Source organism: Apodemus sylvaticus, chromosome 2, assembly GCF_947179515.1.
Source record: "Apodemus sylvaticus chromosome 2, mApoSyl1.1, whole genome shotgun sequence".
Taxonomy (NCBI): domain Eukaryota; kingdom Metazoa; phylum Chordata; class Mammalia; order Rodentia; family Muridae; genus Apodemus; species Apodemus sylvaticus.
This window is the reverse complement of record NC_067473.1, coordinates 116,389,558-116,461,015: the sequence shown is the minus strand read 5'-3', so window position 1 is coordinate 116,461,015 and position 71,458 is coordinate 116,389,558. Positions and strand designations below refer to the sequence as shown.

Sequence of the window (71,458 nt, the reverse complement as noted above, 5' to 3'; positions counted from 1 at the left end):
GGTGACAGAGAACAGTCACAAGCTGTGCCTATGGTCAAAACACAGGAAAACAGTTACAGAAAGAGCCAATCACACCTCAAAAGAGATGCTTATTAAACAAAAAAGGAGAGAAAAAATCCCCAGGTACAAACTAAATAACGCATTGTTACCTCTCAATTTCTTAATGTTGGTGAAAAAGGAACAGCAGCAGAGAGACACTGAGGACCTGGGCTGACTGGTACACTGCGAGGATGTGCTGACATTAGAATGGAGGCCTGCAATGGTTTTAAGATGGGGATGTGGTTATACTTATGTGTCTACAGGGAGTGAGACAAATATGGTAACCAGCAAAACTTATAAAGATTAGGTCTGACCAGTGAAAAGCTCTTATCAGCTGAGACATGGAAGTCTTCTCAAAGCAAATAGCACAGGTAATTCACAGACTGTCCCAGTTACTGATTTTTCCAAAATATGCATGCAAATCAACAGAGACTGGACAATACAGAGACTGGACAGACAATGCAGAGACTGCATAAAAACACAGATTGGGCAACAAATGCTACAGTTAGGTTTTTTCAAACTATCCATTTTTTTTCCTCAAGGCCCATCCAGGAATTCTTCACCCCAAATCTACAGGAAGCAATTTTACAAAGATCATCGTCCTAGTCCCTTAAGTTGGAGTGGATAGGCTTGGTCATTTGATGTGTCATAATTGTTATCTAGGATGGAAGGTTATTATTGGTTATGATCATGTATTGATAAAAATTGTTTGAATTATTGTATATTGATAAAATTATATATTTTGTTTAATTATTGTATAGTGATAGAAATTTAAGGTTGTTTTCTTAGATTATTTGACTGTGTTGTACATATGCCATTTATTGAAAATGTAATGGTTCTTACAATTATTTCTATTGTATATAGATTGCTAATGACAATATGAAGGACACTTCTTAAATGGAAAGGAGAACGTAAAATGAAAACTTCTCATTTCTTTGGAAAGTTTGTTACATCAAATGTTATTTTGCTGAAGCAAGGTGAAAGGATGTCTTGCTAAAGCAAACACATGAAAGGACCCAGGATGAAGGAGTATAAATATGACCCACAGACAGTGAGAAACCAGCACTGAGTATAGGTTTGATTTGCTCTGCCTCACTATTCTTCACTAACGACACGCATGTATTGGTTCGCCTTACATAGTGTTGTTGAGCTCAACTTATGGTAACACTGCCATTGAGAGAAACTTTCCCAAGGACTGCTTGTGAGGTCCCTGCGACAGCTTGCTGATTCCAAGGTCTCACCTCAGGCTGGTTGGTGAACCTGACCATTCCTTCAGGATTGAATTACAGCTGCTGGCTTGTGCTTGGTGTCTGCCTACCAAAAACACTGGACCTTAGCTGCTGGTTCATGTGTGGTATCTGCCTGCCTGCACAACTGGTCTGCAGCTGCTGAGTCATGTTTGGTGTTTGCTATGGGATTGAACTGCTGCCAAAGAAGATTGAACTTGATCCCAAAGAACTATTGCTGAACAGCTCCACTTCCCCCATATCCTAATAACTTTTCTCTTCCACTACCGCTGTTGGGTGGTAGGCTAAAGGAGATGTTGAACCCTTATTAAAAGTAGGTGGCAAAAAATTTCTGCCTACATTGGCCTGTTTGGGTTGGTAGTGAAAAAGTTAAGTGTGCTTTCCTAATTAAGAGTCTATTAGTCCAAATTGCTCAAGAGCTTGTTTTCACCCTTCTCTCCTCTGAGCTAAGTCCCAGCATACCTGACTGTGAAGCAACAAACCTCCCTTTAATCCAAAGTCAGCTGACAAAGAGATATGCTGCCATGGGTACGTGCCAGGAAATGCCAGCCCAACAGATGCCTATTGGAGAACCTGGATCACCAGAGCCCATGACAAAGGATTTCCAGTTCTCAGATCAGAGCTCCCCAGAATCTGGAGTGTTCTTCCCTGAGGAGCCTGGCAGGAGGACAGCATCATCTGCTGGCCAGGAGACTTCAGGGATAGAATTTAAGAGACTAAGCAAATCTCAAGGGGTCTGGGATGACGTCACTTGGTAGAAGACTAGGCTGGTGTGAGTCCCCAGGTTCAATCCCTATACTGGGGAGGTGAAGAAGAATGAAGGCAACCTATGAGATCCACCTTCAGGGTTTTTTTTTTTTTTGATAATTTGAAATTTTTAAATTATTATTTTACGTGTACGAGTGTTTTGCCTGCATGCATGTGAATACATTGTGTATGTGTGCCTGGTTCCCACAGAGTCTAGAGATGCCATCAGATTCTCTAGATCTGACATTACAGCTGGGAATCAAACCTGAGTCCTTTAGAGGAGCAGCAAGTGCTCTTATCTACTGAACCATCTCTCCAGCCTTGACCTCCGTTTCTATAAATGGCCATAAAATTAAATGTCATCATTATGAGGATATAAATTGTACAAATTAAAAATTGTTGGAATTTATTGTCTGTGTGTGTGCATATGCACATGCATGCATGTCTGTGCATCATGGCATGTGTAAGAGAGAACAACTTGTAGGAGTGGACTCTGGGTTCTGGGCATCTAAGGCACATACATCATCAAGTCTATTTACCTGCTGGGCTAGCTCATCGCACAAAATGTGCAGCCTTATAGGCCTCTGGTACACAGTCTCCCTGGAATAGTCAAAACCAACCTTTTCTCTCTTCCTTCTCTGAAGTACTTTGTCAAGAAAGACAACTAATACACAACCCATCCTCACCTACTCAGGGAGGGAGGCATGGAGGTGGGCCGCACAGGATGCACATTACAGAGGATGGCACAGGTTCCCATGATGAGGCAGAACCGGAAGGTTAATTAATGTGTGCAAGCAGTACGAGAGAGACCATCCATCCTGAGACACGCAGGGCAGCCCTGTACCCAAGCCGGTGCCTGCACACCAACCTGCTTGACCTGCCCAGCTTGCCCAGCACGCAGAAACAAATTACTGTGGTTATAAGTCACGGGAATTTTAAGTCTCTTTGCTGTGTATTGCTATTGTGGTGACAGTTGGTAAATACATTAATCATGTAATCACAGAACTAAGCATCGTAGTGAATGCCACCTAACAGGTGAGGCTGGAGGAGGCACATCCTGTACCATTAGTCTCTATGGCTTTACAGTGATGAGGAGGAGAAGGTAAGGAAGAGGTATCCAGAGGCTAAATGGAAGGTGATATGTTGAGGAAGACAGAGCTGCGTGGGTAAGATCGCTCAGTGGGTAGAGGTGCTTCCTCCGAGCCCTAGTTACATTCCTTGGTCACAAATGGTGGAAGGGTGAACCAATTCTCCCCAAGTGGTTTTTTGACCTCCACATACATGCTGTGGCACATATGCACCCCAACATGCACAACCAGTCAATCAACTATGTCACCTGCTAGGGACAGTGGGTAATAAACAATATACTTTGTGTGACACTGTTGATATCAAAAGAACATACTCTTAATTATGCAAAGACATGGGTATAAACCAGGGTTGTCTGGGCAAATGAAGATGTATGACCAACTCAAGTGAGGAGTGAGCACTAAATTCAGACCCAGTGACTCAGGAACCATTGTTCCTTCGCCTAAAGGCGGTTCTGTTGAGTCAGAGGGCTGAGTTTAGCCAGGTCTGATTGAATTCAAGAAAAATGGGAGGAGTGTGGACAGGCAACTCTTTATAGCCAAGGAAGATAAAGAATGCAACATTTGGTGTGTTTTGATTGAATATATTTTATAAATATTAACTAATGTGAATGATCCAGAAACTGAGAGAAGGTGACATTAAGGTTGGGGGTTGCTGTGAAGGTGAGGGAACAGGATCTGATGGGCAAACAAGGCTGCCAGCCCCTCCTTGGATGGCGGCCACTCTTCCAGCCCACAGAGGAGGCGGTGCACACAAGGCGTCTATGGTGGGGATGGTGAAGGGCTCTTTTGATCTGTCAGCTAACAGTGAGCTTGCAGCAGGAGAAGGGGCACTGTAACCACTATCCAGGATGTCTGGAGAGTGGTCCTTCAGGGAGACAGAACAAGAGTTCCTGGCATCCTGAATGTAAAGTGGTGTCAGCAGAGATGCCAATTCCACTTACCGAGTGGGGAAATGGGATCCAGTGATGCTACTCAGTTGGTCAAGTGATTGGCTAGCATAGGTGGCACCCTGGGCTCTAACCCCAGCATCCAGAGAACTGGTGTGGGCGTGCATGTCACTAGGGAGGTGGAGGAAAATCAGAAGGTCATGCACAGTTGCTTAGGGAGTTGGAAGTCAGCCTGGATAACCCACTTCCCTGTCTCAAAACAAAAACTCAAATCAACAAAACAGAGAGAGAGAGAGAGAGAGAGAGAGAGAGAGAGAGAGAGAGAGAGGAGAGAGGAGAGAGGGGGAAGGGAGGGAAGGAGGGAGAAAGGGAGGGAGGGAGGGAAGAAGAGGAGGAGGGGGAGAGGGAGAGGGGAGAAGAGAAGAGAAGAGAAGAGAAGAGAAGAGAAGAGAAGAGAAGAGAAGAGAAGAGAAGAGAAGAGAAGAGAAGAGAAGAGAAAAATCATCATACCCTAAACCGCTATATAGCCATAGGCTTTTCTTGCAAGAGGGTTGACACCACAAGGCAATTGCAATTAGCTGCCTGAATTCCAAAAAGAGAGACTTTGAGCAGAGCTTGGGGCTCATTTTATCACCTGTGGTCTCGAATGGGCACAGACACGAAACAACAGGTGCAAGTGGTTAAGAAGAGACCAGCAAAATCCATCGCCAACTGCCAACAGCCACTGTGGGCTTGGATATGGGGAGCAGGGGTCTGACACCCGGGCATATGAACTCACTCACAGGCTTTCCCCACACTCTTGGGAAAGACAGGGAGGGGAGAGCTGGAGAAACGCCCCCTGGTGGGGCAGGCATGGAAGAGGTTATAGGTGAACAGGAACAACTGGATACAAGAAATATTTTAAGAGATGGAGGTCAAGAGTTCCATAAAAGTAATGATAAATTATAGATTTATATTATAAAAATAATAAAATTATACAAATAATATATGAAAACATAGGTCCAACTATTTTAGAAAACCCCCAAATGATAAACCACTACCTAAATATGAGCAAGTCCAAGAGAAAAAAACAAAACCAAAAATTAAATTAAATTAAAAACCACCAGATACTAGCAGGCTTAACTGATAAAACCAAGATTAAAGAGAAAACCTTGAAGGGAGCTGCCAGGGAAGAAAGCAGGACAGGGTGCAGCACAGCAAAGGGATCTGGTCAGAGGCACAGGGGACTTTCCTCTGGAGCCGTGCATGTGGGGGCATCAGTCAAGAAAGTGACTGACCCAGAAGCCAGAGAAAAATCCACCTTGCACAATGGGGGTTGGGCAGGGAGATAAGGTAAAAGAGAGGTAGAACATTCCCTGATTCCCTCCTCTGGCCTCTGGACATGAGTGCACCCACGCACCCGTGCACACAAACACTAGGCATCTTCCCAAACATTATAAATAAGTAAATATGATTTGTTAAAAAAATAGAATGGTCAACTGTGAGCCACTTTACAAGAAAACTACTTGTTTTATTTTTAAAGAGATTTATTCTATTTTTACCCGTGCGTGCGTGCGTGCTTGCGTGCGTGCGTGTGTGTGTGTGTGTGTGTGTGTGTGTGTGTGTGTGTGTGTGTGTGTGATGTGTATACAGGTGCCCATGGAGGCCACAAGAAGGTATCAGATCCTCTGAAACTATAGGTAAAGGTTGTTGTTAGCCGCATGATGTGAGTGTTGGGAACTTGGGATCTCTGCAAGAGCAGAGCGGTGATGCTCCAGCTGTAGAGCAGACCCACAAAGGTAAGGATCAGATCTGTGAAATTCTCGTTGGTGTGTTCTCACGCTTAGAGCCACCCTCCTCAAATATTTTGTGTGGCCAGAGACAAATGATGAACTAGGTGGGTTTTGTTTTTGTTTTTGTTTTTGTCACACACCCCTCTTTCTGGTGATGTACTATGAAGAGAGAAAGAGAATGAAGGGATTTAAAAAGAAGTTGGAGGACTGAGTCTTGGACTTTACACTGTTACATTTTGACTCTGCAATGCCTCTCATAGGCTCATATACCTGAACATCTGGTCTCCAGCTGCTGGTGGAGCTGTTTTGGAAGGTCAGGGAAACTATACAAGCCTTGCTGGATGGTCACTGACAAGTGGGCCTTGAGGTCTAGGGCCTACTTCTTGCCCAGCCTCTACTTCCTGCTCTGTCTGATCTCTACTTTCTGTTCTGCAGAGGGGTGGAGGAAAAGTTCAGGCAAGACACAAAGTGAGAGCAACAGCTGCAGGAATGCTGTAGAGCCAACAGACCGGAGGAGCTGGTCAGAACTGCTGGCGCTTGGGTCCCAGAGGGAAGGTGATTGTTTACGCAGGGTGGTCAGAATGGGTGCTTGAAATGGGTACCGTTGGTAATGACAAGGTCAAGGTATGGCCCCAGGAATGATTAACCATGAAGGCCACGATCACAGGAAGAGACAAGGTGAAGTCCTGAGTTTCCAGGGGCTGGAGACGTTGAGAGCCAGGAGCCAAGGTCTTGCAATGATGGAGGCAATCAGTTCAGGTGGAAGATCATGCCACAGAGGGGGCAAAGGGCACAGTCTGATGACAGGAGACTGTGAATGGGAAGGGAAGGGCAGTCTGAGACCAGTGTCCCGGAGCACGAAGATGCCTAACATGTGAGCTGCACAGTGCTGGGTGAGAGGAAGCTGTCACAGGGTACCCCATGAGAGGAATGCAGTGTTGGGGGGGGGAAGGGGGCGTTGAGGCAGGAGATTCGGCGAGTATCAGGGTTCTTACTCTGTATGTGTTGTGGACGGAGCCGGGCTATGCCAGCCTGAATTCAGTCTCTTTTCTTTCCACTCGAGATTCCAGAAAATCACAGCAAAGATAAACTTGTACTAAAGAAGAACTGGGAGAGAGGTCCTTGGTAGGGGAGAAGGTTCAACATATTTCTTTTTGACTGGTTTTATTTTGCCTCGGTTTTTGTTGTTGTTGTTTTGCTTTTCTTTTTTGTTTTGTATTGTCATGTCACTCAGGTAAGCCTTGGACTTGCTATGAACCTAAAGATGATCTTGAACACCTGATCCCGCTTGCCCACACCTCCCCAGTGCTGGGATGACAGATGTGTGCCAGCATGCCTCGCTTCAAGTTCTTTCTTTCCTTTTAAGAATTATTTATTTTATGTATGTGAGTACACTGTCGCTATCCTCAGACACACCGGAAGAGGGCATCCTCTTTACAACATCCTCATTACAGATGGCTGTCAGCCACCATGTGGGTGCTGGGAATTGAGCTCAGGCCCTCTGGAAGAGCAGTCAGTGCTCTTAACTGCTGAGCCATCCCTCCAGCCCTCAAGATATTTCTGAGAGAGTAAAAGAACGCGTCAGACATATGGCGAGTAGGGGCGGAGAAGGTGGCTCGGTGGGTAAAGTGAAGACTCAAGTTCACATCCCCAGAGCCTGGGGCATTATTTTATTCTGGATGAAAGCCAAGTGTGGTAGCATGTGTCCGAACTCACGTTCTAGACAGTGGGAGATGGGTGGAAGCTTGCTGGCCCGCCATTCTAGCCAATCAGTGAGCCTCAGGCTCAGTGAGCGATCATATCCCCCAAAATAGATGAAAAGTGAGAGGTAGACTTTCAATGTCAACTTGTGGACTCCACAAGTATATGCATGGGTGAGCATGTGTGGGTGAACATGCATGGGCGAGCATGCATGGGTGAGCATGTGTGGGTGAACACGCATGGGTGAGCATGCACAGGTGAGCATGCACAGGTGAGCACGCACGGGCGAGCATGCATGGGCAAGCACGCACGGGTGAGCATGCACGGGTGAACATGCATGGGCGAGTATGCATGAGTGAGCATGCACGGGTTAGCATGCATGGGTGAACATGCATGGGTGAGCATGCACAGGCAAGCATGCATGGGTGAACATGCATGGGTGAGCACGCACGGGCGAGCATGCACGGGTGAGCACGCACGGGTAAGCATGCACGGGTGAACATGCATGGGCGAGTATGCATGAGTGAGCATGCATGGGTTAGCATGCATGGGTGAACATGCATGGGTGAGCATGCACAGGCAAGCATGCATGGGTGAACATGCATGGGTGAGCATGCACGGGTGAGCATGCACGGGTGAACATGCACAGTTGAGCATGCACGGGTGAGCAACCACACACATACACACATGTTAGATGAATTAAACAGGTCAAAACAAAATATCCCAGAATATGCAGGAGGAAGTAGCAGCAGCAAAGGAAGAAACCATTCCTGCCTCCTCACTCCCTCTGGTCTCAGGCCCCTGTCACAGTTGGTAGGAGGATGCAGAATAGGTATAAGAAAAAGCCCCACCGAAGGGGTTAATCCAAAGTCCCTCTCCCCTTTGCACTGTCACTAGAAACCTGTCTACAGGAAGCCCAGCGGTTCCCCTGCATACCAAGGCTCTTCTCATGAGATGCTGAATTTACATCTGAAGCCAAGAGGATTCCCAGAGTGGGAGCCTTGGGAGGAGAGGTCTGTGTATGCACTTGGGGAACCCCAGCCTCAAGCTCACAATCTATTTGCTAATTCCCAAGAGCTACTCCCCAACATTGCAGGCCTCTGGCCAGCATACCCATCCCAAGAGAGCCTGGGGGAGAAAAACAGACACGCCCTGGGAGGCAACCCCGTGATGGCTCTGGAAGAAGACCAAAACCATTCTCTGTCATTATGGATGATGGGACAATCCCCAGGGAGGAGCCAAACATCCCGTGAATGAAACGACAGAGGTGCGCAAACAGTCCGTGGAAGAGTTGTCTCAACACAGAAGCAAAAACAACTAAATCCAAGTCTTTAATTAGGATCTTTTTGAGATGTTGTGAAGATATGAACAAAAACAAGAGCGGAGTGTCCTTAGATGGGACAACAGGGAAATTAATAAGAAAGATTAGGAGACTAGTTAAAAGATTAAATCAAAAGTATATCCCACAACATGAGGCCCAGGGGACCCTTGGGAACAGATGAACGACTTAAAGAATCAGTTCAGAAAGTCAGTTATCTAACTAAGATGTTCCCCAGCAAGGAAACAGGAACGCATCAGATGCACAGTTAAAACACTTTCCTGGGAATGGAAATGATTTTCGAGCTTAAAAAGTCCAGGTGGGAGGTGGCTCATGGGATAAGAGGGTAAGGGTGTCTAGAACATAAGCATGAAGACAGGGGTTTGCATCCCCAAGAACCATGCAGCGTGTGGGCACACACACCTCTACCCAGCGCGGGGGTGGGGTGGGGTGGGTGGGTGGGGGAGTGGGGTGGAGGCAGGAAAATCTTGGAGGCTTGTTGGTTGTTCAGTGAGCCAAAGTGCAGAAAGCTCCAGGTTGGGTGAGAGATCTTGTCTCCAGAGGGTGATATGGAGAATGGTAAAGCAGCCACCCTCAGCATTGTCCTCTGGCTCCCAGATGTGTCATTCACGCAGGTGTCACCTACACACAGAAACCCACACACCTGCATACACCTCACACACATGAAGTTCAAATCGCGCTGTCAGTTATACACATCTCTAACACATTTCTACAGTTCAAAGGTAGCTAACTAAAAGTAGAGATATGGATGATTTTTTTTTTTTTTAAAAAAAAGATAGACAGAAGTACAGACACGTATTCTGTGAAACTCAGAAGTCAGATTGATATCAGAGCTCTCATCAGAAACTAGATTCTAGAAGACAATGGATGTAAATGTTTATTTTTATTTATTATGTATATATGTATGTATGTGCACACCTGTGTGGATGCCAGCAAAGGCCAGCGTGGGATCTCCTGGAGCTGGAACTACAGGGAGTTGTGAGCCACCCTGTGTGGATGCTGGGAACTGAAATCAGGTCCTCTGCAATAGCACTCTTAACCACTAAGCAATCTCTGCAGCCCAAGACAATGGATTTAACCCTTCAAAGTTCTGAGGGAACACGAATTTGCCTCTGGAATTCTATATCCTGCTAAACTATCAACAACAAAATGTCAGGTTGAAATACAATGTTTTTAGAAGTATAGAAAATGGAAAGTGTGTCTCCGATGAGAAGCACCCTTTGGATCATTGATCACAGGCAATATGATGGAACAGGAGTCTTTGTTCCCTAGACCCAACTCATTTGTTTTATAACAACTCCCAGCCAGTGACAGAATGAATGCACCTGGTGCTCCTGCAGAAGACCTAAGTTTGGTTCCGAGCACGTATGCTGGGTAGCTCACAGCTATCTGTATTCTGTCTCCAGAGCACCCAACACCCTCTTCTGGCCTCTGAACACACCTACACACACATGGCATAAAGTCACACATACATACATACACATAGGCACAAACTTCTACAGACACACACACATAAAACCTTTAAAAAGGCATAACTGAACCGAAGGAAAATAGTCACTACTAGACAATAAGTGACAATGACAGATTAAAATACAAGAATACCATCACCAAATTAAAATATTAAAATGGTAAAACCTAAAGAGATTATTGATATGAACATGGAGAAAGCCAATCCCTCCCACACGTATAACTGGATCCCTGAAGATGCCACCTGGAGTGAAGAACTACAGAACGATACTTTGCTAAGTATTGGGACACAGGGAGTGGAGACACACTCTGTTCTGCCCTTCCCATAGACATTTCCTAAAATTCTGAGCACAGTTTAGGGTCTCCTTGGCTTTGAAGTCACATGAACCTTTGGCAAATTCCTTAAGGCTTCTGAGCCTCAGAGGTAATATGTCCATTTAAAAAGTTATTACTTATTGTGTGTGATGTGGGGTGAGGGGATGCTCACCACAGCATGAGTGCCGAGGTCAGAAGACAAGTTCTGAGAGTCTGTCTTCTCTACCCACCAGGTGGGTTTTAGGAATTGAATTCAGGTCGTCAGGCTTAGCGGCAAACACCTTTATCCACTGAGCCATCTTGCCAGCCCATTAATAACTACCACTTAATGCCAATTAATAACTATCACTTAAGAAAGCTGAGTGTTGAGTGGGGATTGTGCAGAGCCTGGCACACAGCAGCTCTGTTAAACATTGGCATCTGACTAGGTGAGGAGTGAAGGGAATCCTTTCATGTCTTTGTCTTTGGTAACCAAACTTTAGATGAACAGAAAGGCTTGTAACACCTCTGAGATGAGGCAGAGTGCAGGCTAAATGCTGCATCTTGACCCCCACAGTTTCTCCTTCCTTGCTCGATGGGAGACTTTGTACAAGGTACATTTCCTCTGCCTTGGCATCCCTGCTGAGTTACAGTGATACTTTCTTCCTATGATCTGCATGGGGATTGAAGGAGTTAGGACAGTGGGTGGATGACTATAATCAATAATTACGATGAGAGGCTGGAGAGATGGCTCAGTTAAGAGAGCTCGCTGCATTTGCAAAGTACCTAGATTCAGGTCCTAGGACCCACAAGGTGGCTCACAACCACCTGAAACTTCAGTTCCAGGAGCTCTGATGTCCTCTTCTGGCCTCCAAGGAAACATGCATGTATATGACACAAGGATAAAACCCAAATCATTCAAATTCATCAATAAAAGTTAGCTATAATTGGAGTTGGAAATTAGCTACAAGGGCCTTTAGGTTTAAGGTGCCTGAATGAATATATCTACTGTCTCTACGTGTAAAAGATTAAAAAATATTCACAAGGGGAGGATGAATAGGAAGACACTAGGATACAAAATGTTGAAACTGAAAAAGTGGAATGGGGAGTGGAAAATAAAAATTAGAAGACTGGACAATGCTGGATATTTTGTACAGAAATTTTTATTTTCATGTTTAGTGAGTGTGTATGCATTTAAGAAAAATTAAGATAGGTCAGAATTGAGAACTCGATAGATATACTTGAAACCACATTGGATGAAATCTTCTGGGAAATACAATAAAAAGTAACAGAAAGTAGAAGAGATAATGTACAAGCACTGGAGAGTAACTAAAAGAAATCAGAGATCCAAAATACAACCAGAAACAATTTAAAAGAGAGCATAGGAGATCACTAAGAATCGGCCATCAGCAACAGCTTAAGAGAATTTCCCAGAACCCAAGGGCATGGCTCTTCAGACTCAAAGGCTCTTCTGAGACTCAACAAACTGATTAAAGTAACCAGATGAAGGGACTCCATTGTACAATTTCAGAACTGTGAGGGCAGCAGGAAGAACCTACAAGCTTTCAGAGAGAAAGAATATTGAATAACAAAGAAGAATCTGAATTGCTTTGGGTTTCTCAGTACCAATACTATAGCAAAATTCACGGGGGGGGGGATTATAAAGAGGAAAGGTTTATGTTTCTCAACTTTTGTTTTTGTTTGTTTGTTTGTTTTACAGAAAAGCATTCTGAGTAACTTCTGGAAGGTAAAAATAAGTACAAAAAATTAAGTCAATAAAAAGAAGGTAATTATTAACTATAGATAAAAACAAAAAGTAAAGAAGGAAACCTCACCATTGGGCAAGGCTTGGCTGTGAGTAATGTTTGTCCAAGTATGACAATATAAACAGAGACCACTGATTGTCCTAGGACTGTAATAATTACATGGAGGGGAAGGGACAGGAAGTAAAGATACTGAGGTGGTGGACAAGGGACTGATTCTCATCTACTCCTACAGGAAGTCTGTGGCTCAAGTGTAAGACAGCAGTTCTCACACACAAGCTAGAGACACAGAGATGTGCAGGCTCATAAAGACGACAGTTCACAGCGGCAGCTGCTGGGACCAGGCACATGTATAGTAGGGAGAAGTGATTTCCTCTGAGGAGAGGGTGTTTAGTGTCTGCCTCTGAGGCTGTGCTGCCTTTTGTGATAGCCTTGTCTCAATGTATGGCACAGAAAATATTGGCAACTCTTCCGAAGCTAGCCTCTAGTTTTCTATAGAGGTATTAAAAACATACCATTATATATTATATTATATTATATTATATTATATTATATTATATTATATTATATTATATTATATTATATTATATTATATTTATTATATGCTAGTAGAGCATATGCCCTATACTAAACATTGAGGCAAACTAACAATAAGCAAGCAGGAAGCACTTAAGTGCAAGCTAGACAACGTCCTAACATCAGTGGCATTAGTCAGCTTTCTGCTGCATTGACAAAATACCCAAGAAAACAAACTTAAGGGAAGACTCGTCCTGTGTCAGCCTTCAAGGCCTAGGGATGCTTGCTTAGTCGAGTGCTTTGGAATTGTTGGTGTCACAGTACATCATGGCTGAGAGTACAGGGTGCAAAGGACAAGGTATTTACTTCATGATGGTCTAAACAGAGACAGGAAGAGGATGGCCTGGGTACCAGTATCCCCATCAACAACACACCCCAATGATGTAACTTTCTCTAATGAGCGCTCTGCTTAGAGGTGTTACCAGTTGGCAACAGAACAGTGGGCTGTGGCCAAGTCTTTACTATGTGGGCCTCTGGGAAACATTCAAGACACCCAACCATTGTAAGTTTTCATTACACTGAAACTACATTGGAGGAAATCTTCTGGGAAATACAATAAAAAGAAACAGAAAGCAGGAGAGATTTCCTTTTTTATTTTGTAAGAGACCTTTAGACTCAGAAGTCGGGCTCTCAGCCCAAAGGTGGCTTTGAAATCTGCTCTGGGAGTCTGGACAGACTGTTACTCCAGGCTTCTGTCCATCTTGCCTTTGAGCTACGAAGACCCCTTCCTGAGAGGGGAGTCCTGCTAATCCTCCCAAACCTGGCACAGGATACACTCTTGCACCCAGGTCCCTAGCGCCCCGGTCTGAAGTCCTGCTCTGGAGGCTCCACCGCCCTCTGCTGGTCTCTGGCCACACCTGCACTCACACATATACACAAAACTAAAAAATAGAGTCTTAAAACAAAACACATATTTCATTGAGAGTTAAAGGACTCAGTGGAATAAATGATGCATAATGAATGAAGGTGGAATTTTAAATTTGTCGAAAGGCAGCGGGGGAAATATTTTAAAAATACCTTCCTGGATTGGGGTATCTCATTCTTCCTCTCGTGAGTGCAGACAGAATGCAGAGAATTCTGGGTATCGGTCTCCATCCTACTGTTGGGAAGATACAACCAAGGGTATTTTGGGTAGCAATGTCCATCACTTTTAAGAACACAGAGTCAGCGTGCCATTCTGGGTAGCCACATCCACCTTGCCTCTGAAAGAGTCAGAGTGCATTCTGGGTAGCAACACTCATCACCCTGAGAAGACCCAGTTGTTTGTGAAGCTCTTCTCACACCTCAGCCTCCTTCAGAACCCCCAGAATGACTAGAGGATTGGGGGCTACATTTGCCCCAAGGTGCTCACTTTCTGTCTATCAGGTTGGGTCTAGCTTTTCCCAAAACCCAATGACTGATAACCCTCCTCTTGCTCCAGATGACCCACTCTGGCCCACAGTGACTCAGAGAGAGGAGCTCATAGCCATGGATGTCCTTCCTGCCACAGAAGAAAGAGACAGTGGTCTCACAGTTTGGATGACACAGTGTTCTGGATGAGAATGTACTGGGGTTTTGTTGCTTGTTTGTTTGGTTTGGTTTTTGTTTGTTTTTGAGCCCAGGGGCTTTGGGGGTAAGAGTAGGGGGTCACGGTGGCCCCGGGTATTCATTTGAAAGCCATCAGGATAATTGTGAATCATTCTTTAGTGACTCAGTCTGCCCTGTAATTGTGAGAGAGAAGTTTGTCTTGGTACTCCCCCTGCCACTCCCTCCACCCCCACCCCCCACCCCAGCTCCCTGTGTGCTAACCGGTGTCACCTTGCTTGGGAGTCTTCATTCTCAAGGAGCAAGCAATGGGAGGCACCCAAGACAGAAATGCTCAAGGACGTCTTGGAGAAGTCTGGCAGGCTCACCATGAACTTCTCAGGATCTGTTCAGACAGTTGCCCCCCTCCCGGAGACCCCTCTGCTACCCCAGGGGAAAGTCTACCCAGGAAGCACAAGGGGTTTGCCAAGGTGAAGGCAGCCACCTTTATCAGACCTCAGGCCCAACCATCACGTCTTACCAAAACAGACTTTAAAAGCAGTGATAAGGGGAAGTCTTGTAATGACAGCCTGAGCCTCCTTTCATCCAAATATCTAGAATCTCCTAGACACACTAATTACACCTTCCTGCCCTGAAGGGAGGAGGAGCCTGTGTTTGTTACCTTGGCAGGACATTTCAGCTCCCCAAGAACCAACACTAACCTAAAACCATGAACGTCATGGGGTCCACCCTCAACCCTGTCAGTGTGGTTCTTATGACAGCTCCTTATCCTGAATTCACTATGTTAAAAAGGACAGAACTCAGGTTGGCAAGATGGCCCAGTGGATAAAGGCACTTTGACTCCACACCTAGCCACCTGAGTCTTATCCCCAGGACCCACACAGTGAGAGGACCAGCAGGTTGTCCTCTGACCTCCCCACATGTACAGAGGCATGTGTCCCCAAATAAAGAAAGTGCAGTAATTTTTTTTTAATGGGAGAAATGAGGGCTGGAGAAATGGTTCAGCAGTTAAGGACTCTTGCTCTGCAGTCGTGAGGACTGGGATTTGGATCCCAGTACCTACATAACAAGGTAGGCATCCACCCAAAAGCCTGAACCCCAGCCCTGAGTGGATCCGGAGAATGGCTGGGGTTCAATGGCTCCCAGCCTAGCTGAAGGTCAGAGAGACCACGCCTCACAGGAACAGGCAGGCAGTGTCCCGGGAGTAGACGGGTGCCTCTTCCAGCCTCCAGGAATGTATAGGCACATACACTGGCATATACTCAGACATACATGTACCATGAACACACAGATAATTAAAATAGAATTTGTACAAAAGACAAATGAGGTAAACAGTAATAAATAGTACCCTGTGAGGTGCCAGTTGTTGAAGATGTGGCGTGAGGGCTGCACCTGCCTCAGGAGGACTGTGCTTCCACATTGCAGGCCAGTTGCTTGGCATTGTGGGGTAGGAGGGAGGCTGCTCGGCCCACAGGCTGCTAGCCAGAACTCCTAGACATGTAAAAAAATCTAATGCCACAGATCTCAGAAGTCCCTTGGAGAGTTAAACTCACATAGAAGTAGAATGTGAGGAGACATAGGGACTACAAAATTCCTGTCCCAGAAGCCATCCTATCTTCCTGGCCAGCCTTCAGGCTGTGACACCATGGGCCCCACTTCCTGGTCTCTGGTGCTTGCCCAGTCTTGGTCAAGATTTCTGGGGACTTGATAGCATGGGCGGAACAGCATAGGTCATCCTAGATTAACGTGTTATCCTTTTGAAACCTGTCTAGGAAAGCCAACATGTTCTCCCCTCAGTCTGGTCAGGCACGATGACAGTCACATAAAAATATTATTCTGCTGTGTGCTGCTTGCTGCCTCCACCCCGGGCTTGAGGGACGTTATTGGGGGGTGGGGGGACTAGGACAGGAAGCCTTCTCTTTCTTTGCTAGTGAAAAAGATTGACACTAATCTGTGGTAGGCATCACTCTGCAGCATGGCCTGTGACTAAGCTTGTTCTTGGGGCTTCCACACTCCTTCCAAGGTCACTGGGAAGAGGAAGTTCCTAAGGAGACCGTGTTATACTGGACGATTGGGCAAAAGATGGTTAATGAGACATAGAAACATGGCCTGTTTGGGACCCAGCATGGGGTCCGGAGCCCAGTAGGTGGGGTTGACTAGGTAATTAAGGCCAGATCCAAAAGATATCCTTGCAATGCACGTCACAGGAGAGATGTGTGGAAAACATTTCTTTGGAGAGTGAGTGCGCCCCCTGGAGGCAGTGAAGTGAACCTCCAAGGACATGGGTGTTTCTCCATACATGGTGGCAAAGCTTGCCCCATTCACTGGGCAGGAGAGTTAATTTTACCCGTTATGCCAGTGTTCTGCAAGACAAATTGTTGAATATTCTGTGTAGCTAGTGAGAACTGAAGATGGAAGGCAAGATTTTTCAAAAGTCTTTTTGTGGTTGATACGCAGGGTTGGAGCTAGGTTTGAACAGATGCAATTTAAGGATCAACAGGACTCACAGACTCTTTTCTTTTAAGTCTTTGTTGATGTACACCCTGGGGCACTTGAGGTATGATAATAGCAATAACTAACACACATTTTCCGGTTCCACTGTACTCTGTGAGCTCAGCATAGCCCGGTGTGCTTGGTATAACAGAATCCCAATGAAACGAGAAGTATTGTTCACTTTGGTTTACAGGGAAGACAGTGGTAGGTCTGGGTAATATTCATAGATAGGAGGAGAAGTTTGCAGGGCCAGAGCAAGAGGCCATGCCAGAAAAGCCCACTGCCCACAGTAGGAGAGGCAAAAACTGCCACAGTGACCTCCAACAGTCTCCCAGACACAACCACAGTGTCGGGGACATGGCCAACCTACACGCAGGGACCTTCCTATGTGCCGTCATGAGAAGTATTCTCAAATGCAAGGTTTGTGGGGGGGAGGGGGATGGAGGGAGTGTATCCAAGAGTTGGATCACCCTGGCTGACATGACAGGCATTTGTGTGGCCCTCTGGGAAGGAGCAAGAGAGGGGCAGTGACAACAGAATCAGGGCCCAGCACTGCTCCTCACCTGTGCGGTCACCCACCCTCAGCCAGCACCAGGAGATCTAGATGGCTCATCCTGAAGACTGTGACCAGGATCCAGACCCACTGCTGCCTTTGGTATCATTTTACTGACTCCTGGTCTGTGTAGATCAATGTGATCACCAGGCTCTGGGCTTTCTTGGCCGATTGGCTGTCCTACGTCCTACATTGTCTTCTCTCCCTACAACAAAGCTCTTCCCCTGCAAGCGTGTGGCCAAGCTTTAGAAAGACTCACTGACTTCTCCTGACCTCTCAGAGGGTGAGCTGGCCTCCCCCAGGGCTTTGGGCAGCCGTAGGGTCTCTACCCAGGGTCCCCCATGTTCTGATTCCCCCAGGTATTATTTCTCTGTTGTACAGAAGAAGAAGCTAAGACCCAACCCAGGCATGTAAGGCCTCATCCCATAGCAGAGACACCTCTGGAGACTGGCTCCTGTGCAGCGGTTTGCACCCTGTCTAGAGCGAACTGAAGTCATTGGGGGCTATCCTCAGCCGGGTCCCGGGTAGTGTGTGGTATTCGGGTCTGTTCTGGGGTGAGGAAGCCCAGTGTTTTCAGTTCTCCTTTTGCTAGTGAGAAAAAAGAGAGAGCTTAGCTGGAAGATACTGAGTAAGAAAGAAACAAAAAACAAAAAGCAAAACAAAAAGAAACAAAGAATAGAAAGCAAGGAGCTGCTGCCATCTGGTGGGCACCTTGGGGAGTGGTCGCGAACTGAATGGGAGAGGGGGCTGGGCTACTTACCTGGTGACTGGTCCTTTCATTTTTCTGTTTCTTCTCTTTCTGCTTTTCCTTCCTTCCTTCCTTCCTTCCTTCCTTCCTTCCTTCCTTCCTTCCTTCCTTCCTTCCTTCCTTCCTTTCTTCCTTCCTTCCTTCCTCCCTCCCTCCCTCCCTCTCTTCCTTCATTCATTCTTCCCTCCCTCTTTCCCTCCCTCCCTCCCTTCCTTCCTTCCTTTCTATCTTTCTTCTATCTTTTATAACTGAAATGTGCATTCTGGTTTATAGACTATTTGCATATGCATTAAACCAATATGTTTTTATTGTTAATCAAACCTGCTATATTCACACACACACACACACACACACATACACACACACACACACACACACGTGTGTGTGTGTGTGTGTGTGTGTGTGTGTGTGTATGTGTGTGTGTATTTATGTATGTATATTTTTATCTGCTTGGTGTAGGGATAAAGAGGCATAAAACCTCTCATCTAAAGTTGTGGTTTCTTTTTCTTCACGTTCCCACTTAGTTTACATTCATTACAAAACAAAACAAAAAAAACCAAAAACCATCAACTTTAAAAAAATAAAGTTTATTTTGTGGGTGGGAGCGCCACAGTGCACATGTGGAGGTCAGAGGACAACCTGCTGGAGCCTGTTCTCTCTCTCACCATGTGGGCCCGGGGATAGAACCCAGTTCATCAGTCTCTGAGGCTCTGCCCTCTGAGCCCCTGGGCCTCCCCTTCACTCTGAGAGCACTTACACTGCCGTAAACACCTAGGTTGGTAGCTTTTCTCCAGTGCTTTAAAGATGACACTCCACTCCTCTTCTGGTTTTTATTCCCCAAAAGAAATGCCCCTTATCGTCTTTGTTCCCCATCCACATTCTGGGTATTTGTATGCATGTGTGTTGTGTGTGCACATATATGCTGATGCACATGCATGTGTGTAAGCACCTGTGTGTGTATGTGTGTGTGTGTGTCTGAGTATGTGCCTGTGTCCATGTATGTGTGTGTATTGTTCATATGATGCTTGTACAGGCGTACACGTATGTTGTGTGCATGTGTGTGAAATATGTATACATATGCACGTAGGGAGGGCAGCGGTTGGCACTGGTTTTCTTCTTCGTCACTCCCCATCTTTCTGAGACAGTGTCTCTCACTGACCAGAAGTGTGTGGACTCAGCTCGGTGCCTGATTGTACCAGAGGAGCCTGCCTCCACCTCCCAGCACTGGGCCAGAGTGCAGTCACCCTTGGCTTTTATTAGGTGTGGTGTATGGAATTCAGAGCCTGACGCTCACCTGGTGAGCACTTCACCAGCTGAGCCGTATCCCCAGTACACTGATTCATTTTTTACGGTGGTTTTTTCTTTTATGATTTGGAAGCTATATAGAAAAGATCACCTTTATATCTTTATGTCATCTCTAAGCTAACAATTATCATGGACTCAAGGTTTGTGCCTTCTAAATTTATCTGATTTGAGATGAATTAACCCAGTGCTTTTCTAACAATGTAAAAGCTGAAATATTGTATTAAATCTCCTTTCTCAGTTAGAATTTAGCATGTTTTACCTCCATCTCCTCTGGAGTTTCATTTCTGCTTGTTCTAATAACTACTCTTAAAACGTTTGCATTTGCTTTGTGAGATGTTAGGCTTAGCTGTACATTTCTGCTCACTAACTAGTTTTAATTGCTGGGTTGTTTATACTGATTTTTTTCAAATATGTGAGTTCTGTTGTAGATGCTCATAGGTGGCCTGGGACCCAAGTCTAGACATATCTTATGGTTTCCTCATTCATGATCAGTGGACATAGCTATGGGACCGGGAGTGCCCACCTGTGCTGCCTGCTCAGGGTAATGTCAGCATAGGAGCACTTGACAGGTTGGAGCATCGAGGGCCTGGTCTGTAGGAGCCCATGGATGGGGACTTCAGGATGTCCAGATGGGAATACGGGAAGAAGGGACTCTGCCTGTGGGTGCCGGGTGTGGAGCAGACCTGCCTGGAGCAGAGGCCTGGGCTGAAGACCGAGCATCCTTTGTGGAGCAAGGCTTGGGATCCTGAGACCATGGATGCAGAAGAAGAGCAAAGCTTCTTTCTGTTTGAATCTGGGCTTTACCAGATGTGTGAGTTTGAGGCCTAGCAGGTCCCCTTGTTCAGAGTCCATGGCCTTATCTGTAGAATAAGTGACCATGGCAGACTCACCCTGGGGCTTACAGGGCTAAAATGAGATGCTATGCATAATATTCTCAGACAGTACCTGGCCTCTGTGTTTGGATGTTCAATAAGGACTGGGTGTCCCCCACCCCTGGTGCAAGTGTTGCATGCACACGTGTGCATGTGTGTAGTTTGGAGGTTGACATAAGGCAACTTCCTCAATCACTTTTCACCTTATTTTTGAGAAATCATCTCTCACTGAACCTGGAACTCACTGATTCAGACAGATTGGCTATTCAGCAAGCCCCCCAAAATCCATCTCCACCTTCCCAGTGCTAGGGTTACAGGCACACCTCGCCACAACCACTTTCTTATGCAGGTGTTGGGAATTGAACTCAGGTCCTCCTTCTTGTCTGGCAGACACCGCACTGCCTGAGCCGTCTCTCCAGTGCCTCTTTGTATTTTTTGAGTAGAGGTGGGAAAGGGCAAAATGCTGTTTTCTCTCTCCCAGCCCAGCTTCACATCCTTCTCTCTTTTAGAGGGACGCCATCTCTCTCTCCCCCTCTGCTACTGGGCCACCATCTTCCTCCACTCTGGCCCTCACACCTGCAGATTCAGGGTCCACTGTCTCTGCTGCTCCTACCTCATCCACTGCAACGCAGTCCCCGCAGCTGTATCGGATCCATCTAGTCTCCTCCTCAGAGGACACTGCATCCCAACCTCCACTCCCACACCAGAACTCAGCAATACGTGTGTTAGCTTTCTACATGTGAAAACAGATTAAGTTCCCAGTGTGACCTACATTTCCATACATGAGCCCCCCTTTTAACTTCCACTTCCCCAGGAGCCCCCCAAGTAGCCGACAGAGATGGGTCACACACATTGGGAAGCCAAGCACATCTGGTTTACTAGGGTAAGATCTGCAGGTGAAATAACGGCACACAGAGAAACCCACAAGCAGAGTCCACCCCAAACACAGTCAGACACCAAAGCAGCAAAAGGCCTTTGGAAAGTTCTCATGAAAATCAAAGGGAAGCTCTGTTGCTCATAGATTCAAACAGAAAACCATATAAAACCAACCCATAAATATATATATTATATATGTATATATATATAAAATTGCAAAATAAAGTCCAAGAGCCTATCCATCCAACTGCATATCAGTGGCTCAATGCGTTAGCATAGAGGAAGGCAGAACCATTTGTGGGGATGATGTGTGACCTTGGGGGAGAGTGGCATTGTCACAGCACAGAGTAGTACATGGAATCCCTCTGGGAAACCTCACAGTACTAGGAAAAGCCAAACACAGACAGCCTATGTACAAGGGAAGACAGTAAGTCATACGCTCGTGTGACGATTGTCAGACAGACATTTCACCAAAACCACCCACAGCATTACTGACGAGACACTGCACTCCCTGGCCAGCCTGGGATGCCATGACCCTGCGTCCCATGAGTCCTGTTAGGTACCTGCCTCACCCCCTCCACCTCACCTCTTCTCAGAAAGGGAGGACCCTACATTTCCATACATGAGCCCCCTTTCTAACACCCACCTCCCCAGGAGCCCCTGAATAGCCGACAGAGATGTGTCACACACATTGGGTTCCCATCACTTCCAGCAGTTCAAAAGTTTACAGAGAGGACAGTCTTGTGGTATGATTCACCAAAATAGTAAGACCCACAGGAGCAAGGTGGCAACGAAACGAGGGTCTGGGGCTTCTCCAAATGGATTGCCATCATATAAGGGTTTGTGATGTTTCTCAAGTGCGACCCCTGGGTTTCGGTCTAACTGCCATCCTGATTCATATTAAAGGGGCATTTGAGATACACAGGATGGTCTGCTGCAGGAGAGGGGAGTTTAGATCCTTATCACCGTCCCCTGAGCTTCTGAGATGTCACTTCTACCCAAGAGATAGGGGAGAGCCCTCAGGGTCCACCCTCATCTGGGTGCTTAGGACAGGGTGCATGAGGGAGGTACTGAGGACCTGACTCCCATAGAAGACTGCCTTCTCAGGCCAGCCTGTGCCTGAGCCTTCCCAGCACCGAGAGCCTCTTCTGTCTCTGGCCCTACATCCTCAAACTCATCACCCAAGTTGTGGGAGAATCTTGGAGACAAGCGGCACTAAGATCAATTTGGCAAAAGTCTAATGTCACCCACATGTGAATGAGGCAGAATGCAACTTCTTCCATACTTTCTAGGGTCACCCAAATACTGCTTTGCTCATTGTTCCTATGAAAAGCAGCCTGCCTTCTCCAGGGCGCTATTAGTGCAAAGATGACGAAAGGCTGTCCACTGCAGTAAATCCCACTGTGTGAGATCCCCACAGACTTCTGGACAAGGTGGCTTCTCCAGTGAGGGGCATTTGAGTGCCTTGGGAACAGAGCTTTATATATGGCCTCTTGTTTCTGACAGGAAGAGCACTGCATCCTGGTTAGTTAGGGCGCTGGGAAGTAATCACAGTACTGTGGATGCCTCTTCACATCGGAGAAAGAGGATGTGCAGGTAAAAACCAAATACATGTGTTTCGTGAATTTCAGTCTCCTCTGGACCCTTCCTTCTCATATTAAAGCGCCCATCTCAGGCATGAATTCCTATTACACGTTAAGCGGTGAGGTGCCTTGTCCTCTCCATGGGAAGTGGAAGCAGGTATCTATCATTTCATTCATTTCTCAGTCTTTCCGAATTATATAGGATCATAGAAAGTTCAATTGGACTTAGTGACAAGAAAGGACATAGGCCTCATGGCCCCTCTGTCCTCAGTGGATGGCAACTATGCCAGGAGTCCCTGGATATTTGTGGAGCAACATGTGTAAAATTAGCACAGGAGTGGGTGCTTCAATAGTCCTGTTTGGCTGTCAAGAACTCATGATATTTGGCCTAGAACTAAGACATAAAATTCACATTTATGAAAAGGCCTGACACACTAGTCTACATAGGGCTGAATCCTGTCCTTAAGCAAACCTTCTTTACTATGTCCAAACTTGGGCCTAACCGTCTGCACTCACATCACAGGAGCGAATGGTTCTTACAGATCCATTACAGCATTTCAGTGCAGTCAACCAGAGTGGAGACCCTGCTATCACAAGGCCGGGCGTCTGCCACCTGGTCACATGCTCACCTGTGCCAGGCTAGGCTCAGGCACTGTCTCATGATTGGGTGGCTCAGAGCAGTGCCTTACAATGGGGAATGAGAGGGGCTTGTGGTCCTCATGAATGTCCCTCACGCCCCCTGTCCCCAGAGCAAGGACTTCACACTCACTCCCAAGGGTCTGCTGGCGCTTCCCAAGGTTTAAGAGGGAGCAGGCCAGATTCAGACTGTGGTGCAGAACATCTCTGGGCAGGGGTTTTTGTTTTTGTTTATTTTTATTTTGGGGGATAGTCACAGATCACAAGCACTCCCCATGTATGACATCACAGGAGCCAGGATTGCCTCTCTGTAACACTCTACAGTGTGTGAAAGCAGGCTAAGAAGCCATTTTGCTTTTCTGGTCAGCTGGTCACACAGTAGCACCAGTTCAACCTTCTGACCCTTCTCTGTAGGAACTACAGTGGCTCAGTGAGAAACAAGTGTTAAATCCTTATCTTACACAATCCCTCCTCACCAGTCAAACCTCAAGCCAATGTTTACAGAGCCAAAGAAATGTCCTGTGTGGGACACACAGACACTTCTACAGTCCTCAGGGCTGTGCCCACAGCATCCTTTATGTGCAAGGGAAGAAGGAAACTGATAAAATGTCTTTACACTTCTCCTGTGATCTAATCCCAAAGAGAAACAGGGTCTGAGGCTGAGAACCCAACATCATTAGCTCAGTAAACACTTCTTCCGGTGCTTTTCGCACGCAGTAGGGGAGAACACAGCCTGTGAGATCGGCCGACAACTTTTCCTGTGCACCCTCACTCAGCCACCAAAGGCCCTACAACACACTTCTACGTGTGCACACTTCTATGTGTGATTCTACCCTAATTAACAGTCCTCCGTGTCCAGAGTATGGTAAAATTCAGATCTCTCACACTGTCTACAAGGGTTCTTCAGACCCAGGTCTGCTCACCTGGGATGTGAACCACTCCCTATCACCTTTCACAAAAGGCTCTGGCACAGCTCAGAAGGACACGGTGTGGAGTCCCACGTTCCCACATCTGTCCACCTCTGCTATTTTTCCCCCAGAAGTTCCTCTCTTTTTTAATAACCAAATCGGCCATCAATTATCTGGAAGGAGGATGCTCAGGGAAAGTGCTGACATTTTAACCTAAGCAAGCATCAGTGCTATATAAGGAGATGGATAAGGAGAGCTCATTGGACAGAGTCCACGGACCTCTTCTCAGCACCGGCTCACACATGTCGCTTCTGCAGGGTCAACTCTGCTCATTTTTTTAAAAATGTCCGATACAAGTGGATGCCTAATAAATGCTAAATGAGAATGAAGGAATGAATGGATGAATGAATGAATGCATGAATGTGAAATCTTATTTTTAAGACGGCATCACCTACAGGATAGACGTCTCTGAGCATCCATACACGGGGACATTGGGTTGTCTCTCATTAGACTTGACTCAACCAGAAAGCAGAGCAAAACAGGGCCTGGGCAGTGGCTCCGGATCTGCACTAGATTCTCAGCTCTGTTCGAGAGCCAGCCAACTGTGGTGGGATTTCCTGGTCAACCAGAGGGCTCAGCTCTGTTGTCAGAGGCATAGACATCCCACCATCCACAGCTGACTGCGCCACTGAGTGACCACAGGTGGCCTCTCTACCTTCATCTCCAGGGCTAATACTCCACAGCCAAGACCAATTGAAGAGATGGCTAACAGGCCAAGGCCATTGTCCATTCACCACATCTGGGGCGAGGCAGGACTCAGCTCAGACAGACCTGGGTTCAGACTGAGCCTTCGCACCCTGCTCAGCAGTCAGTTAACCCTGAAAGGGTTCAGTTTGTGGAGGATGGAGAGGGCAGAGGGGGAAACCAGCGCAGGGCCTGTAGACACACGTGTGCAAAGTGAAAACCGATGAGTCAAGAAACTTCAAAAATACCTTTACGATAGTCAGGACAGAAAAAGAGAAATGCTCTTTGAAGACGCTGTGCTTTAAGAAGATGGATTGTCTTGGAATCGGAAGTGTTCATTATCCAACACTCCTTGGGAGGGTATGGGGGGAAAACTAGTGTTGGTATTTAAAACAACAGCTCTGCCTATCACCAAGCCCCAGGATTCAGGAGACTGGTAGCGTTGGGAGTGTCAGCCACGTCTTTGAAAGTTGGTGAGAGAGAATTAACCCCAAAAGACTCATTTCTGACCATCTTCTGCGGGACCCTCTGACTCAAGAGTTGGGACTCAAAGAACCAAGGTCAAGATGCCAAGAGCAAGATGTTCTGGTCTGTGGGCAAGAGCTCTTGGGGATGTGGGAAGGCCAAGGGACACCTGACTGCCAGACAAAGAGTGAGGCAGGCACGGTCCATGCCAAGCCAAAGGGGTATCTGACCTCCTCACACAACTCAATGCCAGCAGCAGATTTTGATGTCCCAGAATTTCTTCCCTGAGCATGAGACTTTTTCTTAAGCTACATTTGGGTTTAATTTTTCAGCCTGTGAGAAGCACAATACAGACAGATCAGGTTCCTGGGCTCATAGATTGGTGACACTCCCCTCCCCCACTCAGGCTGACTTAGCTCGCCCTCTACTGATGGCTCTTAGAGTTCTTCTGCTCAATGGGTTCCATGGACAAAGCTCAGGGTTAGTGTTTGGAAAAGCACAAGCTAAGCCATCAGCCTGGGGATCAAAGATTAATTAACTTCTATTGGTGGGGACAGATCAGTCTGCCTGAGCAGGGGGAAAAGGGACCCAAAATGGAAGAGAGAAGCATGGCTTCTTGCTGTGGAGACAACTCCATCAGCAGGAGGCAGGATTCCTGGGAAGAGATGGACCTTACTCAGAAGCAGCCTTGGTCTGTGAGCATCCAGACAGTGCCTGGTGTTTGGCCTTCCTACCCTGGGCTCAGGTGGGCAGGCGGTGTCCTAACAGGCAGCCCAGGACTAGGCAGTGTTGAAAAGAGGGCAGAGCATGGCCATGACCGTGGGAGTCAGGAAGCTCAGATCTAGGGCAGGCTCTGCTGCCAGCTCACTGTGACTGTGGACGAGACCTGGCTGCTCTGGGAAGGCAGGCTCTAAGTTCCCCTCTGAGTGAGATCCCAGCCCTCCACTGTCCCTCCTTGGCCCTGTGCTTCAGGGGCAGAGCTAAGAGAAGGGTAAGGAGGGAGGGCAGGGATGCAGCAGGACCCACTGAGCCACTGATCAGGATTCCACCTTCTCCTTCTTCTTGCTCTTCTTCAGGAACGAGGGGGTTCGGAATTTCTTTTTCTTTTTGGAGGGTGACTTAGAGGGTGAGCCCTCTGGGGACAAGGGACCGCTGGTAACTGACTCGGTTTTGTCCTTGTAACTGTCGCCGTCAGTGTCAGTGGTGGTGGTCATCTGGCCCAGTCCTTTGCTGAGGGCCTCGTCCACACCGGGTTCCTCCTCCTTCCCATTCACCACCACCCCTTCCGGTTTCACTGGCTCAGCCTCTGTGTTGGCATCGCTGACTTCTGTCTTCTTGGCATCTAGGAAAAGACCATAAGACCCAGCCTGTGAGATTTCACGAAGGCGAGGGATCAAGGGGTCAACAGAACAACTTCTAGGAGGGTCTGAAGCCAGGGAAGTGCAGGCTGGCATGGGGTGGGGGTAAGGATCCCGGGACAGGGAGGGATGGTGTTCCCATCTCTCACTACCTGCCCAGGGGACACCCACTGCACAGGTGGTAACGCTGGGTCCTTGTCTATATATTGAAACAGATGTTGGTTTCTGAACGAGCATTTAATTCAGTGTGACTGAGGAGGCCCACCCAAGAGAGGAGAACAGCTGGGGACAGCATGGTTGTCTCAGTGGAAGCATTATGATAAGCAGCCCAGTTGCACCAGTCAAGACATGGTGATCACAGGTCTTCGTACCTAAGCAGCAGCAGGGTACTTAGGGACCCAATGTCTCCCCAGGGGGCAGAGAAGAGAAATAGGAGGGAACCCAACATTTCCACAATAGAATCATCAGTCCAAGGAGGTCCTTTCCTTCTGTGGCTGCCAGGGCTCAGATCTCTATTCTGCCTGGGATCACCAGGTCCCACACTTAAAGGAAGCATGCTCAGACCCCAGGCACCAAAGTCCCCAGCTGTCCCTTCTTCCCAACTATGCAGACTTTGAAATTCTTGTATGAAGAGGAAGGAGGGGACTATAATGACACAGACTCTGAAACATGAAGTGAATTAAAGGCTGCCTGGCTCGTCCTCCCCACTTCACAGCCAGAGCGGAGAGCTGCACAGTGCAGGCTCAGGGCTGGGCGTCTCCCTCCACATGCTTCTCATCCACAGCCTGAGAGGCCCCCTGGGGTGTGAGAGATGAGCATTGTGTGGTATAGATTATGTATGCATGCATGTATGTGTTCTGAGAGAGGTGTAAATGAGTGTGCACGGTGTGTGTGTGTGTGTGTGTGTGTGTGCGCACACATGAATGTGGTTTGTGTACATGTGTGGTATGATCATGGGTACCTTTGAGTGGGAGCATCACCCCCAGGATTGGCGCATGTTCTGCTCTGTGGGAATGTGAGCAGCAGAGCAAGTGGAAACTGATGCTGCAGAAGAAGGTGAAGAAAAAAAAGCAATCCTAGAGTTTGCGCTGCAGAGGATCTTGTGACTATAATCTGTGTGGATGGGGGTGAGTGGCTGAAGCCAGAACTGACTGGAACAACCTGGAAAGACCTTACAATGAGGTGCTTCCTTTCTCCTCAAGTGGCATGCCAAAGCTCTAGACCTCCTGAGGGCGTGTCCCCTTTTAGTATCAGAGGCTAGCTGCTGCTTCTCCTCCATCCAACTTTCAAGACTAGAGCCTGTCAAAATGTACAGCCCTGACCCCCAGAGCCTGAGCTCTGGTCCCTCATCTCCTTGTACGTTCCCATGGCTGTCACCTGGCAGTGTACCTAAATGCCATAAATCTGTTAGGGCACGATCCTCTCTGTTCCCTCTCCTGTTTCCCCCCAACCTTCCACTTGGTCTCCTCAACAATCACTTCCTCACCCCTTCTCAGTCACCCCCAGGTTGTGCTTTCTGGAGAAGAACCCTCTTGTCTCTCTGTTCCCCAAGCGTAACCTTGTATAACAGATGTGTTTGAATACCTGGTCTCCCTCAGTGTCTTTTTTGACCTTATGCCCACTTCTATCCTTTCTGCATCCACCACAGAAACTTCTATTCCCAACGATGAGGTGATCACACCTGCCTATTTGAGCACACCTGTCTTTTTGAGCACGCCATCTCTCCATTCTAAACAGAGGGTGAGACTTGGCTGATCACATGCCTAGGCCCTGGAAGGCACCAGGGGAATGTCTGTGCAGTCCACAGATAGCAGATGCATGAGTGACTAGATGAACTTGGTAACTGAACACCTCCAACACCGTCACCCTTGCCTGTCAGGATCATCCCAGTGAGAGTCTTCCAAGTCAGGCTGGACCCACACATGCAAACAGCCCTTTTATACCCATTTCCCCTACACACACACACCTCAGCTTCTCAGCTCTCTAGCCCCCCCCCCTTTTTTACAATCCATGGCAGGACCCTCACTTGGGTGACATACTGCATACACATTTCTCAAGCCCCCAACATGGCTATTGCCCCCTAAGATGATTCTCACTGTCTTCTAGAGGGGCTCTGCTTTCTGCTCAAACTCTCATTTGTTGCCCTCATGGTGACTCATGTCCTTGCTGTAACTCAGTCCTTCTCCCTGGTCCCTGTCCAGGTCTCTTCACCTATATCAAGCAGGTGGACAGCCCCAGCCCCTGGTGTGTGCACTGTCTTAAGAAAGCAATATTAAACAGATACACCCAGTGCACTCACCCCCATAGGGACAGAGACCACTGGAGAGTTGGCTAGAGAGGTGGGGCAGGTACGAGCACCCGGGAAACACCAAGGACTGGCTCCGAGAGCCAGCTCTTTCCCCTGTGAGCAGCTCCAGAAAATGAAGTTAAAGAGTAGCTGGGCAAGACCCCAAGAGAGGGGCGCAGTGAGACTCGGGGGGTGCTCATGGAACAGGGGACACTTAGTAGAAGGAACAGAAACTGTAAAGGTGCAAGTTATGTCTAAAGAGGAAACCTGGAAACTGGAAGAGGAAAAGGAGGAATAGGGAGAGTGGATGATTCAGGCCAAATCTGGGCTCAGGACAGTGGAGGCCTACACCCTGTGTGGGCTGTAGGGTAAAGATGCAGGGCTTCCAGAGGCTGGGGCGGGGCTTCCAGAGGCTGAGGGCTGGGAGAAGACTGTTTGTTGCTGGAAAGCACAAAGTTGCCCTAAACTTTACCTTTTGGGTCTGATTCCTTGCCACCCGCGGCTTACAAGCACTTTATTTCCTACCAGTAGCCTTGTGATGGATGGCTTTGTGTGTTGTGATGACTTGAGTTAAAGAATAATGAGTTAAGAGTTAATAAAACATTTCTGGGTGTTCCTGAAAGATTAGTACTCAGCTTAAGAGATAAGAAGAAAACTACTTTATAAACATGGCTGACTGTCAGCCACCCATCAAGGGCCCAATAGAACCAGCAGAAGTAGGGAGAGCCTCTTGGGTTATGATATCTGTCTTCTGCTTTAACAAAACTCCAGTTCTCAGTCCTTCTGGCTGAGGATGAATGAAGCCACCAGATTTCCTTGTTCGCAGCTTACACACTATAGTGGAATATGCAGCCAGCATGGTCACATAAAGCAGTGTCTCCCCCCCCCTTCCATAGCTATACATGTCCCATTGGTTCTGATGTACTGGAGAGGCTCACTTAGGTCTCCACTTCCAGGGTGTACACTCCCCCATTCCCCAGTTTCCTGGCCTCCACCCCAACACAACCCAGCCCGCTCCTGCCCACCCATCCAAATACATAGCTCCCCAAAGTTCGGTTCAATTACACTCTGTCTGTGCAGCTTCCACTGAGAGTAACAACAAACTTGCTGTCCTCTAAGCCCACTCCCGTGAGCTCATTTTACATTGGCACATGCTGTCTTGGCTCTCCATTCAGAATACAGACGTCTCCCAGTCAGGAACTACATGCTTGCGGCTTTCTCTGAGCAAAGTCAGGTGCAGGTTCCATAGAGGATACCCGGCCCCTCCTCACCACTGGCATGCCTGTGCAGGAGTTTGTACCTCATCTAACCTCAGGAATGTGCTCCTGACTAAAGACACATGACTTTACCTGATACGCGACAGATAAGTGGCCTGGCTTGCCACTTAGCAGTGGGAAGGGAGATAAGGAGAAGACCTGGAAGTGAGTTTGCTGAACTCAGGGTCAACCAGACTAACCCTGGCCTACATTCCAGTGCATGCAGGACTGGCGACGGCCATGCGTGGTTCATGTGTCTCTGATGAAAAGAATGCTCTTCACCTCTGCATGCAGAAGCCAAAGGAAAGGCTCATTAAAGGTTGAGGAAGTATCTATCGTTCATGATCGGGGCTGACACAGGGCTGGGGCACCATGCTGCAAGGATCGCAAAGGCCCACGAGGCACTCAGAGCACAGAGCAGGGAGCAGAAGGCCAGCACGGTGCACTGCCTCTGAGGCTCTGTGAGCAGGAGGCTGGCTCACAGAGCGCTGCACCAGTTTCTGTCCTCATTTAAATCCCTGAATATCATTGTCTGAAAGAATGATCCAGATTCAACTTGTGCAAATGCAGTCTTTCTCCATATTAGGTCCCGAGGCAGTTGGTGGGTCACAAAGTAAATGTGAGTGAGTGTGTATGTGTGTGTGTGTGTGTGTGTGTGTGTGTGTGTGTGTATGTGTGTGTGTGTGTACAAGGGTGTGTTTGCCTTACACATATTAGGCAAGTGCTCTACCACTGAACTACATTCCTACCTCTCTAATTTCTGTTTCTTAATCAAGTCATCAGGCCATTTAGACATAAAAGGACCATAAAAGTGGGACATTTGGGTTCAGAATATGCTCCTTTTACCTGGGCTGAGGATCAAAGTTCCCCTGATACTGGATATACTCATGACACGAGGCTTGGCTCAGGTCCTAGTGTGCAGAGCCTCTAGGTGCTGCCAGGTTCATTCTGTCCCTGTTGGCCCCAAGGCTTCTGGTAGCAATCAGAATACAGGGAAGTGCTGCAGAGCTATAGGCCAAAGACCTAAGAAGGCTAACTTCTGCCTAACAGCTTTGGGAGACCTAGGCCACCATGGATAAAGACCAGTGACACCAATGGAAATGTGGAGAGACCACATGAGAGAAGAAGGGTGAATAGAGTGAGAGAGAGAGAAAGAGAGTGAGTGAGGCAGAGACAGAGACCAATCAGTTACCCCATTGTCCCAGTTGAGCCTGGTTCTTCCTGTCCCTGCCAAGGCACCAGCTATAAGTGCACACCATCTTGGAAGTCCTGGCCTAGTCATGCTCATAGCTGACTGCGGTCTTGGTTGATAGCACACAGGGATGAAGACCCATTAGGCTAAGGCCAGTCTACTCCAGCCAATCCACAGAACTAGCTCTCACTGTGGACCACAGTTGGATAGTGATCTGATGCTACCGAGCTAACTTGCCCAAGTTTTGGAGGCTGGCAGCATCAAGGACTAGTAACTCAAAGAACACCATCCATAATAAGAATGGATCTATGTGAGCACATTGAAATTTTGGTCATTTTCTCTCCTGACCTCTGATTTCCTATGGAGGCCCTCAGCTGATGTCTGCTGTCTTCCTCGATGGGTCTCCATTTTATTTATTGAGCCAAGGTCTCTCAATTGAACCCAGAGCTCAGTGATTGGCTAGACCAACTAGTCAGTTTATCCTGGGACTCCTGTACCTCTGCCTCTTGAGTTCTGGAATTACAGGGACTGCCACACCTGGTTGAATTTCACACGTTTGTGCAGCAAGCACTTATATCCACTGCACCATTTCCCAGCCCTCTGAAGTGTTTTGAGTGGCTTGTTTGAAGTAATGGATTTGTCAGTGACTAGGGATAGCATCAGTCAGGACGGGTCAGTAGGGACAGCATCAGTCAGGACTTAGTCAAAGAGAAGGAAGTATTCTGATGAGCAGATGTGGAGGGGGTTAGAAAGGCTGATGGTGCAAGATTAAGATTGGGAACATAGACAGGGAGTGACATCACAGAGACTCAGCAGGAGAGGACTTGGAGCACAGTGACAGATGGCTGGAAACAGTCACCGTTGGTCTGATGGGTGGGACCCTGTGAGAGCATAGCTACTGTGCAGGAGTCCGTCCTTCGTACCCCAAGGAGCTGGTCCAGCCCCAGCTCACTGCAGCTCACACCAACATTGCATTCTGTCAAGTAGCTGTGCCCCCAGCTGCCTGTGGCACAGAAAGCATCTTTAGAGAAAACTATAACTTTTGTTACTCTACAACCCAAGGACAGTGGGCCCCATGGGGGGGGCGGGCGGTAGATTTACTCCAGAGAAAACCAAAACTCCAGCCACAGCGAGTGTGATGTCGGGCAGTGGGGGAGTGACAGTTCCATCCTTCCACACTCTTCCTGTTTGTAAGGCCTCCCAGAACAGCATCTCTTTACTGTCCCCTCTCTGCCATGAGCCTTCTCGGGCTCTCCTTGTATTTCTTCCCTGCAGCCTGCACACCTGTGCTAATGGACAGACAGCCCAGATCCTCTGCACAGCTCTAGGAGACATCTGGGGCCCTGAGAGAGAGAATCCAGGCTCTGCTCAAAGTTCTAGAAGAGGCTCCTAGAGGTACCAAAGCAGGGCCAATGATTAATTCCTGTTGACCGTGACACTCTCCTGAAGTTCCCTATCCCTCCTTAATGGATTTGTTTTCTGTGTGTGTGTGTGTGTGTGTGTGTGTGTATGTGTGTCCACGTCCCTTTCAGGAAGCCTAGTCCATGCACTGCACAGGTGGAATTGGTCATGAGTTTTACAACTAAGAGACTTTCCAAAGGTGGGGCTATGATATGCAAGAAAAAAAACCCCTGGAAGAAACAGATTTCTTTTAAAAAGTTCTTCCCTTAGCCGGGCAGTGGTGGCTCACGCCTTTAATCCCAGCACTTGGGAGGCAGAGGCAGTGGACTTCTGAGTTCGAGGCCAGACTGGTCTACAGAGGTTCGAGGCCAGCCTGGTCTACAGAGCGAGTTCCAGGACAGCCAGGGCTGTACAGAGAAACCCTGTCTCGAAAAAAAAAAAGTTCTTCCCTCCCTGTTGCAAGTGCCAGGTGAGTTAGCAAGTGGCCTCTCTATACTTACTACAGAGACAAGTGTTCAGACTCGGAGGAAAGTCCTTGGATGAAAGCACAAATGGGAAGAGAAAGGAAGACATCGGGAGGTTGACAGCACACCATGAGAGACACAATGAGCACGCACAGGTTGTGGGGAGCACAGAGGGACATCCACTCACAGGCAGTGGGGAGCACAGAGGGACATCCACTCACAGGCAGTGGGGAGCACGGAGGGACGTCCACTCACAGGCAGTGGGGAGCACGGAGGGACATCCACTCACAGGCAGTGGGGAGCACGGAGGGACATCCACTCACAGGCAGTGGGGAGCACAGAGGGACATCCACTCACAGGCAGTGGGGAGCACGGAGGGACATCCACTTGGAGCACTGGCCTCAAGCAGATTGGTTTTCTCCAGCAAGGCTAGGTCTAGACTCGAGACGATGGTTGGCTTGGGGAAGAAGCTCAGGGTGGGGGTGCTACCAGAATCACATATGTGACCATTCACCGAGGAAGGGGGTCCCGGCAGCCCAGCAGAGGCTGTTCTCTGGGTCACAGGGTACCCTCTTTGGTGGAGTTTTTCAGGGGACCCAGTGGAGCAGCCTGGAGGTGGTGATTGTCACTATGGGCATCCTAACCATAATTAGGGTCTATGTTCAAATTAGTCTCTTAGTCCCTCAAAGTACGCTGTCATTCATCAACACTCCCTTAGACACAGAAGGACTGTGACAAGGGAAAGCATTAATAATTCCATTTAACACACAGGGAAACTGAGGCACAGATGAGCATCTCTGAATTGCTAAAACTAGCTGTTTGGTTGGGCCTGGAATTCCAATGTCTAGACTAGTGCCTCTCTAATGACACTGTTTTCAACTGGTTCACATCTTAGGTTGCCCTAGAGAAAGGCTGACAGTGGGCTCCAGGCAGCAGATCCACCTAATTTCACCAAGTGATTGCAGTCAAGACTTTCAGTGACACCTAATGGTGTCACTCCCCTTAGAAATACAGAGTCTCAGATCCCATCTCAGACCGGACAGAGCAGAGCCTTCATCTTTAAAGAGATCCCCCCCCTCCCCAACATCAGCACCTGAGGACGGGATAGGGCAACCGGCCAGCGGAGGAGGGGGACAACCGGCCAGCGGAGGAGGGGGACAACCGGCCAGCGGAGGAGGGGGACAACCGGCCAGCGGAGGAGGGGAGGCTATGGGTCAGTCCTTTACCTCTGCTCAGCAGGGTTTTGGCTACATCAGCATAGTTGACTATTAAGACAAATTGAATCTTGCGCAGATTACCTGGAGCTGTCAGAGAGGAAGTGTTTCCCCGTGGAAGTGAGGCTGCACGCCCGTGACAAACCCCTCCCAACTAACAGCAGTTCTCTACAGTGTCCAGACCGCCCTGTCTCCCACACAGGCATCTTTTGAAGCCTGCTTAGCTCCACTCACCCTCCGAAGCCTTGGAAGGAGAGGCTGCTGGGCTCTTGGTCCCTGCTTTCGTTGGGCTCTGCACTGGGGACGCAGGTGTGGACTTTACAGGTGAACCAGGCTCTTCTGGGGCTGTGTCCTTCTCCCCTGAAGAGAACAGAAACCCACCTTAGCACACAAGTCAGAGAGAGACAAGAGGGGTGGGGCAGATGTGAAGCCAGGTGCTTTTCTACTTTGTCACTTCAGGCTGGAGAGTTACTGGGCCGTCCATAGCTCAGATTTACATCTGCTCCTTCCTGGGGATGCCAAAAGGGGGCGATCAGAGTAATGCTGTGTGTTGTCTACCACACGGCTGCCCCACGAGAAGGCCAGGCGGCAGGGGAGTGCCGTGTGCGGGACAAGCACCTGGTGCTGCAGCTGTTGCTGAAACACACGCACAGATGGAAGCAGAGTTCCGAGCGCTGGCTCTCCTCAGGGACACCTGGGGCTTGTTCTCAGGGCTAGATTACCAGTTAACTCAGCTAGTTAACTCACACCTTCCTGAAACAAGGTGCTGGTGGTAAATTACAGCTCAGTCTAAGTGGGATTCAGGTCCCAGGTGCTCTTGAAGCAAAGAGAGGAGACAGCTCCTTTGGGCTGAGTGGAAAGGGTGAGAGGCTGCCTTCCTAGGCAGAGAAAGATTTGAGGTAGAGCATGAGGTATACATGACTTGGTTCAGGCTAGCCCAGCACATCAAGATACCAGGAGTTTCAACACAGAGGGACCAGCTGGACTCAAGACTCTGAAGCAAGGAGAGAGGTGTCAGCTGAGAGAATCCTGATTCCCAGGCTGGGACTCACTCTAGACTTTATGTGACTTTATGCCACACCAGTCTCATTGAATCCAAATGACCTGTTTCCCGAGCTTTGTCACAATCAAGCTACTTTAGGCACAATTTCAAGTAACAATTCTAACTACTTCATGAGGACTAACTCCTTCATATCCAGTGAGCAGGCCAGTAAGATCACAAAGGCATCTGCCTGTGTAATTATGAGGTGCTAGACCATGTTTAACTGTATTCTGCTAGCAGGAGTGCTATTTAGTGATGGGACAAGAAGGTTCTCACTGGAGTCTGAGTTCTCCTAGCTGGGCTGGCAGATCTGTGGCTCGCGGGTTTACCTTCCTGTTCCTGGTCTAGCTTCTTCCTTTCCACCTCCTTCTTGTACTCCTCCAGCTCCTGGTCAGTGAGTTGGCTGAAGGGGTTGGGCACCGTCTCCTCCGATTCATCTTTGGTATCTGCATCGCCCTTGGACACCAGCTGGCTCTCTGTAGACTGAAAGTTAACCAAAGTGTGTGTTGCTCTCTGACCGCTGTGCTGGGCCCAAGCCAGGGCTTCTCTCAAGTGGCAGTCAGCTGTCTTGCTAGAGAAGTGGCATGTAGCTCCTTGGAACCAAGCTTGGGGGCCTTGGGGTAGGGTTTGTTCATTCTCTCCATCGCTATATCCCCCCAACACTTAGACTCTGTCCCTGCCCTGGTGAATACAGGGGTCCACCCTTTGCCCTTGAAATGAAATCAAAAGATGCTCCCAAGCAGAAGACATACCTTTATTGCATTCCCATCTACGGACACTTCCAAGCCATGACTGCACATACATTTGGTGGCCCAAAGTCAGTCAGACAAAGTCTAGCAAGCATAGCACTGGCTAGAGCAAGCGGCATGCCACCCCGCCCTGTCCCCCAAAGCAGCGCAAGCCTCAGCATACAACATTAAAACAACAAGATACAGGGGCTTCAGCATTCTCAGTGCAAGCAGTGAATCCTGGAGTCATGATGCCCAAGAGGCCAGACCCTGCATCGAGGATCTTCAGCTGCCTGTCCCGCGCCCTGGCAGGGGCGCTGACAGGACCTCTGTTCTGCACCTCAGATGAGCCCCTGGCTCTGAATCATCTGGTCCCTCTTGCTCTATGGAGGACCGAACCACAGACCCTTCTGTCCTTTTCTGGTGTCCTCTCTGCAGCCTATCTGAAGGCATCGCTTACTCTCAGGGGGGTGGGGGCGGGGAGGAGGAGAGCAGAGTGAGACCTCAGGGAAGCGAGCCCAGAGTAACCAGGGTTTCCGGTCACCCGGTCACCGTTTACGGGCTTCACTCACTCAGAAGCAGCCAGAGGCTTAGAGTCAAAGGTGAGTCTCAGGTAGATCCCGAGGCAGAGGAGGGACTCTGCTGGGAGCACCTGCTCTGAAGGACACAGCTGCTTTCAGACAATCTTACTCATCCTTCATCCCTCTGGGATCTCAGGCCATCTCTAACCTTGACCCTACCTGTACTCAGAGTTCACTGGCTTGGCTGAGTTAGGGGAGGTCAGGAGGCAGATGTGAGGGTGCGACCTGCTGCTGCCCTTGCACATCCCATTAGCCACTGTCTAGGAAGGTGTCACACCCTTTGCCACAAGCCATGAACAGACACGATGCCACACAAGGCGGAATTGCAATGCCATCTGCTACTAAGCCCTAGACAAGATGGCATCCCATCAAACACAGAAACAGTGACGTCATGCTTTCTAACTCTAACGGGGTTTCTATGACTACTCTCTACCCTTCCCACCCCCAGCACAGCAGTCCTGGCCACACACCCCTCGCAGTATCCTGATGAAGCTACATCCAACCCAGGGGTCAGAAACACTTGGGCCACCAGAATTCAGCAGGACACTGAGAGAGGACCTTATGCAGTCCCATGGTGGGAGGGGTGGGGCCGGCCAGAGGCCTCCTTGCTGCTCACGCTCCAGCGCACCCAGGAGCGAGCCAACATTGTCCACCCTGGACCTCACAGGCAGCTGTGTGGTGACCCTTCACCTTCACAGGCAGCAAGAGCCCGGCACCTAAGATCATGGGGTGAGCAGGCCTGAGGACTCTGGGGTCCCCTGGCCAGCCCCAGGAGTCTGATATGCTTCCCCTTCAGTTGGGGGCGGTCTCGGCTGTACCGGACTCCGGCTCTTCTCGGCGATGACGCTGGCCAAGAGCTGAGACTGAGGCCCGGCTGACTTTATGTCTTGTCGGTTTTGCTCTCGAATCTGTGTGGAAAGGGGAGAGGAAGGGGTCAGAGCGTGGAGGTCTGGTGTCCAGTGAGGCCTGTGATAAGGTCCTCTATGGTCAGCAGCCTATCTCCTCTGCTCCAATGCAATCTGCCATCCTGAGGGCTGCCTCGGTACCCGGTCTGGAGCAATCTGAGCTCACAAAGGGCCACTCTGTGGACATGTCTTTTAGGGACAATGGCTGGGCCCGACAGGAGGAATGCGTACAGCAAGTGCCCTGCTTTATACGTGGGTTACAGAGGTCCAGCACGAGGCACTGATTCCAGGATGGAATCCATCCAGTCTCACACCAGAGGTACCGATGAGTTCCCCTAACCCGGGAACTTGGCTTGCACTTCTGGGACCCCAGATTCTTTAGGCACAAGAGCAGGCTAACCTTGTTCCTCATGTCCAGCACTTCTTGGGGGTCAGTGTAGAGAGGCACAAATTGGTTTGGGTTTTCGATCCGTATGGGCATACCGCTGCTGGACTTTTCCACTTCATCAGCCTTCATCCACTGACAAGGCAAGTAAGGAGTTAGGCGTGGCCCACCCAGTGCCCCGCCCACTGGGTGCCCAACCCACCAGCAGGGAAGGTCCACAAGTCATTCAGAGTTGTTCTCTCTTGGGTCAGAGCCAAGATGAGTGACAGATTATGCAGACATCAAGGAAGACTGGTGGGCCATTAAAAAAAAAAAAAAAAAAAAAAGCATCAGAGAACAGGGGCTGAAACTTGGACAGGCTGTGGCCGGGCTCCAGTTTCAGGTAACTGGATTTACATTTGGTGGAGGCCTATTCTGAATGACTGTAGCCACATTTTGTTAATCAAAGATCAGATGAGTTGGCCAGGAGAGATGGCCCAGTGGTTGTCACACCTGCCACTCAAGCACAATGGAACCCGATGGGTATGGTGTTTCACCCATAACTCAGAAGGCAGGGACAGGGGATTCCCAGAGCAAGTGAATCTCACCGTACCAGCAAGCTATACACGTATTCTCAAAGAATAATATAGAAGAGCTATTAAAGATGACTCCATAATTAACCTGAGTCACAGACATGTGAACCCATGTACATGCCAAGAAAAAAAAATGCATTCATCTATGAAAAACAGGGGAAAAAATCAAATAGAGATCTGTCTGAGTGAGAAAAAAGGGAAAGAGGAAAGAGATCAACCTGTCCTCCTAGGTTTGTACCAGACCTCAGGCCCAGGGTTTGGTGTGTTTCCCAGGAATTTCCCAAAGGCCCCTGTGGGTGTCAGTGAAACACAGAGCCCGATCTTCCCTGACTCCGTGCTCATGGAAGTGGCCCAGTGCTGTCGCCCTCTGGAGAAATCTGCTCCTTGTGCCCTAAACCTCAATACAGGAGCACAAGAAAGAGCTGTTAGGGAGCCTGGGGCCTGAGCACAACATCCAGGACCGTGGATGAAAACTCTGACTTGCTCCGGCCAAAGCAACCGGCCCCACCCAGGCCGGCCCCACCTCCCCTCTTACCGTGGTCTTTGGTCGGGGACTGCCCATGTTCCTCTGCACCTCGTCAGCCACGTTCACCCGCAGGTAGGTGTTGGGAGTGTTAAGCCAGCGGGTCTTTTCCTTCTGCTGCTTCTGGGCATGCTGGCGCAGGGCGGGGACTGGGACTCCATCCTCTTCAAACACAAAGGCAGTGACGGTGGCTGGGATCTCCACCTCGCTTTTGTGTTTGGTTTTCTCTTGGACGAAGGGGTGGCGGTATGTATAGCCTGTTCTGTAGCCCTGCGAGGGTGGAACCAGAACCAGGTGTTGTAGAGGACAGAGGTCCACATCTGGATTTGGCTCAGCCCCAATATCCACCAGACAGCTGAGCAGCCAGGCCTAGGCTACAGGGCTTTCACGTTGAGTTGGGCCTAGTTGCTTGGGTTTGTCATCCCAGTTGCTCAGGAAGCTGAGGCAGGAGCATGACAAGTTCAAGGCCTGCCTGTGCTACAGAGCAAGCTCAAGGCTAACTGGGTAACTTAGTGAGCCTATGTCTCAAAGTGTGAACAAAGAGGCTGGGTAATATGGCTCCTTGATAGAACGCTTGCTTGGAACACATGAAACTTTTGGGTTTAATCCCCAGCACACAAAAGTTTAAAAAATAACGAGGCCTGCTCAATGCTCATAATTTTGAAGAATTAATTAGTAGTAAGTAGTATTGCTTTCGATGATGCTGATTATCATCGTGTATAATTTTGCAGTGCTAGGGCCTAGCATATCATGCCACACAGTCTATACTGAGCTATACCTCCAGTACCCAATGTGTTTTTAAAGTAACTAATATTAAGGTACAAATAACAGATTTAAAATCATAAGTGTGTGTGTGTGTGTGTGTGTGTGTGTCTGTCTGTCTGTCTGTCTGTCCTTATATACATGTATGTGTGTCTGTAAGTCATAAAACTGGAAAGGGGACCATGAGCGGGGAGGACAAGCTTAAAGAAGCCAGATACAGAGAGTGATGTGTAACGCCACGTGAAAGCAGAAGTGGGGACTGAGGAAGGATGAGGAACAGCTAGAGGGACAATGGCTGGGCCAGACGGGAGAATGAGAACCGTGTAGAATGTTATACATGTTTGACGTCGCCATGAGGAAACACATGCTAACCTTACACCTTAGTTCAAAACAACATCCAAACACTTATGATAGCAGATTGCCCTTGAATCGCAGGAGCAAACCCTGATGCTGTACAGAGCTGTCTGAAGTTCTGGATCATTCACGCACCGTTCTTTGGCATTCACAGTGAAATCTGATCATGTTAGAACCCTCCTTTCTCTCTTTTCTGAAACTCTAACTAGAATTGTCTGCTTCTCTCAAAGCAATGATTCCTGTAGGGAGCTACCTGCAAAGGCCTGGTGCTTTGTTTGGGGACAGTGACTCAGCACACGGTGTCAGGAGTCCCCTCTCACTACCAAAGGCACATCTCATCATTGCCAAGCCTTCCTCATGGTCACCCTAGCGTGAGAAATGACTTGGAGGCATTGAAAGGGGGGAAAGTATTAATTACTGCAATGACCATGACATGGTTAGGTCAGGTGGCCTTGAGGGTGTGGAAAGGGAACCAAACAGGACAGTTCTGAAGACAGGTCTCACTTCTCACCTCTGAACTCTCTTCCCACTGCACCTCTTGTGCCTGAAGTGTCTCCTCTGATTTTCCATTTTATCAACCCAATCATTAGCTCTGAGAAGGAGGAGGCGTCCTTTTGAGATGTCCTTTACTGAACCATCCCATGTAATTCCTTACGGACTGGTTCATTCACTGCAATAGACTAAGGTGACGTGACGCTTGCAATAAGGGAGCTAGTTGTGTGGTGGGCTTTCAGTATTAAAGCTGTGCCACTGGGGGTGAGCAGGACAACTCCAGAGGAGGCGTGGCTAATGGACACGGGATGATGGTGATGGGCTGTGGACAGGAGGACAGGCACTCCGACTTCTCTGGACTTCCCTGAAGAGCATGGGCAGACATGAGGATGTCGCAGCACTTAGCAGAGGGAGAAAAGGCAAGTACCGGAAAGGGCAGCTATTGTTCAAGTAAACACAAACTCGGAGGCCTTCACTAACTAAACCATGACAGAGGCTGGTCTCGTGCGTCCCCAGTGCTTTCAGCTGTGTGGTTCCGGGGGCTCAGCCTCCATGGAACGGTTTGAAGGACCAAGACACTCACTAAGTTGTCCAGCATCCTCATGAGGGCTTCAAATTCGTGCTCTCCCAGCCGGCTCTTCTGCATGGGCCCAAAGGTGCTGCCGGCCCACTGCACAGAGCCCGCCTCGTGCGGCCGGTGCTTCTCTTGCTCCAGGAGGATAAGGTTCTCAGCGCCCCCAGCACTGGACAGAGCCGACACCTGCAGAGAACCAGGGCACACAGCTGTCTGGAGTCCTTGAAACTGCTGTGGTGTGCACCAGAGGGCCCTGGGCTCACAGAGAACTCAGGATCCAGAAAGGCCCGGGGAACTAGAGGAAGATATCTGGACACTTGTGGAGCACAGGAGCAGTAATTTCTCCTCTGGCTCCATTCCCAGAGAACCCAGAGAGGGAGAAATAACGAGAGTTAAAACCCAGGAATGAAACAGCAACGAGGACGGAATGTTCATTATCCCGGATACAATACACTAGAGAAGAAAAATGGTCCCAAGGATGTAGCACACCAGAGAACGAAACGGTGCCTAGGGCATAATGCCAGGGAGAAGAAGAGAGGGCAGTGCAGGTGGCTTCAGGCAGCACACTTAACAATTAGGACAGAGGTATGTGTACAACGTGGGCAGTTTAGGTTAGTCTTAAAAGCATCACACATCTAACCTCCAATCCCAATCTGCATCCCTACCATTCAGATGTCCTTAGTCAGGTTTGGGTTTAGGGTAGAGAGGTAGATCTAAGTCCCGTGGCCACCACAGTGTGTCCACACCCTCACATCCAGGAAGGCCGATGTCCCCACACAAGCTACTTATCAGAGCTATACTCTGGGGATCTAATCTTCAGTGCCTGATGTTCCAGGATGGACTGGGAGCTTGACTTGTGGTTTTGGTGGTGTTTGTTTCGACCAGAGATAAAAGGACCCATGTAGTGCACTGGCCCATGCAGGCATATGAGCTCTGAGCTGCTAGGCAGCATCTTGAGTACATGGCATTCTCCTGCACCGTAGATGGCCCTAGCCCTGCTTCTTGGAGGTCAGCTCATCAGACTTCCTCCGGCGAGTCACATTGCCCTGGAACAGGAGGATCCCATAACACTTCCCAGTGCCTTTGTACTCTGGATATACATATGCATGCCTTTAACTGTCCTCACTGTCCTCTGCTGCCCTGGAGAGACCGTGCTGGGGTGTGTGAGGGGTGGACCTGAGTGGGAACCAGGCCGGCCAGGTGTTGTTACCCCATCTCCTCACCCTGTGACTCTGGGCAGCTATTCAGCATCTTTGTGTTCAGTTTCCACATCTGTCAAGTAAAAATGGCAATGCCCTACCTTGTGAGGAATCTCTTAAGGTGATGGAGAAGCATCTAGAATGTTCTGGCACCTCAGGAGCACTACATGGATGCTGCTGCTGCTGCTAATTTAACACTCGGATAATGAGAGGCAGCCTTCCTGGAACTGTTTGCTAATTGGAGACGGAAGAAGGGAGAGGGCACCCACAGCCTTGCCTAAGCTGTCTCCTTCCATCTCTTCCTCCAGCAGTTTCCATGGCGATGAGTAGCAGATGGGGAAGAACTGCCTGCGCCTCCCATCTGTCTCTCAGTGAGGGATGACCCACTTTTTCTAGAACTCCAAACCAATAGGCAAAGAACGCACTGTGCCAGGAGAGCAGAGCAGGCTCCTGGGTGTGGACCACAGACATATTCACAGTCACATTCACCTGTCCACCAAGGTCACTGAGGGAGGAAGCAGGGCCCATGGCAGGTGGCAGTCAAGGGGCTTCAGAGCTGGCCGCCAGGGTGCAATCCGGACAGCAGCTGCAGGCCATGGCCCTGCGCTCACTTATATCTTAGCCTTTGCTCCTGCTCATCCATGTCTTCTAGACCATCCCCTCCCTCTAGAGCCTCTCCATCCCTAAAACTGATAAGAAATCACTGGCGCTTTCCTGGGTTGGTTGCCACAGGACTGCAGGAGGGCAGACATATCAAGTCCTGAGCAGAAGGTGACAGCAGCCAGGAGGCTGCTGTGGACCAGAACTAAGATCTCTGCCCAGGTCTCCTCCTGGGAGAAGACTCTTCACTGTGGGCCCGTAGGGGACACAGCAGCAAGGCTCTGTCTGTGCAGCGTGCTGAGAGAGCTCTGCAGTGCTGAGCTTTTCCTGCATGCTGGTTTCTCACAGAAGCTTCTGCAAAGGTGTGTAAAGGAACCCTTTGCAGTTCAGTGTGAAGAAAGGCAGAGTCGTCCCTTGATAGTGAAGGCTCAGCCAGTTCCTATGCCAGTCAGATCAGTCAGCATTCTTAGTTGAGGGAGAAGGTACCACATCAGAGACATGGCCTGGATCCAGGCCTCAGAGTCTAATTCTGGGCACTGCTGTTTCTTGGGAGCCTCACTCACTCCATTTCATGTAGCATTTATTCATCTCCAGATTTACAATTGTCTCTGCAGCACTCCACTGTGAGGGTACCACAGGGCTCCCTCACCTCCCCGATACTGTGGGCTGATCTCACCTCAAGTGACACTAAGGGAGGGAGCAACCTTCCTTCAGTGCTGTTCTGCCTGGCCAGCCAGAGTGAGGCAGGAGGGCACCATGTGGGACTTGCAGAGAGCTGGCTTGTCCTCTAACTGCAGTCTCTGTAGTGTCACCACTCCTTCTAGCCTGGAGAGGCCATTCCTCCCAGCCAGATTTGATCCATGCCAACACGGAGGTAATGGGCTTGAAGAGGGCACATCTCTACCCCAAAGGTAGATAGTCAGGGCTGGAGATGGTGCAGCTGAGAGAGCTGGTCACAAATCTATCTAGGGCCGGATAAGCACACCCCTTATCCCACCATCTCAGACACCACAGAGTGCACGCCCTTGGCTGGCCCTCACCACAGAGCTACCTGTAAACCAGCTTTGCTGCTGCTCTAGGGGCTCCCTGGTCATTGTCACTCCCCAACTAACTGTCCCTTCCCAGCGAGGGGACTGGGAGATGAGTTGGCTCCCTGTATATCTTTGGAGGTATCTTGGCTGTTCTGGTTGCCATGACAACACTGACTGGCTCACTGTCGCTCCTTTTAATGCCTGACCACATTCTCCACCCATGTACAGCCTGCCCTCATTCTATCCCATTCCTTGGCAAAATGAGAGCAACCTTTCTCCATGTCCCCTAGTACAGCTTGGTGCAACAGCCACACCAGATGACAGGTGTGGTAGGGCTTCTGTGTGCCTTATAGTAGTTTCCCCCCTCCTGAACTCAGATCCCCTAGATCTGGGCAGTGCCAGTCAGATGTTATGATGGAATTTTCCAGAGTATGGATCCCACTGTAAGCAGGAAATGGCCAGAGTGTAAGGAAAGTGGAGACAGACAGGGCAATAAAGCAGTTTAGGAGGTCAGGACTCTGTCTGACAGCTAGGAGGGCCCACAGTCCCCAGGGCCCCCATCAAAGGCAGCTCCTGGGCCCACAGTTACCAGGGCCCCTCACATACCTGTACCTCACATGCAGCCTGAAGGTGGAAGACCTTGTAGAAAGCTTCCTCCACAGTGTCACCCAGGGCGACCATGCCATGGTTTCTTAGCACCAGAATCTGTGGTGGAGGAAAGAAACAGTCAAACCCAAGTCTTTGAAACTCCCCCCACCTCCCAGCCAGCAAGTCGGCTCCATGGAGCAAGGTGCCAGCCACCAAGTCTGACAACCTAAGCTCAGTCCTTGGACCCCACATGGTGGAAGGAGAGAACGGATTCCTGCAGTGTCCTCTGAACTCCATGTGAGCCATGGCAGCTTAAACTGACTCCCCCGCCCCACTGCCCCCATGAACACAAACTAAATGAATAAATAAAATTTTATAAAAAAAAATCAACCTTAAAAAGTTTCACTCCTTACAGACTTTCATCTTACTGAGACCAACTCCATACCCCAGCCTGGAGCCCCTCCACAAACCAACTGCCCTTCCTCTAATCAAGAACCCCACTTCTTTTTTTTTAATTCGATATATTTTTTATTTACATTTCAAATGATTTCCCCTTTTCTGGACCCCCACTCCCCGAAAGTCACATATGCTCCCTTCCCTCCCCCTGTTCTCCCCACCCACCCCTTCCCACTTCCATTCTGGTTTTGCCCTATACTGCTACACTGAGTCTTTCCAGAACCAGGGGCCACACCTCCATTCTTCTTGTACCTCATTTGATGTGTGGATTATGTTTTGGGTATTCCAGTTTTCCAAGCTAATATCTACTTATTAGTGAGTGCATACCATGATCGATCTTTTGAGACTGGGTTACCTCACTTAGTATGATAAGAACCCCACTTCTAACCTAAGGGTGGCTTGAGTCGGGTGCACCCAACTGCATAAACTGACTCAGTGCAGCTTAAGTGACTGTTTGGGGCAATGCTTGTGTGCCTTAGAGAACTCAGAAGTCTGAAAGGCTGAATGCTGAGTGAGCACAGTCATTCGATGCTGAGTTAAGGGCTCGGACCTCAAAGGTAACCTCCGCCAGTAATTTAGCTGACTTTGGCCACGTCCAAGAGGATGCGCTCTGAGAGGAGGCTCTGCAGAAACGGGCAGCCATAATATCATCTCTCTGGACCTCTGGGTTGTGCCCCACAGACTTGGCTCTGACATCCACAGATGACTTCAAACCAGTTTTTCAAATGAGGAAAGAGAAATTAAAAGAACTGGAAAATCTCCTGACTAACTGGAAGCAGACTCTGGACCAGACCTGGGGAAACAGTTTCTGATTTGGCAGAGGCAGTGAGTAAAAAGGGTGAAGAGACCAGCAAGATGTTTAGATCAAGATCAAGATTCCCCAAGGGTCCAGTTCTACTTCCTTCCCTGAAAGAAATGCTTATGGTTGGTTTACCCTCAGCAAGGTTGAAATCAGGCGGAGCCCGAGTGGGAACTGAGGCAACGATTGGTGCGGTCAAGCTTCCATGCGGAGGGCTAGACTCAGGCTCCGAGCACCACACCCTCTCTAAGAAGAGATGAAGTTCTTTCCTCTCTAACGCCAGAGACTTAGAAGGAGCTCAGAGTTCAAGAGCATAAACAGTGAGTGCATACCATGATTGATCTTTTGAGACTGGGTTACCTCACTTAGTATGATGTTCTCCAGCTCCATCCATTTGCCTAAGAATTTCATGAATTCATTGTTTCTAATGGCTGAATAGTACTCTATTGTGTAAATACACCACATTTTTTGTATCCATTCCTCCGTTGAGGGACACCTGGGTTCTTTCCAGCTTCTGGCTACTACAAATAGGGCTGCTATGAATATAGTGGAGCATGTGTCCTTATTGCATGCTGAAGAATCCTCTGGGTATATGCCCAGGAGTGGTATAGCAGGGTCCTCAGGAAGTGTCATGCCCAGTTTTCTGAGGAACCGCCAGACTGATTTCCAAAGTGGTTGCACCATCTTGCCATCCCACCAGCAGTGGAGGAGTGTTCCTCTTTCTCCACATCCTCGCCAACACCTGCTGTCTCCTGAGTTTTTGACCTTAGCCATTCTGACTGGTGTGAGGTGAAATCTCAGGGTTGTTTTGATTTGCATTTCCCTAATGATTAATAATCATGGTATGCACTCACTGATAAGTGGATATTAGCCTAGAAACTTTGAATTCCTAAGACATAATCCACATATTAAATGAAGTCCAAAAAGAATGGAGGAGTGGTCCTTGGTTCTGGAAAGACTCAGTGCAGCAGTATAGGGGAATTCCAGAACAGGGAAGCGGGAAGGGGTGGATGGAGGAACAGGGGGAGGGAAGAGGGCTTATCAATAAAGAAAAAAAATTTAAAAAATAATATAAAAAAATAACATCAATAGGACAAAAATGACAGTGTACAGAATGAGAAAAGATTTTCTCCAATTCCACAGTTGACAGAGGAGTAATTTCCAAACTATATAAAGAACCCAAGAAACTAGACATCAACAAACCAATTAATCCAATTAAAAATGGAGTACAGATCTAAATAGAGAATCCTCAAGAGAAAAATCTCAAATGACCAAGAAGCTTGTGAAGAATTGGTCAACATCCTTAGGATCAAGAAACCTAACCCTCAAGAGACTTGAGACCCCAGGGAGTGGAGAAGCCTGGTGGGGTAGGGGAGGGAGTGGAGACATCCTCTTGGAGACTGGAGGGAGGAGGCATGGGATAGAGAGCAGTCAGGAGGCAGATCAGGAGGGGGATAAAGTCTGGACTATAAAATAGGATTAAAATAAAATTTAAACAAACAGACAAACAAACAAAAGGAGCATAAACAGAAGCACGGGAACGTCCTCCCTTCGACTGCCGCAGTCCACACAGGTGTTCTGTTAGCTAACACTGCGGAGGACACCCTTGAGCTGCTGGGGCAGAAGCAGCAGCAGGGCTTCTCCTCCAAAGCAGAGACTGGGAGGCAGGAGCTCAGAAGTGAGGCTCTGTCTCAAAGTTCTTTTCTGGCCAGATGTGCTAACAGAAGACAGTGCTTAGACTGAAGCCAAGCAACACTGCAGCTCTGCTCTCTTTTAACTAGTTGGTAACTAATAAGTGGAATTAGTTGACTAATTAAATAGCACTGGATTTGGGGAGACTGTGGAGAAATAGCACATATATTAGACATGGGGAAGAAAGCAGAAGGGACAACCTTTGTGGGAGCAATTGGGCAAGATGAAGTCAGACTTAAAAAGTGTGCCCCCTAGAAATGTCTAAGGGAGCCTCAAGGATTAGCCCCAGGATGAGCTGGAAGGATTTCCACCTGGTGGCGTGAGGTGGGTGGAAAGCAACCCCTGGAAGATTCGACTACAGGGAACTGCTCGGGTGAATTTCAGCTATTCATAAATGAGGTATGATTCAGCAATCTGTGTGATGGAGAGAGCAGTGACTTACAGAGTCATTCAGTGTGCACTGCGAGGGGAGGGAGAACTGATTTTCTGGTTTTATAACCCAGAGCACATCAACATCTCAGAGCAGTGTGGGAGAAGCGGCTTTAAAAAGTTTTCTTTCTTAAAAAAAAAAGTCATCTATAAAAATTGGAGGCTGGAGAGATGACTCAGCTGTTAAGAGTGCGAAGTCCTTGTAGAGGACCCAGGTTTGGTCTGAGCATTTACATCAGGCTGCTGACTCCAGCTCCAGGGGATGTGACTCCCCCTTCTGGCCTCTACATGCACTGCACATAATCAAATAAATCTTTAAAAAATGTGTACAAAATAAATATTCTCTCTCCTCGGGAGAGAATATTTGGCACACGCCTGTAATCCCAGCACTCTGGGAGGCAGAGGCAGGCAGACTTCTGAGTTCGAGGCCAGTCTGGTCTACAGAGTGAGTTCCAGGACAACCAGGGCTATACAGAGAAACCCTGTCTCGAAAAAAAAACAAATCCAAAAAAACAAAACAAAAAACAAAAACAAAACAAAACAAAACAAAAAAAAACTCAATACATGATGCCTTTGTGATGCTAATGCTCTCTTTGTGTGTGTGTGTGTGTGTGTGTGTGTGTGTGTTGAACCACAGTCTTCCCTTAAACCTGGAGCTCACTGATAGACTCAAACTGATTGGCCACACAAACCCCAGGGATACATCTCCCAGGACTTGGGTTATAGGTATGGAACTGCCACACCCAGTTTTTGTTTTTTTTTTAATGTGGGTACTGGAGATGGAACTGAGGCCCTGTACAGCCAGCCCTTTGCCCTTTGTCTCCCTTAGTCCTGTGACACTAGAATTTAACAGTGCCTCTCCACAGCACCACCCCCACCCCAGAAACAAACCTTGCAGGTGGGTCCAAGGCACTTCTGCAAGTTGATTCGATCAGCTTCCTGCTCCATTTCCCCATTGAAGTCATAGTAGGCCATGTCCCCCACCAGCAGGGCATTATGGGAGACAGGCAGGAGGCCGCACTTCATAGCTGACACCTACAGGGAAACAATAGTTGCCTAGCAACTGCAGAGGTGGGAGAAGGGGGATGCACTGGTCCTCTCTCCTCAGAGCACACAGCAGGCCAGCCCTGCTCTGGGAGTGTGGGATGGCCATAGGGAGGAAGAAGCCTGCACCAGCAGGCCTCTCTCACTGAGGGCTCTAAGGGCTTTTCATCTTGCACAGGACAGTTGGCACTACTCACCGCTGCTGTGGCAGGTGTGTGCAGGTGGATGGCACACCGCACGTCGGGCCTGGCGGCATAGATGGCTGAGTGCAGACTGAAGCCTGTGGTGTCCACTGGGAAGCAACTGCTACCCTTCTCCACCACCTCTCCCAGAATGTTCACCTTAATCTAGGCAGTAATGAAGAGACCAGACTCAGGGCTCCTGTCCTCTTCTAGAGCATTCCCTGCTCCACGTCTACCACTCCAGAAGACAGGAGCAATGGCTGGCCTTGGTGCTGGGCACAGCAACAGGGCGTCCTGCCTGTGGTGAGTCCTAAGGGGTGGCAGGTGGATTCCGCAGGGTAAGTGGTGGGGCCGTTTCTCAGACTTTATTATGCATTGTTTCAGAAGCTGTCAAAGTAGATTCTAAACATAGAAAAAACAACACTTCTAGCAATTTCCCAAATGATGTCTCAGCAGTGGCCCACATACCCTACTCTGAGTAATGAGCTAGAAGAGAGTCAGTGATAGAATCTTCCAGAAGCAGCTAAGAGGAATCTTGGATGCCTGCAGAAACCTCCCAGAGGAAGTCATGTCCCAGCTGAGCCACCTCGTTTGTGAAACATCTTAGTACCCAAGGAATAATGTTCTGAACACCTTTCCCCAGTCACAGAAAAGGGACCAATGGAAGATGTCCTTTCTTAGCCTGTTTTTTTACTCCAAGAGACAAGCAGGTGGCCTGGCTAAGAAATGCCACACACAATATGTGAGTAAAGGAACAGCAAGGTGTTGGGGTTTTGTGTAAGCTCCACCCCACACCTACCTGGCAATAGCCAGGTATGCCCCGCCCCAGAGATCTGGCCCACTATAAGAGGGGCTACTTGCCCCTCCTCTCTCTCTTTGCTCTCCACTCTCCCACATACTCTCACCTCTCTGCCCCTGGGGCTCTCCCCCCCCCCCACGTGGTCATGGCCGGCCTCCACTCTCTCTCTCTCTCTCTCTCTCTCTCTCTCTCTCTCTCTCTCTCTCTCTACCTCTCTCTCTCTACCACTAACTCCCATCCCCTATTCTGAATAAACTCTATTCTATACCATGTCTGTGTGTGTGTGGTCTCTCAGGGGCAGAGGTGCCCAGGCAAGGGCCCGCCTGGACAACTTCCCCCACGCCGCCTAGCCACACTCACCTAACCCCTTATATTACCCCCTTTAAGCCTCATCATCCTTCACAAGGGAGGATGGATGGGGAGGAGAAAAGGGATAGAAGAGGGGTAGACCAGAGAGGGGTGGGGAGAGGAGAGCGGGAGAGAGTGAGAGAGCAAATGAGCAAACAAGAGAAAGACACACACACACACACACACACACACACACACACAGTTGAGTGCTGGTGGGAGAAAGAGCACATACATGTATGCATGTGTATATGTACACACACATATACACACATGTATGTGCATACTCATGCACACATACACAGATGCACTATGCATGTGTACACACACATATATACACATGCATGTGCATACTCATGCACAAACACACACACAGATGCACTCTCTCTCTCACACACACACACACAAGAGAGAGGGGGAGGGAGAGGGGGAAGAGGAGGGAGGGAGGGAGAGAGAGACAGAGAAAGAGAGACAGAGAGATGGAAAGAAGTAGAGAGAGACAGAGAGACAGAGAGAGAGGGAGAGAGAGAGAGAGAGAGAGAGAGAGAGAGAGAGAGAGAGAATGTTGCTATTGGCTGGCTATGATGTTCCTACTTAAGGAATGGATGCACAAAGCACCAACATCACAGAAGGGCTTTCGTGACTGGTACATAGAAATGGTAAGATATTTCATCCTCAAGGTGCTACCACCAACTCCCCCAGTATACTGCAAGACCCACCCCTCAAAGACCCAAATCACCCAATGCAAACCTGAATTCTGAGACAAGATCTTCCTAACCCAGTGGTTCTCAACCATCCTAACGCCCTTTAAAATAGTTCATGTTGTGATGATCCCCAACCATAAAATTATTTTGTTGGTACTTCAGAAGTGTAATTTTGCAACTGTTATAAATTGAATGTAAATATCTGATATGCAGAATATCTGATATTGAACCCTCCCCCCCAAAGGGGTAGTAACCCACAGGTCGAGAACTGATACCCTGACACTATAATGAGCATGTGCTCTGGTCCTCAGGCACTCTGCAGCCCTGGGCTCACATGAACACAATTACATCTTACACACTAACAAATTAGATCTTGTTTCTTTTTAAAAAAAAAATGAAAGAAAACCACTGTTAAGTTGGCCCTCAAAACATGAAGCACCTATGACATCCAGGCTCTAATACTCAAGGCAGCTGTACAAATGGCCTTACACCCCATTCCCAAAAGCCCACAGACAAAAGAGGGACCAAAGGGCAGTGACATCATGGTAGGGGGAGGGGCACACTATTGTACTGTGTGCTAATGACACAGGAGCAGCATTCAACAGGCCCCACTTCACACCTCTCTGTAGAGTGGGCTTCCTGGGTTAGGAGTGGCCTGGGCTGGGTGTGACAGCAACGCCTCCAGCTCCCACCCCCTAAAACAACTGCTTGTGTTCAGCCTGGTCCCCGGCCCTCCGAGTAGCCCAGTTAAGATTCCCCTCTCTGCCTCATGTGTCCCTTATCTCATCATTGCACCTGTGACTTGGATCATTCAAGAATCTGCAGAACCTAGTGTACTGGCTGGTTTTGTGTGTCAACTTGACACAGGCTGGAGTTATCACAGAGAAAGGAGCTTCAGTTGGGGAAGTGCCTCCATGAGATCCAGCTGTGGGGCATTTTCTCAATTAGTGATCAAGTGGGGAGGGCCCCTTGTGGGTGGTGCCATCCCTGGGCTGGTGTTTTTGGATTCTATAAGATAGCAGGCTGAGCAAGCCAGGGGAAGCAAGCCAGTAAGAAACACCCCTCCATGGCCTCTGCATCAGCTCCTGCTTCCTGACCTGCTTGAATTCCAGTCCTGACTTCCTTTAGAGATGAACTGCAACGTGGAAGTGTAAGCTCAATAAACCCTTTTCTCCCCAACTTGCTTCTTGGTAATGATGTTTGTGCAGGAATAGAAACCCTGACTAAGACACCTAGTAAGACAGTGGCCAGTCCACCTGGTGCCTCTGTCTAGATGAGAACAACTCTGAGGACTTCCCCCAGAGGCACAGGCTTGGACTCTGCTGCTGTGCATTGTTGGGACACTGAAGGGAGTAGCACCGCCTGATTTCACCTGCCCCTCTCTTCCTCCTCAACCACATTCTGCCTTGGAGGGTAGAAGTTGTACATCCATACACAGCTGCCCAGGGTCTGTCCACACCCCACACTTCCTCCTGTTGGTGACTCCACAGCCTGCAGGGTCTGCCCATACTTCAAACCACCTCCTGCTTGTGATTCCTCCTTCTGAATACACTGCAGCCAAATACCAATTGCCTCTGCCCCAGGGACCCCACCACCAGGTCCTCATACCCAACCTCAGCTGTGCGAGCCAGGCTGATCAGCAGGCCCACTAAGCAAGCACACAAGCCCAGACCTTCTTTCACAGATCACAGAAAGCACAGAGCAATTGTCTGGATGTCTGCTGGCCTCCATGCCTCTGGTTAAGACAATCTGTAACAAAGACTGCCTTGCTTCCACATCCAGATTCCAAATGCTGAGCAAGTCTCTTGCTCTCCTGCTCCAGTGTGTCCCCATTCAAGGAGCCTTTCCTCATGACATGTGATCTAACCTCAAGCCAGGAGTCTACCGGGGACCCCAGGCCCATTCTGTCCTCCCTCCGCTGTGTTTGTGGCCAGCACCCTGGCTGCATCATGTTCTAGGCACCCACTGTGGCCATGCGTCTTCTCTCCCCGGGGAGAGTGAGTCCCCCAAGGAACAGAGCAGTAGGCGCTAACGTGCACATGACCTGCTCCTCCATGGTCAGATGGGTTCTGTCATCCAAGTGAGGGTTGGCCTGGTGCTGGGCTGTACTTACCAGGCTAGAGGCTGTGACCTCGCTGCAGGAAACCCCCTTGGGGCTGATCAGGAAGTGGTCCTGCTCCTTGCTCACTCTCAGCTGGGAAGACAGAGAAGCAGCTCAGGGCCAAGCAGACAGGGAGAAGGGATACTTCCTAGGATACCGTTCAAATCCTTCTCTCCTTGAAATCATTGCACCAAGGCTTCCTCTAGTGAACCCTCCTCCACAGAAAGATGAAGAGGCTTAGGCTTTTCTTTAAACTGTGGAAATGGAGCTTCCGGAGGAATCTCACAAGAGTGAGGCACAGCCCTGGGTACAGTTCCATCCAGAGAGGTACCCATGGGGCAGGTTGTCTCTTCTGAGCACCATTGTGGTTAGCAATCTCAGAAGAGGTGAGTGGATTATAACCGAGGGCCACTAGCAGTGCTTGGCCATGCTCAGAGTCAGGAGTCTTCCCTGACTTCAGGGTTTTTGAGGATAGGAGGATGGGGAATGGGCACAGGGCACCTGCTCCTCACCGTGACATAGGTGTCGCTGAGCTGTGCCCAGCCGTAGAGGTCCAGGAGACGGTAGACGCTGCTGATCTTGCACCGCATAAGCCTCTCCCCCTTGGCCAGGTTCAGGGAGTCGGCAGTGTGGAGGTCATTGATGGGTGTCATCATGGAGAAGTCTGTAGGGACGGGAGGGGACAGTGCATCTCCCTGAGGACAAGAGTCCCTACCAGCCAGCCTGGTCCTTGTCCTGTGCTCCTCTAGATCTCACTGACTGATGCTACCCTGGTACAGAAAACACCATCTGCCAGAGGGTCAAACAGCCCTTGACTCACACCTAGAGGAAGAAAGGTTGTATGTGTGGCTTGCAAAGTCCTCTGCTCGATTGAGACTGGTGCTGCCTTTGGAGGAAAGCCAATAGCTCAGGTGGCTCAGCCCGTGACCAGTGTGCACTCATTCACAGGTTCGACCCTAGCAGTACACAAAGTCGTGGTGGTGATGCCCATCTGTAACTCAGCGCTCACTTAGGAAGCGAAGGCAGGAGGACCAGAAGTTAGGGATTATCCTAGGCTACAGACCAAGTCTGAGACCAGCCTGAGCTATAGGAGACCTTGTCTCAAGGAAACAAAATAAACAAAGCTATATCAAGGCTCAAAGTCATGAACAAAGAGTTCTCAGAATGCCAAGGTCGCCATAAACCCTAAAGAGGAGCATCAATTGGTAAATGCAGAATGGTTTCTGAGTAGGTGTGTGCAGCGGTGTCAGCAGCGCTGGGAAGAAGGTCTGCTGTCATTGTGTTTTGAGTGACCATGCAATGGAACTTACTCTGTGACTTGGAAACAGGTTACATAGAAAGCCACATCAACCATGAAGGCATTTCTTCAATTTTCCCCCAAGCCGTGTTTGAGAGACACAGACCCCAGAAGCCCAGACTGGCCAGAGAGTTGCAGTGTCTGGTGGCAAGTGTCTGTTTCTGTTAGGACAGGTAGTCATGCAGTCATGTGTCACTTTTCTCTAGGAATTTGAGGAAAAGTCTGAGAGATTTGGAAATGGGCCGGGGGGGGGGGTGGTAAGGGACTAGCAACCTTGTTCCCAGGGTACCCCAGATGTTGGAACTGATGGGCAGTCTGTTCCCTTAACCGTGATGGTCACTGCCTATGAGCTTCAGGGGAGCAGAGGAAGGCAGACAAATTAAGGGCTCGAGAGATATTTGTGATAATGAGCATTTGTTGCTCTTGCAAAGACTAAACTCAGTTCCCAGCACCTATGTCAGGGGCATACATTTACACACACACACACACATACACTCACCATGTGCACACCTGCATGCATGCACACACGTGCACATGCACACCACATTTTCTTTTTAAAAGTACATTGGTGCTAGGCAGTGGTGGCGCATGCCTTTAATCGCAGCACTTGGGAGGCAGAGGCAGGTGGATTTCTGAGTTCGAGGCCAGCCTGGTCTACAGAGTGAGTTCCAGGACAGCCAGGGCTATACAGAGAAACCCTGTCTTGAAAAACTACCAAAAAAAGTACATTGGTTAAGTAAAAAATGTAACAGTCATATTACCATTATCAAAGTGTTATTTTGTCAGGACTGGTTAGGTATGGTAGCATGTTTCTGTAACTCCAGCACTCAGGATGTCAAAGTGAGGAAATGAGAGCCAATCTGGCCTATCCAGTGAGAGCCCGTCTCAAAACAAACAAAACATGAGGTAAAACATACGCTAAGTACAAAGAGAAATGGACAATAATAAAATGGATGGACCAACCATTACTTTTGACAAAATCCAATGAAAATGAAAATATAAATTAAATTGAGTGTCCTGGAGACTGCCTCGAACTATAGATCATTTTAAAATAATTATATTAGGTTGAAAAAAGCTCTCACTAAATCCTTGACATGCAGCTTAAGATCTCTAATTCTATGAAGCCTGACATTGACCGATCTATAGAAGAATAAGCATCCAATAGCTTGGCAATGAGAAAAGACAGCACATGGAATAAAAACCAGACCACGTAGGGCTGCTGCTCAGTGTGTGCCTGACGTGTGTGCAGCTGTGGGTCACAGAGACAAATGTCGTCATATCCAGGAAGAGGGAATCTTATCTGGGGGAATTGTGTCCATCAGATTGACCTACAGTCAAGTCTGTAGGCGTATTTTCTTACCTAATGATTGATGTGGGAGGGTCCAGCCCACGGTGGGTGGGGGGTCACCCTGGGCTGGTGGTCCCGGGTTATTCAAAAAGCAAGCTGAGAGAACCAGTCAGCAGCCCTCCTCTGTGACTTCTGCTTTAGTTCCTACTTCCAGGTTCCTGCCCTTCATGATGAGTTCCTGCCTGGACCACCCTCAATGATGTTCTGACATGTAAGTCAAATAAACCCTTTCCTCTCAATGCTTCTGGTTGTGGTGTTTATCACAGCAACAGGAACTTAGAACATAAATAGTATGGAAAATAGTAAGTACCAAAGTCAGCCAGATGTGGTAAAGTCACCTATAATCCTAGTCCTTGTGAGGTGAAGGCAAGAGGGTTAAAGTCTTGGCCAATCAGAACTGTGTGGCTAGATTCTGCCCACCATCTCCTCCCACAAGGCTGGGGTGGAGCTTGGGTGAACAGTGCTTGCCTGGTGTGGGCAAAGCTTGATCTCTGTTGTTGGAAACTAGTAATGGGGGGGGGAATTAAGAACCAATAAACAAATACAAGAATTAGTGTGTGAGACCTATGAACAAACAAATATGATTTGTTCAATAGGGGAAACTTAGAACACAGTGCAGCAGAAGCCAGAGCATAGGCTAGCCACACCCAGCATGAGACCTGTATTGTAAGTCACTTCATTTTAAAGTGAATCCATCAACATAGATAATTTCATATAAAATATAGGATGAAAACAGCAGTAAAAGCTGGGTGGTGGTGGTGCACGCCTTTAATCCCAGCACTTGGGAGGCAGAGGCAGGTGGATTTCTTAGTATGAGGCCAGCCTGGTCTACAGAGTGAGTTCCAGGACAGCCAGGGCTACACAGAGAAACTCTGTCTTGAAAACCATCCCCCCCCCAAAAAAAAACCCCGCAGCACAATAAGAATCTAAATGCCAGATAAAACTGAAGAGGGTAAGCATTAAGAATCTCTGAGAATGTTCTAGATCTGGATAACGATGCAAGTGAGCCGTGAACCTTTGAGAGAGATGTCCCTGCTCTGCTTGAACTCCATCAGGGCAAGGAGAAGGGCGGAGTCTCCCTGCTCATGGTTGAAGTCATGGCTGAATGCCCTAGAGTGGAACGCTCACCCTCACACGAGAACATACGTGCTTAGATCCCCAACAGAAGACGAACAGTAAAACCCACAGCAATGTATCAGAACAAGGAACTGGGGCCAAGAAGATGACTTAGCTGCTGAAAAAGCTTCCATGCAAGAAGGAGGGCCTGTGTTTATCACCAATCACCAGAGCCCACATTAAAAAAAGAAATCCAAGTAAATCTGGTCACACTTGTAATGCCAGCACTGGGGAGGTAGAAAGAGAAGAGTTCTGGGACTGCCCGCCCAGCTGAGATAGTGAGTTGTCGGCAGCGAGAGACCCTCTCTCAAAGTACGTGCTGGGTTGCTCTGAAGGACAAACCCATAAGGGTGAACTCTAGTGTCCACATGCATGTGTGCTTATATGTGAACATGAGTGAACACACACACACCACACACACACCATATACCACACCACACGCACACACACCACACACCACATACCACCACACACATACACACACACACACACACACACACAAGACCAGAGATAAATTAGAGTCTGGTATTCTGAGACCTGTCATTATAACTCATTGTGACAATTGCTTGAGGGGACATAAAGGGATCAGTGCCCCAAATGCATCATGTTCTAAAGCTCAAAATCTATTTCTGAAGAGAGAGCTATGATGAGCTAGAAAAAAAGACATTTTCTCAACATGATGAAGAATAATGATCTCAAGTTCTGTGCTGACAGAATTTCCATTAAAGTCAGATGCAAGATAAGGATGACCACTCTCTAAATTATTAAACATCATTCTAAAGCCTGAGGGGATATAACCAGAAAGCTAGAAAAAAATTAGCCCAAAGGTAAGATGCTGGCAGACGAAGGCAATGTCAGCATTTGCAGACTATGTGATTTTTCTATATACAAAAACACAAGGCCAGAAAGATAGCTCAGAGGGAAAAGTGCTTTGCTGCCAAGGGGCTTCCACGTGGGAGGAGAGGACCAATTCCTGTGGGCTAGCCTCTGACCTCCATACACACACTGTGATACAAACACACAAACACATGTATGATCACACACACATACATGCATATAAATAAATAAAATAGTAAAATGGTTTTGAAACTCAGGATAATGTGTACATGTATATTCAAGAAAAGGTTGAATAAAGATTCATTTATGACAACCGAGTTATATATTATTTCCTGGATGAGCTTGAGACATAGTCAGATCATATGAAAATAACTAGTAAGCTTCCCAGGTGGATATTACAGAACTAGTATAAAACATACCTTGTTTCTGAATATTCTAAATCAGTTCTCGAGACTATCTTAAAATTATCTCCCACATGCTAGGTAGAGTATTCTAGAACCAAGCATACACATTTCCCCCACAGAAACTATATTCTAAAATAAAAATAAAGAATTCCAACTCCTCTACCAAATCAATCCCAATACAATTCCAATCAAAATCCTAAAAGGATTAAGTTAGAGGAGAATAGAGCTTGACAAAATAACTCCAACATTACTTTATAGAATAAATTTGCACAAGAGATTAAGATAAATTGGTGATTAACTACAGTCCTTTGGCCTATTGTCTAGGCAGGTGGCCAGCAGTGAAAGACACAAAGGAAAATAACAGACACTCTGTTCTATAACAATGTATTCTACAACGTAACAAATGCTATGAACAAAATTAAAAGTCAAAAGAGAAACTGAAAAATGACTGATATTTTTGACAGGTCATAGGGAAATAGCATTAATTTATAAAGATTTAAAAAAACTCACAGCACACTAATAGGAAAATTGGCAAAGTGTGGGAACAAACATTTTGCTATAATGTTTATCATTTTGTAACAAAAGCACAGATGACGACTTAGGTACAGCCTGTCTCAGGGCGAAGGGAGAAACAGCAGCGAAAGATCTGAGCCGAGGGGGAAGGGCCACGCCCACCACACTCTGCTGAGACCAAGGCTGGCAAATCTCTTTCCCGGATGGCATGGCGGATGGCAAAGGAACAGAATCTGCATTATGCATAATGCCTCCGAGCTTCTGTTTGCATTCCGCCAGCCATTCTTACAATTTATCCTCAGAAGACAGTCCAGCCATTTCACCCATTTTCTTATTATAATTTATCTTCAGAAGACAATTGTGCGCATGGCATTAAATTTATTTACCAGGATGCCTGCCACACTGTGATCAGTAATAGTAAAGAAATAACACGGTAAAACTCCAGGAAGGAACGATTGATTCGTCAGCATGTGTCCAATAAAAATTATTGCAGAGCCCTATTTACGATACAAAAATTTAGTTGATTTATCATTAAAATATATGTCTTATTCTTGCTTTCAATGATCTATCTATATGAAATCAAAAAAAATGAAAAGATATATCAAAATATTGCTAAGAGTGATGTTGGAGTTCTCCAAACACAACGAAGTGGGTTTTGGCTTCTCCTTCTCAAATGCTTCGGTAGATGTGGTCATCACCCTATACATCTGAGTCATGAGCAGCTTCCTGCTGTGGGTGGAGCCGTAGCTCCTCTTACTGCTCAAGACTCATCACCCTGGCTGGTCTCCCGGCTCTGCTCACCTCTTCTCATGCCCTGAAGTCACCTCCACCCTTCCCATCCCTGGCATCATGAACAATTCTCCTATGGGTCTTTAATTCACAGCAACATCAGAAGCAGAGCCAGGCATCTCTTTGCCCAGGCCCACTAATGCAACTGCAGCTTGGCCGTTGCCTAGCAACCAAGCTGCTTCCGGTGCTTTCTCCTCCCTTCCCTACCACAGCCCTCTTCCCTGCTCCTGGCAGACACCCAGGCACCCACATACTCATGGAAGAAGCTGGGAAGACTGCGTGGGAGGTGCTGGCCATGAAGTCCGCGATCTGCCGGAGGGCCCAGATGTTGGAGGAGTTGTTGCCCTTCTTCATCTGCTCCTGGATGAGGCCTTCCAGCTCCTCCCTGAAAGACTGCAGCAGGCCAAGGGGTTGGTGCCCTGTTCCTCATGGAGCCCCGAGGACCCAGCAGGCCCTCACAAGTCCCCAGGGATTGGTGCTCAGCTCCTGGCAGGAGAACTAAGGACCCTGCAGGTCCCTAGGAGCTGAGGGCACAGCAAGCCCCGGGGGTTGGGGGGACCTGGTCCCTGAGCTCTGCACAGGGGGTGATCTCCACCCACTCCCCTCCTGCAGCTCCTGCACAGGAGGACTGCTCCTGCAAGTATGCAGGGGATTGCTCTTCCAGCTCTTCAGTAAAGGCCAAGGACCCCGAGGGACCCCAGACGCAGGTTCACTAGGGCCTCAGGTGCCTCTTCAGATTGCTGGGTGGGTTCAAGAAGACTCTGGTAAGGAACCTGGAGCCCCCTCTTCTGTGGGGTTAGTCCAGATTCCAGCTCCCTCCTATGTGAGCAACGGCCAAGGCTACACCAGTCACGGCAGGACTTCACTTTACAGGGCATTAATCAAATGAGAAAGAATGCCCCTCCCTCCCCGTTAGCACACCAGGGCTCTTCTCACACATCTGTGTTCTAACTGATGGGCTAGGAGGAGAGGGAAGAGTGGAGGCCACTGTGACGTACTGTGCTAAGCTCAGGTTGTCATCCTACTTCAAGCTGAATTTCTTATCTTGCTGGCCAAGTGGCGAGAGGAAGTATGAGAGGACCAGGGATCTAGAGAGATGCTAAGGAGCCTGTGGAGGAGAGCCAGGGCCCTGCATCCCCACCTCCTGCCGTACTCACTAACCATGGCAGGAGATGCTCTATTCTGTCACCCCGCCCTCTGGGTGTCTAGGGGTTACCTTACCCTGAGGCCTTTAAGTAGCTGCTGTCTTCCTCCAGGCCCCTGACATGTGCAGGAAGGCCTGAGGCTCATTCCTGTCTGTTCTGAGCAGTCTGTGTGTGTTCCTGGTGAAAATTGCCCACAGACCATGGAATACCCTGTTCCAAAGGCCCCAGGGGAGCCACTTTCCACCCTGGGCTTCCCAGCCTGGGTCCGCAGAGCCCCAAGTACCCCTTCTGCTCTTCCTCGCCCCTCTCCCTCACTCTTCTTCCCTACCCGAGGGCCAGCAGCACTCTCACCTCCTCAACCAGCCATCTTTTCAGTGCACTCCCTGCCTGGGAACACGCTCTGAGGCCCTGTGAGACAGGCACGAAGCCACCCTGGTCTGGAGACTCAGGAGCATCTAGGTCAGGCTGGCCCTGTCCCATTGCTCCTCTTGTCCCCCTTCCTCAACCCTGGCTGGGCATTCAGATGCTGCTCACTGTACAGTGAGCAGGACAGGCATGCTACTCAGCAAAGGGAATCCTAGGCCAGCGCCATGGCAACCCATCCTCCAGATCACATGGTCCTATCTGTTGTCTGTTGCAGGAAAGAGGACTGAAAACCCAAGCCCAGGTGTGGCATAGGACACCAGGCTAGGGGGTGTGTCTCTCTGCCACTCTCTGGACCAGAATTTATGCACAGCCCCAGGCTTGCCCTTGACCAGCTATTAGAAAGTGTGATGGTTTATATATGCTCAGCCCAGGGAATGGCACTATTGGAGGGTGTGGTCCTGTTGGTGTAGGTGTGCCACTCTGGGTGTGGGCTTTAAGACCCTCCGCCTAGCTGCCTAAAAGCCAGTATTCTGCTAGCAGCCTTTAGATGAAGATGTGAAACTCTCAGCTCCTCCTGCACCATGGCTGCCTGGATGCTGTCACATTCCCACCTTGACTGGACCTCTGAACCTGTAAGCCCCAATTAAATGTTGTCCTTGTAAGAGTTGCCTTGGTCATGGTATCTATTCATGGCAGTACAACCCTAAATAAGACAGGGAAGGAATCAAACACCCACATGGCCAGGCCCATCTTGTTCAGCAAACCTAAACTGCCAAGACCCTGAGTGAGGGAGGGGGAGCCAGAGCCCCTGGTCCTTTGAGTCTCTGGGAAAGCAGCCCTCTCTGCCCCACCCACTCACAGGGCTCTGCAGGATCATGGTGACCCTCTTCTTCTGCTCCATCAGGTTGAAGTCCTGTCGCAGGTCAGCTGCACGGTTGCGAAGTCGCAAGTACTCAGGGTCATCTTCAGAGAACCGGTCAAAGTAGTGCTGCCCCTGAGAGGGTGGCGGGGAGGCCGCCTCGGGGACTGTCTCCTCACTCATGTTCCTGCTAAGGCTTCAATCAACTCCTGGAACCCTGTAGAAGAAGGACAGGGTGAGCTCCTAGTAGGCCAACTGCTTGCTAAGGCTAAGGTGGTGTGATTCACTGTGCCCTGTGGGCTATTCCCAAGTGGGAAGGCAGGCCGCCTCCTGGGAAGATGACCCTTGGGGGCTGCTAATACAGCATCGGGTTCTGTGCAAACGAGTGTCCAGTGTAATTGATCCCACTGGGATGTCAGGGGAGACTTCCTAGGTGTTGTGTAATTATGGCCTGCAAACCTTCTGAGTCTATCTGTGTTGAGAGTCCTTACAGAGCCAGGCAGGAGCTATTCGGATACCGGTGGGTACTTTAGTAAATGATGGAGTGGGTTATCATGGGCTGGGGTGTAGTTAATAGTGAAAAGTACTTGCCTAGCACATCCAGGCCATGTCTGGCATCTGTGCCCAGCATCCCAAATTATATAAATACCCTTTTCTTTCTGTAGGCCTCCTTAAAAGCTAGGGTCCAGAAATCCACAAAAGAACACAGCTGCAAGGAACAGGGCAAGTCACTCAGTTGGTAGAGTCCTTGCCTAGCATGCTCCACACCACGTACTGTGGCACATACCTACAATCCCAGTACTCAGGAGCTAGAAACTGGAGACTTAGGAATCAAAGTCATCATTGGCTATACAGAGTTCAAGTCCAGCCTGTGCCACATGAGACTGTCTTCAAAAGCTGTGCAACAGACACTGTCTGATGGTCCCATTGAGCAGATGTTTCGCAACAAAAGATGGAGGGTGAGAGACTGGGGGTCAGGAAAGAATGGAGAGGAGGGGGAGGGAGGGAAGGAGGAGGAAATCTCTTAAAGTTCTAAAACAGATTTGGCAGTGTGCAAATCAGATGAGGAGTACTTGGCACATTCAAACACAGGTTCGCCCCTTCCATCGAAATCAGGGATATCTACCCTTGGGCTTCTCTAAGCCAAGGTCATCTACAAAGTTCAAGCTTGATAATCTCTCAATTGGGTTACAGCAAAAAGTAAAAAACAAAACAATCAACCAACAACACCCTAAACCAAAAACCTCAGAGTGTTTTAAATAAGTTTATGATCTCGTGTTGGGCCTGTGCATAGCTGTTGGGGCCTCATGTATATTGTAAATGGAGAGAGGCCTGCGGCTGGGGGGCATTTCAGGTGAGCAGGTCTGGACTGGAAGTCAGTCCTGTACTTAGAACAGCTCTGTCCCTTGATGCCTGCATGTGTTCGGTGGGTCTCTTTCCCTCTGTGCCTCATCTTAGCCATCTCTCACTGAGGAGTGAGCAGAGCGACCACTGGCTCCCTTCCGGCCCAGACCATTCATGGAGGCAGACAGATCCATATAGAAGACACAGAAGGCCGGAGGATCTGGGCATCACGGGGAAGGGGACTTCCCAGCTCCCATCCTAGGAGCCAGGCCTGAACACTGCCTGCCTCCACTCTGCTCCCATCTAGACCATCCCTGGACCTTTAGGGAATGAAGGAATGGGAAGACGGGTGCAGAGGACACAGCGCATCCAAGCTGTGACGGCATGGATGGGGCAGCAGGTCTCGGCTGTAGTCAGAAGTCCTCCCTCCCATGGCTTCTCTCCACTCAGCCGCCACGGCTCTCCCTGGTACCACAGCACTTTCAAAGCCCTGAACCTTGGATGTTTTTGAAATAGAACCAAGCATCCCTGCTTTGTGCATACCCTGGTATGATCATGGATATAAGAACTACCTACATCCTGGCACACATCCTTGTAGGATTCTAAGTCACCAGGTCCAGAAGCACCAAGCTTCCTGCATCCCTGGGCCTACGATGGTGTGTCCAGCACAGCTGGTCCCGAGCCCTCCTGACTTCAGTCCATTCTGCTTAGCAGAAAGGCACTGGTCCACAGCTGCCTGCCATGACTCTGGCCATGATTCTAGCCATGCATCCATGACAATGGCTAACTCTGTCCCCATGGAACAGGGATTCTGTGAAGTGAGGCGTCCATTCTGCAACTCCTGTCCATAGTGCTGGTGGTGACGAGTTACCTGCAGATGGCTTAGTGGGTAAGGCAGCAACGCTGAAACAATGCCATCTGGGTTCAAATCTCAGCAGTACCACGTAGAAGCTGTGTGGTCTTTGGCAATTCACCTAAGTGCACTGAGCAACAGTTAAAGGATAGCAAAGTGTGTGTGTGTGTACTGAGGGGGTATAATCTTCTGCTATGAGGAACTTCATGAGGAGAGGCTGGGACTCATCTGTAAGCAGGTGCACACTAAATGACCATAATGACGTGTTTTAGCTCAAGAAGCCAGTTCAGTCTTGAGCTCTATTAACACCAGGAGCACAGCAAGAGAAATGGCACATCATCGTAGAGACCACGGGGGGGGGGGGGGGGAAGAGAGGGGTTCTACGTCAGATCTCTGGGCCTGGCATGTTGAGAGCAAGCTTCAGAGACGCTGCCTCAGTTTCTGCACCAAGCTTCCAAACTCCTTTGGAACTTGCTAAATGTCCAAAACATTTTGTTACTCATCATGAGCTCCTTTCGAGGAGCTGGGACTCGTTTACTCAGCTGGAACCCTGTCTAGCCCAGGCCTCACGCCTCTGCTCCTTCCTACTGGCCCCAAGTTTGTTCTAAAATACATAAGTCCTGTGGTTTTGCAGAGCTTCCAGACCTGGAACATGATGTGCTTCTAACCATGCCATACAGACGGAAAGGTGGTTTGGGGCTCCATAGGTGCCCACAGGGAGGTCATGTTACCTTAGGCATGTGATTCTTTGGCAAAATGAGGTTGTGGGTCCAGGCAACTTCTAGTCTCCATCATGATTTTTATACCCAGGCCCTCTCTATTGGTGGGTACTCCTGTCATGTTCAGATGTCCACTGAGAGGCCACCTAACCTCATGAGATCCCATGGGCAGCGTTTACTCCGCTGGAATCCTGTCTAGCCCACGCCTCACGCCTCTGCTCCTTCCTGCTGCCCCCAAACACAGAGCAAGCCACCTTGTGGGAAGAGAGCTGAGGCTAGTTTTCTGGTCTGGGAGCCAACTGGTAGAGGGGGACTGCAGACAGATTTTCCTGGGGGGAGGGGCTAAGAAAGGACTTCCCACCAACAGGAACAGCTGGGAACGGGGGGGGGGGGGGGGGGGGCAGAGCATTGGCTAGCTGACAGATAATTTTCCCGGAGTCAGTGTCTCTGGGAGCTGCAGAGGGCTCCAGCACATCTAAGGGTGGGACCGGGTATGGAATGATAATATTCTATGTATCTCCTAGTCAGATATGGGAGTTCAATGCAAAGCCTTGAATTCTAGACCAACACTCTCAGTCAGCTTCCCCTATGGCCTCCAAAAGCCATCCACCACTTACCAGTAGGATGAACCAGGCCTGTCCAGGCTCTGTCTTTGATGACAGGTCTTCACGGTTAGGAGGGCTGGCACAGCCACACTTCACACAGCCCGGTGGGAACTGCTAAACAAAAGTACAGACATCAGTACCTCAGCTACACTGATCACCACCAAAGTTAGGTGAAACTCTTTACCTGACTTATTACAGATGCTGGGACCCACTTAGAGATGATCTGGGATGAGTGTTTAAAAGCTAATCATGACTATTAGCACGTTAAGACTCTATTGCCTTTATAACTGGAACCAAACTTCCTTTAAGACCCCATTCACTGGGTGTAGGCTGAGGGAGGAGAGAGGAAAGGAAGGAGACAAGGAAGTCAGGGAAGAAGGAGGAGAGGAGGGAGGGCTGAGGAGGAGAGAAGGAGAAAGAGAGGAGGGAGAAGGAAGTGGGGAAGAGGAGGAGATGAGGAAGATAGCAGGAGGAGAAAGGGAAGAGGTAGAAAGGAGGGGAAGCTGCTGAGAGGGCAGGAGAGGGGGAAGGGAGGAGGAGGAGAATGAGCGGAAGCAGGAGGAGGACAGGGAGGAGGACATGGAAGTTGCAGCAGCCACTACAGTTGTTCTGAGAGTGAGAGACGCAGAGTGTGGTACCAGGAGATCGACCTCCTGCCCAGGCCTCCCAAAACACTTTCCTGGCAGCCACTGTACCCACTGGTGCTAGGGTGAGAAATCTGAAGATCCCTTCCCAAAGACAGAAACAACCTGAAGGATACCACACCCCAGGAAGGTGGGAGAGCCTCGGGCTAGAGAGGACTTCACACAGAATGGGAAGGAGGAATGGATGGAGCTAGGATTATGTGGGTGGGATCATCTGAAGGGGAAAGTCGCTGACCTCCAACAGACATGGGAGGGCACTCCTGCAAAAACTCAAGGGTCAAAGATTCTTGAAGACTGGTGGGCAGGAAGTGTGTGTGTGTGTGTGTGTGTGTGTGTGTGTGTGTGTGTGTGTATGTGTGAGACATGCATGTGACCAAAAGTTTTTGCTTTCACCTGGGTGTCCTGTTGCCCAGTCCCCAGGTGCTTTGGTGTCTCACCCAGGGCCAACCTCCCCTATGTGCCCCACCCATGGCTGAGGCTCAGCTCTGCCCATTCCCCATCCTGATGGTAGAGAAGGGGCCTTCTGGAACTTGGCCTCTCAAGGAGAATGGATTTGGGGGTGCATATGTCTGTGCTCACTGAGACAGCCCTGTCTGCAGCCCACCTAGAGGGCCTGGAGTTTCACATCTCAGAACCCTGCAGTCTTCAAGGCCAGACTTGAAGTTCATCTTGCTACCTCAGGGACAAGGCATGTTTCCAAAAGCCAGGCCTTGTGTTTAGCATGTCACTTGCTGGTGACTGCTAAACAGTGCTTTCATTTACTAATTATCTTAGGTACGGCAGGATCGTAGCCACTATTATGCCCTCTATGACTTGTCTTCACTACTGACCCCTTGATGTAGCTGCTTCTGATGCCCTTCCTAAGAATTAGTCCCTACCTCAGAGGTCAGAACTCACAAAATTTGAAATGCTGGGGACTGAATTATATCCTATACACAGTAAAGAATTCACCCAGAACTGATGAGGAGGCAGACCTCTGTCTCCCACATGAACAGCATAACCCCTCTCTCATTGCCCCAGCTCTGTGTCTGGGGTCATAGTGTCACCCCTGACTGGAGTGAAATGGCCCCACAGTTCTTACTAGTTACCTGTAGACAACTACGCTGGGGTGATAACTCTAATAACTCTCCTTAAGCACAAACTGCAGAGTCAGGCTGCACTGGGCTGGAACAGGCAGGAAATCACTTTAAAATGACTTCCATGGTCATGGTGCTGGGAGAACACTCCCAGCAGCACCAGCTCCCGTGGCTTCCCAGTGCCTCAAGAGCTCCCCTGTCTTAGCCGGGATTTCTACTGCTGTGATAAAAACACCAACTCCAAAAGCAGCGGAGGGAAGTCATGGCAGGAACTCAAGGCAGGAACCTGGAAGCAGGAACTGACACAGGCCATGGAGGGACACTGCTCAGTAGCTTACTTAGTGGATTGCTGAGCCTGCTTTCTCATACAACCCAGGACCACCAGCCCAGGGTTAACAATGCCCACAGTGGGCTAGGCCCTCCCACATCAATCATTAACCAAGAAAATATCCTATAGACTTGCCTGCAGGCAATGTGGATGGGAGTATTTTCTCAATTGAGAGCCTCTTGGCAATTGACTCTAGCTTGTGATCAGCAGACATAAAACCAACCCAGACACCTCTACACTAGCTTTCAGCCCCAAAAGAGCTGGGGAGCAAAGGAAAGCTTGGGTTACAGCAGTCAAGTTGGGAAGAAGACACACTTGACATCTCAACAGTTCCAGGTGGATCAGAGAGCCAAAACACATGGCACCCAGGGCCACCCACTCTAGGTATGCCACCAAGCCGGCATGAAGACACCAAAAGTCTCACAGGGGATTCCAGTCTGAGCACTCAGACACAAAAACTGCTAAAGAACCTCTCCAGTTTAATGTCAGCCTGGCCAGTGGACTGTGGCTTTGATTAGTTGCTTCCATGACATGGCTGTGCCTATACGGGGCCCAGTTATCTGTCTTACAAGCAACTGCCCCCAAATATTCTAGAGCAACCTTGACTCCTGTCTCTCCTTGCCTCGTGGATTTCAGCCACAGAAACCATCTAGATTCATGTCCCTTTGTCTTTGCCTTCAATGGTGGGTGGGGGGTAGCCTGTGTAACCCTTTTTGTCTCCTGACCACTGTTCATTTGGCTGCTGGAGTTTCTGTCCCAAAATTGCAAACTGGCCCCTGCCTGCCATGGTCCTGCTGAAACCCAGTGCTCTTCAACAGGGGCACTGGACTGGCATCTTTAAGTCCTATTCTTTCAGTCAAAACTTAGTCAAATGGAGATCCTGCTACAAAAATGTTCTTTCACCCTTGCCAAGTATCAAACCGTAATTATGAATTTGCTTTTTAAAACCAAATGCATGCCCCCTCTGTGCTGAATTCAAACCCACTGACACGCCCCCAACTAACTAAGCAAGGGATGGTGTGTTTTTCTCCCCCCTTTTACTCCTCCCGCTTTAGGCAGGCCACCAATAGAATAAAATCACACCCAGAGGTGACATTCTGTGTCTGTCGCACCCCTTCCCATCATGCTCTGAACTACTCATAATTCATTGGCAGACTCTCTGGGGACAGTGGGGTCTTATAGGAGCACCCACTCCTCTTTACCCCTTCCTGACACCCGGGTGTCCTCTTTCTGGGAGTCTGTCCAATCTTCAGCTGTTACTTTCTCTTAATTTGTTTCATTCTTCTTTTAACCCAACAGCTATTACCCAGAGTTCCTAGCAAGCAAAAGGAATTGGTTTTGGTGTTTTTCTGTTCTAGGAGTTGCACGGGGCTAGGTTAAGGTAGAAGCAGGATAAATGCTAACTGACTAAACAGACATGTGACTAATGGTGTCACTAATGGGAAGCAGGGTCAGATCAACAAAGCAGAGCCAGGTCCACCCAGGCCTGAGGGGAGCTCACAGCACAGAAGCTCCTTACAGGGAAAGGCGACAGGTACCCTGAAGATAAGTCACAACCTCCTAAACTGTGCTCCTTTGATATACAACCCAGGAGATGGCCCCTAAAGCCACTCTGGGACAAACTCCAGCAGATCTCCTGTCACTTCAGTGGAGTGTCTCTGAACCAGAACATTCAGTCTTATGCTGGGCACACACAGCCAAAATAGTCATAAGCTGTCTTTCTGCTGGGTGCCACTGCCCTAGGCTCAGCTACCTGAAAGCCCAGCCCTGCCTCTTCCCAGATCAGCTCTGGGCAAGAGCAGCCTTGGGCATTGGCTGAAATTCTCAGACATGGTATCAGAACCTGCACTCACCTACCCTACACCCGGCCAAACAAGTCCAAGTCACATGCAACACCAACACTGGGGGCCCAAGAAGCAAGTAATGTCCATGCCACACTCCACGCCCCTCTTGCTTTCTAAAAGCTCCTCATCCCAACTTTGTCTCCCTCAGGAAGCCCTGGACCTCTGGATGCCTCTCCCAATGTGACCGGGACTTTGCTCTGCCCTCTAGGCTCCAGGAAGCTGGAGGCACAGCTGTGCTGCAAGTCACTACCAAGGGCATTTTCCTCCCTGTCCCATTAAGAGAAGGTCACCCATGGTCCCTGGAGGGTGCACTGGCTCCCCGAGGCTGGAAAGAACTGAGTAGCACAAGAAAACCAGACAGGAGCCCATATAGCCAGACACTGCTGAAATCTAAAGATTAAGCTCTGTGTGGCTTGAGAGGTGGGTGGCCATCTCCTACCATGTCACTGGGGCATCTCCACAGCAGGACAGTTATATGCTTGGCAGGGAGAGCCTGGACAGCCATGTGCTGCCCTCACATTTCAGGTCACCACTACCACTGGCTCAGATGCTTGAAAACCCAGCCTTGCCCCCACGCAGGTCCGTTATGGGCAAGGCCAACCACAGGCACTTGCTGCAAGCCTTGTGCCCAGCGTCAGAACCCACACTCACCCATCCTCCATCCTTGAAGACTCCCACAAATGGAAGAGGCAGTGACTGTGGCCTTGCTGCTGTTACCCAGAATAGATATAGGCAGTTAAATAAGAGACTCGGCCACACCCTGCCTGCCATGTTAAGATAAAGGCGGGATCATGGGAGACACTTATCACAGTCTCTCACACCACATGATTCTTCATTCTGCCATGTTCTGTCTCATGTAATAACCATTGTGGTCATTTAGGACCAAAGTACTTTTAAAAAGAAGAAAAGAGGAGGGAGAGGAGAGGTGGTAAAATCAATGTCAGCCTCCGAAACCCTGATGGCCGGAAGCTCTTCGCTGCTGCCTGCCCCGCATGCACCTGAATACTGATTTCTGGGTACTCCTGACACATGCTCTTCTAGAGAGACCCAGGGGAATGCTAAAAGCTTCTGGCTCAGACCTTATGCATGAGGAGCTAATAGACAAGTTTCCCATCCACTTGTAAATGTGAACAGAAGCCAGGGATGCTTCCACAGTACTTGGTTTCCTTTCCTCTCACTGTGCAACCATGGGTCTGGTCAGGAGTATCAAAAGCCAGGAGAGACCAGAACAGAAACTGGACACCAGAGCAAGATACCAGGAGATGCAAACATCTCCCAGTCATCCAAAGACTCATAGTCTATGTTCATTGAAAATGAGGATGTATATAAGACGCAGAAACACAGACACAAGTATGCTAACATGTAGTCAACTGGTCATCTCAATATGGGGTCTGGAAATGAAGTTCAGGCCTGACCGGAAACAGACCTTGCTCAGTGCTTCTATGGACATTTATGAGAATCAAGGTTTGACTTAGATCTTAATGATAGATATTATCCAATGCATGGAGCTGTGAAACTCAGAAACTGCTGGGGCTAGGCCAGGCCTCCTCTAAGCCCTGCAGCTCTGAGCTGGTTGAGAAGAGCCTGGGTTTGAACACACCTGACTGACAGCTTGTTTCTTTGCTTCACCAATCCCCACCCTGCTCAAATGAAGAGGAGTATATGCCACAAACCAAGTAGAATTG

At 48.9% G+C, this 71,458-nt stretch overlaps 1 protein-coding gene across 2 annotated transcripts; it reads right to left on the bottom strand.

Moving 5' to 3' along the window:
• Positions 1–21,267: 21,267 nt before the first annotated feature.
• On the bottom strand, positions 21,268–70,517 carry Add2 (adducin 2). Of its 2 annotated transcripts, none has more exons than XM_052174206.1 (16): positions 70,425–70,517; positions 65,894–65,992; positions 62,361–62,577; positions 60,245–60,383; positions 54,199–54,350; positions 53,699–53,779; positions 49,753–49,902; positions 49,403–49,546; positions 45,154–45,252; positions 41,727–41,903; positions 39,548–39,805; positions 38,456–38,575; positions 37,969–38,058; positions 36,171–36,324; positions 35,034–35,159; positions 21,268–26,969 (listed from the first exon to the last, which is right to left on the bottom strand). In XM_052174206.1, the coding sequence occupies exons 3-16, from the start codon at positions 62,541–62,543 to the stop codon at positions 26,665–26,667; spliced, it is 2,178 nt and encodes a 725-aa protein (XP_052030166.1). In that variant the 5' UTR covers positions 62,544–62,577; positions 65,894–65,992; positions 70,425–70,517; the 3' UTR covers positions 21,268–26,664. The 2 variants fall into 2 exon arrangements, with proteins under 2 accessions (XP_052030166.1, XP_052030165.1); XM_052174205.1 differs by having other exon boundaries at positions 65,894–65,995; positions 70,425–70,495.
• Positions 70,518–71,458: the final 941 nt, after the last annotated feature.

What these genes read in the sequence shown, in the direction of transcription:
- Add2 (XM_052174206.1), bottom strand. Translation starts at nt 62,543, where the DNA reads ATGAGTGAGGAGACAGTCCCCGAGGCGGCCTCCCCGCCACCCTCTCAG. An exon ending in CTTCCCAGCTTCTTCCATGA is followed by an intron (nt 54,351 to 60,244) that starts GTATGTGGGTGC and finishes CCGTCCCTACAG; the next exon opens with ACTTCTCCATGATGACACCC. An exon ending in ACACACCTGCCACAGCAGCG is followed by an intron (nt 49,547 to 49,752) that starts GTGAGTAGTGCC and finishes GTTTCCCTGTAG; the next exon opens with GTGTCAGCTATGAAGTGCGG.